This window comes from Triticum urartu, chromosome 2 (assembly GCF_003073215.2).
Source record: "Triticum urartu cultivar G1812 chromosome 2, Tu2.1, whole genome shotgun sequence".
In the NCBI taxonomy this organism is placed as follows: Eukaryota; Viridiplantae; Streptophyta; class Magnoliopsida; order Poales; family Poaceae; genus Triticum; species Triticum urartu.
In genome coordinates, this window is record NC_053023.1 from 706,983,948 (window position 1) to 707,040,540 (window position 56,593).

Here is a 56,593-nt window from a genome sequence, read left to right on the forward strand (position 1 = left end):
GTCAGCCCACTGTCGGCCGATTGGATCCAGTCGGCCCACTGTTGGCCGATTGGCCTTAGTCGGCCCACTGCTGGCCGATTGACACCCAGTCTGCTTCCTCTAGACCGACAGGTGCATGCACCCATCTATCTGTTGAATAGGTATTTGAAAAATGTTGAAGAAGTATTTGAAAAAATGTTGATCATGCATATAAAAATGTTAATCAAGCATTTAAAAAAATGTTGCACAAGTATTTGAAAATTTTGAACGAATATCTGAAAACTGTTGAATAGGTATTTGAATAATGTTGAAGAAGTATTTTAAAAAATGTTGATCATGTATATATAAAAATGTTAATCAAGCATTTGCAACAAATGCTGAAGAAGTATTTGAAAAAAATGTTGAACAAGTATTTGAAAAAAATATTGAACAAGTATTTTAAAAAATATTGATCATGTAAATAAAAATGTTGAACAATTATTTGTAAAAATGTTGATCATGTATATAAAAATGTTGAACAAGTATTTGAAAAAATTTGAACAAGTATTTAATTTTTTTGAACAAGTATTTAAAAAATAATATAGAATGAAAAGAAAAAAATAATGAAATAATGGAGAAGACCGGCTCAGTCACCTTTAGTTGGTCGCGATCCCTTTTCGAACCAGCAATTGGAAACTAATGGGGTGGTTAGCTGCTCTGGTGATTGCCATGGAGACCAGGCATCGATCCCCAACGCAGCTAATAACTACCCCACGAGCTTCCAGATGTTAAACTTTTTTTCAAATACTTGTTCAATTTTTTAAAAATACTTGTTTAACATTTTTTTAAATACTTGTTCAACATATTTTAAATACTTGTTCAACATTTTTATATACATGATCAACATTTTTAAAAATACTTGTTCAACATTTATATATACATGATTAATATTTTTTTCAAATACTTGTTCAACATTTTTACAAATACTTGTTCAACATTCTTATATACATGATTAATATATTTTTAAAAACTTTTTCAACATTTTTTGAAATACTTATTCAACATTTTTTGCAAATGCTTGATTAACATTTTTATATATATGATCAACATTTTTTAAAATGCTTCTTTAATATTTTTCAAATACATATTCAATATTTTTCAAATATTTGTTCAACATCTTTAAAATACTTGTTCAATATGTTTTTTTGATTAACATTTTTATATGCATGATCAACATTTTTTTTAAATACTTTTTTCAACATTTTTCAAATACCTATTTAACAGGTAAATGGGTGCATGCACCTGTCGGCCTAGAGGAAGCAGACTGGGTGTCAATCGGCCAGTAGTGGGCCGACTGAGGCCAATCGGCCAGCAGTGGACCGACTGGATCCAATCAGCCGGCAGTGGGCCGACTGGGGGCAATGACCACCAGCAGGCCTGGATCCAATCGGTCAGCAGTAGGCCCAAAAGGGGAGGCGAGCAGCGCAACTGCATCGTCATCGAGACCGGTGAAGCCGAGCAACCAGGACGGTTTGAGGACGGAGCAGCAGCGCCAGGCATCGCGTGCACCGGCGGGAACAGAGAAGCAGCCCCATGGCGAGATCTGTGAAGGAATTTGGCGAATAGTTTTGGGAATCGGAGAAGTTACCTGGAGGTGGTGGAAGAAGATGGAGATGCTTAGATCCGTTTTTCCAGGTGGCAGCATCGGAACAGGGTCCAACGATTTGGAGCGTGCGACCCGTTTCGTACAAGTTTTTTTTCCATACACGGACACGGGATTAATTCTAACAAGTTTCCGCCCTTCCGACAAGATCATCCTCGACCTCCATCCTGCTGTCCATTGGGACTTGTTAGCCTTCTCCTTGTCCCTAGCTCGCCTTCAACCAAATATCCGTCTTCGTATTTCGCAATTTTATGGTCGTCTTTACTTATATAAACCCATGGTTGAATCGAATTAGTCCAAAATCTCCAGAACCTCTCCGGATCCGTCGCTACTTCATATCGGCTCCAGCTTGGATCCGTGGCCACTTCCTATCGACGACTGTTGCGACTTGCGAGAACTGAATCCCCAGATGATCTACATGGGCTGGCCTAACTAGGTCTATTGTCTTTCTTTCGCAACGGGCGCTACGTGTGGTTTTATTTGGGACAAACGTAGCTAGTTTTTTTTTCCTTTGCTTTTCTGTTGGATTTTTGTTCAGTTTTCGTACTGTTTTATTATTTCATTTTTGATTTTTTTATTTACTTTTCGTTCTTAATTTTATTTATTACATGCCTCTTTTTTTAAACGCGTGATTTTTCAAAATTCATGTAGTTTATTTAAATTTCATGATCATTATTTCTCGTGAACTTTCTCAAATTAGCAATCATCTTTAAAATTTGAAAACTAATTCAAATACACGAACTTTTTATATTTCCTTTTTTTAAATCATGATTTTTTTCTTTGAAATTCAATGCACTTTTTAAAATTGGTGAACTCTTTTTTCCAAATTCATGAAAAAAATTAATCCATGAGTTTTTTTAATCCATGAATTTTTTTAATTCACGGACATTTTTTTAATTCATGAACACTTCTTTGAATATGTGGACATTTTTGTAGTCCCCATTTTTTGCATTTCCTGTATATTTTTCAAATTCGTTAATATTTTTAATTTCTCAAACATTCATGGACAAAGAACCAGCCCTTGCAAATAACAAGCAAGAAAAATAAGTGAGTGGGCGAGCGGCCGAGCAAGCCTGGCGAAGGAGAGATCTGGAAGATCAGTGGGTCGTCGTGATCAGCGGCACGTGAGCGCTGGTTCTTCATTAGGCGCTATATGCGCGAATTAGAAGGTCTCATTGCGAGACAGAAGGACCGCCCGACTCATGTAGATTTTTTTTGGATCTTCACTCTTTTGCAACGTGGCTGATGTTATAAAAAAAATTCGCAATGAAAGATGTTTTCGCTGCAGCATCGTTGTTTTTGTCGTCGTTGTTTGCAACTCTGTTGCTCTTGCAGAAAATCTTCTCAGTAGCAACAACCTCTGTCCCTCGTGGCGCATATCGTCTCTCCTCTTCCTTCGTCGCGTCGCCTCTGGGATTGTAACCGCCGTAGGACGATGCACGGCAAGCACACCCCGTCCTTTATTTTGAACACAGTGCACGCATAGGCGCTATATATATATATATATATATATAAATATAATGCGCATTGATGATCGGAGGACGGAAAAAAATAAAGGTGTGGCGAAGTCTTAAGCAAAGATTTATTATAATGCAAATCATCACATGTAGTTTTTGAAAAATTATGGATGCTACATAGCCCACCAACATATTTACAAAGTGCCGCGACCACATTTTTTCCAACAATCAAAACAGTTGACATGAAATTTTCATGCTCTACTTCCGGAAGTCACTTGAGCTGGATGACTTAGATGTGCCAAAACATTAACACTTTCTTGGGTGCTTGGATTCGATTTCGAGCTGCTGCCACTACCAAGTACTTCAAAATATCTTGTCAAATCTGCAAACAACATAAATTTTTCACTGAAATCTGCTTTGGATTCAAGCTGTTGTTGAAAATCGCTACTAAATTTCAGAGAAGAAACGAGAAATATCCCTTTCCTTTGAATTTGCTAGTCCCTTTCCATTCCTTTCCATCTTCTGGCCAGTCGTGCGGGCTAACTAAACTAGGTTCGCGTTGTGCGCAGTCGTGCTCGTGCGTGGGCGCTCGATCAATTTTGGCCAGTCGTGCGGGCGCTCGAACGAATCTGGCCCAACACGCTGGGTCGCTGGCTCCGTCGGCCCATCAGGCCAGCGACGTCTCGTTTTCTGTTATTGATTAAAACGATCGAGTCGAGAGACAAGCAATCGATCATCAATGCGTAGGTATAAAAAAAAATTGTGTCAGAATCAAGGTATGGCAGCCGCCATACCCTGCCCACCGGGGGCCTCCGCCAGTGCACACGCACACATTATTCCTATGAGCACCTTCGAGAGATTGAGCCGCCATATCATTTTGAGATTTTACGAGATCACTAGGCGCCTCATAGTCGACGAGAATGTCTACTCCACTAAACGCGCATCACCGAAAAACTTAAAATAAATTCAAGATAAATGAGAGCACCGGGACTTAAATCCTGGTGGGCTGGGGATACTATTGTACACCTAGCCATCCAACCACATGTTGGTTCGCAGCACGCCCCGTCCTTGCATGTCCACATTGGTGCCCTAGTCTTGCAATGCAAATTGTTGCGCGTTCTGCGCAAAGGTCGTCTCACTAAATTCACAACATAGTGGGGTGTCGTTCTTGAGCAGGGGATCTCTTGGGCTGCAGAGGATTTAGGTAGGAGATTTGAGGGAGGATGTGTTGGGTGTTAATGGGGGGAGGGGGGCTTGAGACGAGTACGAGGAAGAAGATGCCAGATCCGTCCAAGGAAGGAGAGGAGGAAAAACTGACGTGCAAGGGCCCACAACACATGTTGCACACACGTTTCCAAAAGATAATTTACTTAAGCAAAGATTAAAAGTGTTCATCATTCATTTAAAATATATCTATGCAGTGTAAAAAAATTGTCCGCGCTAATTTTTAGAATGTTCCTATGGTTCAAAAACAATTTGGAAATTCAAAAAATGTTCATGTATTTTTTAAATAGTCTTCTCATTTCTTTTCTTAAATATTACAATATAAAAAATGACACATAATTTCAAAAACTGTTTATTGCCAAAAAAAATGTATGTGACATTTAAAGAAAATATTTATGTGTTTCGAAAAATGTTCATCACAATTTAAAAAATGATATAAAATGTAAAAAAATGTGCGTATAATTTTCTGAAAATGTTCCATACCATCAAAATATTCACACTCTCCATATGTTCATGACATTTTTAAATATTTATACAATGTCAAAAAAATATTTGCATAATTAAAAAATGGTAAGCCTGTATACGAAAAATGTCCAGCATGTATTTGAAGAAAAAGCCCACTTGTATTTGAAAACTGAAGAAAAAGGGAAAACAGAAATTAGAAAAAAATATATCAAAAAATCATTGAAAACTGATATAAAACACATCGAAACAAAATAAAATAAAAAAAGCGGATGGAAACTTCTAATGCTGATCCATGAAAACTTACCAAAACTGCTTAGAGAAGTCTCCAAGAACACATATGTGGGCTGACCCGCTTGCCCGCACGCCAAAGGCGGGACGAGCTTCTGTGTCGCAAAGAGCGAGACATAGCTCTGGTGCCTGTTCCCCACAATAGGAAAGGAAAGGATGGCCGCAGCTAGGGTTATATTTAGATCAACTAGGGATTCTACGGTAGAGGCAGCAACAAGCTTTCCAGGGAACGACCAACCTTTATCCAGTAAATGTTTACAGAACACACATATAACGAGGGTGGTTACACAGCGAGATATGTCGACATGAAGCTAGAGAAGTGGCAGCCCTGGCCGACCTGTGTACCTCAGCATCCACATCTCAAGGCCAAAAATGGAGAGGGCCCTTGTTATTAAGTCAAGAATAACCAATAGATGTGGCATAGCTAACCATTTACAACAAGGATATACTTAAAATGTAGTCAGGATTTCTTTCTGTTGCTACCTACATAGAACCAACTGTTATATTATTATTATATTGTTATTACACTTGATCAGCTATAAGTTAACAGCTTGGTACAAACAATGTTAGGCAGCTGCAGACAGGGCTGGACTAATCACATCTCGATGTCCTCCAAATCTGGCAGAGGGAAACGAAGTATAGCTGCTATTCCTGTCAACTGCGCCAATTCTGTTCAAACACATCAGCAGAGAAAAATGCAATCTCAGAACGCAGAAACTGTGCAGAAAATTGATTTGTAATAAAGAAATTCCTTCTTGCTTCAACCTTTTTGCCATAGCATGCAACTATAACTACATTTAGTTAATTATTAATTCTCTTCGCAACATTTCCAACGGCGTGACACTTTATTCCATCTCAATAGTTTTCACTGATTGTAGTGTGAAATGAGCAATTATGAATAAGGTGAACAGTGACAGCATACTCACGGTCGCCAGAGACATGCATCGAAGAAAATATGTGCACTGTACCACCATATTTCTTGACTGACTCAACCAGGTTCACATACTTTCTCCTGCTAGCAATGTCCGTGTTCCTACAAGGGGAAGCAGAAGGAAAATAAATAAACAGCAAGACTGTACAGGCAAATTGCAATTCATGAACTTCTGTTTCAATTTTCAGGTCATATTAGATGCATAGGAAGCGCATGTACATACACATATTCGGCTTGAAGCCACTCATCAAATATGGGAACCTCCCTTGCTAATGCCCAGACTAACAAAAGTGAATTGTTGATATGCTCACCAGACTAACAAAAGTGAATTGTTGATATGCTCAGACTAACAAAATGAACTATTGAAAGGGAAGCCTGCTATTTTTTCTTGCAGAAAATTTTCGATTCCATTCCTGTGGTGTAAATAGCCTAATATGGATTCACAATCAATAGCATCTTCAACATCAAGAGTAGTGATCAGCAACCAGCTCATGATGCAAACTTATTTCAACTGAACAAAGCAGGCTACATAAAGCAATAACTTGACCTAAGTTTCTGCTCGTGACCTTTCAAAAATAAAGTTTGTAGTACTCATTAGTTAGAACACATAGTAGTAGTTGCTACAATAATTCTCTTGGTATCAAGTGCTCGTTCATGCCATGATGAACAATAAGGAGTGGAAATTAATATATATACCGAACCAATATTTCAGAATTTGCAAAACCCAAGTATTTCATTAATCTAATGTTTCCTGGTGAGCCACACAATTCATCCATAGCAGGTAGGCAAGCAAGCTTAACCAACCTACCGCAATGGCCACATCGCACAGTTTTGTTGCATTGAGACTTCTTTGTCAAGTTTTTTGTGGCTATTGTTCTAATACCAAACCAACCACATTTTTCGAACAGAACATATGCACAAGAAATAACAGTATAATCAATTCCATAAACATGACTTACCGAAACAAAGTATCTGTCATCAGAAGAGTTTGTATTGCAAGACGTTCATGTGCGACCTCAACGTGCTTAGGTCCATAACACGCTCGGGCTGAGTCCTGCAATTAAGCAGCAAACATTTAAGTCTAATCAGATATGCTTGAACTAAGCAGAATCAACGGCTGCAAGTCATAAACACATAAAATCAGTACAGTAACTGTTCTTCTGATCTAAAATACAAGTGTGTATGTATATGTATACATGGTCAACATCTAAGCAGTAGCAACATATTAGATAAGTTAAGATCAGTACTGAAAAACCATCAGTTACAAGTTCGCTTGTTCAAGAGGCTTACATTAGTAAGCATAGCGAAGAACTCCTTCAAAGCTTGCACCTGCAAATTACAATAGAAATACAAGACAAGATCTGAGCAGCTGCATTTAGAATCTGTTTTGAAAGTGTCTGGCATGTGTAGTTAATCAAAATATGGAATTTTTTCAGAGGAATCATACGTGTAAGCTACGTGATATATTGACAACGGGGAGTTCTAAATCAGACTTACCTCCTGTGCCGCTTTTGTATCTTTTATCAGTGACATCACACCTGGAGTGTCCAATACTTCCTTCAAACTATGCCTATACCAAATAACCAATAATCAACAGCAACATTAGGATCAAAGCAAACAGAGAGCAAAGAGAAAATAGAGGACCAGGAAATACATAAACCAACCACTCATTCAGCAAATATATAGCTCAGTAGAGGATTAGAGTATTCCAGAATGACCATACAAGTGGTCACAAGCAAATGAACCACTTGTATCAGCCGGATAGACATGTTAGTAGTACGACATCAAGCAAGTTTCCAACAGATTATTCAGAATTTTAGAAGCAGAACCTAAATCTCCAAGTATTACCCTGTTCTAGCTTACATAGAAGGGGAAAGATAGACAGCCAAAACAGGTCGAGGAGTACACAGAATCAATTGAATGAGAAAATATAGAACTCACTTGTAGCCTGAAGGTGCATGTGCAAGAATAATGCGTGATTTGTTCTCAATTATTACTCTCAAGTCTCGCCGTGCAGCTTCAAGATGCATGTAATCACGAAACTGATCCTGTGATTAAGATAAAAAGAGAAGAAAAAGAATAGGAATTGATATTATTTTCATGAAGATATGGAGGGTTTAACTTATGCAAGTAGCAATAGATGGACCAAAATGGAAGTAGACAGTAGCACATGTTTCAAGTTGGAAACAAGTGTCGATGGCAAAAGTAACATGCAATGATGCAATTGACTGTATTGCCAGGTGCAGCCAAAACCATGATAATTTGACCATATTACACTGGTACATACTCCCTCCGTCCGAAAAAGCTTGTCCCTCAAATGGATGTATCTAGCACCAAGTTAGTGCTAGATACATCCATTTGAGGGACAAGCTTGGGACAAGCTTTTTTGGACGGAGGGAGTAAAATTTAAACTGTATGTACTCAGCAAACTCTCTAGTTACCCATTAAAACAGGACAACGAGTGATGGTAAACCATATGTAGACGGCGGATGTTAGTACAGTACTACGCACTCAAGTTGGTAACGAAATTAGGGAATGGAAACATCAGGCTTTGGGTAGTCCCTCGAGACATGGAATATATCTGCAGAACATATTGTTTATAAGGCGTCCTGTCTTGGATGCTTAAGCGACGCTTCGGTGCCAAGGTGCCCTGTCAGCGCCTTACAATTATGCCCGCTTTAGGCGCTTACGTGTCAGGGTGGTTGTTGCTTGCCTTAGGTCATGTTACCACCTTATAAACAATGAACCAGTGCTGACATATGATACGACCAGAGCAACATATAAGCCCGAGACCTTTTTCGTGAGGCATGGTTTATTTTACTATTTGATAGGTTATTAACATTAACCAACTGGTTTCTATTTTGCCTATCAAGATCGACTCAGAAATTGATTTAACAACACATGACAGGCACATTTATCATTCTTCAAAAAACATTGTTTAAGATGTTTTCAGACTGATGACCCTTATAAAGAAAGTATTATAATAATATATATTTTCCCTCTAGGTATGTGATTACCTTAGTAAAACCTGGGCTTGCAATTACAACACACTGGACCACTTCGAAATCAATGTGCTTCAGCAAGGCCTGCAGATAAGCAATGTAATGTGTTACAAAAAAAATCATTTATAAACATTCTCATTTCTTGTGAACTTTGAACAGATTATTATGTGCTTACTTGCAAAACATGCTCAAAGAACTTCTTGAGAGCCTGCATAGGGAAAAAAAGGCTGCCAACTCAGTAGCAAATAGATAAGACAAATAAAATCCACATTATCTTATAGAATAGTTAACGTACCGATTCGTAACCAGCAATGGCAGGTCCATGTTTCCTAGGAATCGATGTTTCAATACGTGACCTTGTTGCTGTTATGCTGTTTAAAACAGTCATAACTAGTAAGTTGAATGAAAAGGCAGAAACAACTCAAGCCAATCAAGGACTAGGGAAGCAATAGTAAGAACATGCCAGAATCTGTATGACCACTGGATGTTCATATTTAGGGGAGACCATAGACAAATCTGTTGTTCCTGTGTAACTGCACAGGGTGCGTGAATATTGAATGAAAATACTCATGAAACTTCAGTTTGGTGTTAGCACCATCTGACATTCTAGTTCAAAATCGGTGCCATCACAAGATTATTCTTTTCCATTACATATTTTATAGTTATGGATTCTTGTCCAACACCGTCTGAGATGGTTTGGGCATATACAACACAGGGCTCCAGAAGCGCCGGTGCATAGCAGAAGGATAAAGCATGCTGATACCTGATAATGTCAAGAGAGGTCGGGGTAGACCAAACTCGGGAGGAGTCCGTAAAGAGAGATCTGAAGGACTGGAATATCACCAAAGAACTAGCCATGGACAGGGGTGTGTGGAAGTTAGCTATCCACGTGCCAGAAACATGATTAGGTTTCAAGATCTTATGGGTTTCAACTCTAGCCTACCCCAACCTTGTTTGGGACTGAAAGGCTTTGTTGTTGTTGTTGGATCTGTCCCTGGAAATACCCCCCCCCCCCCCCCCCCACACACACACTCACAAAACGGAAAGTCAACTTTTAAGGTAATGGTCGCTTGGATAATAGAACCTCATCAAAAGGGTGCAAAGGTCAATGTAACTTCATGAGGTATGCTTATCATGAGAGAATCAGACAAGCTTATTGTAAGGTTATCCTATGAAATAATCATATTTAGCATGACTTGCATGGGATCTAATTATCTAAAGCAATTCAAGAAGAGAAAACAATGAAATATTATGTTCAGCGAGTGAAAAATGGTTTTGGATACCTTCTCCCAATAAGGAATAAGTGGGCAAGTCCTTCTTGCATAAGAATAACTGCTAGATCAGCACTTGCAGTAGGATCTGAAGAGGTTTAAGTGCACACAATTAAAATACTGTCTTTTTTCTTTTGTGAAGCAGTAGCAGTGAAGCAGATAATGATAAAGGCTGTAATATCTGTCGAAGATAAATCACATACCACATGCTTGTTGGATGGTATCAAGTGCTAACCAATCCCAATATTCCTACACAAGTAGAAAGAGTCCATTTAGATTTTCAGAGTCATGTCCAAAATTAAAACTGATTAAAAGTTTAAGCAAAGGGTACTGTACTTATCATCAATTGTAAACCAATATGGTAGTCCACAGAGTAAACAGGTACAATAGCTTAAAATAACTTTTGGGCATACCTTTCGTAGAACAAAAGGTCTCTTCAGCTCAAGTTCTAAAGTATGAAACTGGCCAATCTTCACGTGATCATTCTCAGTAATATTTTTGCCACGGACGCGCAAAACGTTCCCCTCCTTGTCATAATCTACAGACTATGCCCAAGATAAAGAATCGTGTCATTATCAAATTAGAAAATCATATAATTTTGTTTTTTATAGCATCGGAAAGAACAATAAACAAAACAAAGAAAAGCGATGTATAAGGTGTTAATTCCTAGGCATGGTGCCTTATTACCTCTGCTCAATGCATTTTCGAGTTATCAAGTGATGATGCTTCATTAGGTGCTCATCATACAACTCTTTTTTTTTGCAAGGAAAGCGCTACGTTATTATTCTAACGCAGTGGCAGCAACATGCATATAAGACCTACACAACTGCATCCCTTCTCTAATTTTCAGGTCATGTATTACTTGAGCCATTTCAGTACATATCCGACAGATATGATCTAGAATCAGTAATAACTCTAAGCTTTTGCAGCCAGTATGCTAATCCCCTACCACCTTCCATCTGTGATGTCAAAAAGTACGCAGTCATAACAACGATGATGCCTAATGTTGGAAGCCAAAATGGTTACAGCTAGAACCACCAACTAAACAAAGTCACTCGATGGGAATACCGAATAAACAGACAATATCACCTCAACTACAATTTCCAACTTTAGCTTCACGCGCTCCGCATCACGTCCTCCAGAAGCAGAATCCCTGAGAACTTTCCTGTAAACGAACAGAAGAAGATGATCAATTTCGAGGGGATTATGAGTTTCCATGGTATACCAGATAACTAGAAGGCCCTTGGACAGAGGCTTGAACTTGTCACAACTATACTACTCCCTCTGTAAAGAAATATAAGAGCATTTAGATCACTACTTTTAGTGATCTAAACGCTCTTATATTTCTTTATGGAGGGAGTATCATGAAGGAGAGACAAGTCATCACGCGAATGGTGTACAATTCCACAAACCACGGTCAAGAGCTGAGAAATACCCATCATAGCCAGCTCGACCTTATTTTTGTTTTTCTTCACCTGGCAAACCATGCCTCCCATGCAGGAACCTACCCTAACTCTGCTTGCACTTGCAATGGTCGACCGAGATCCATAAGAGTACTTCGAAACTAGCAATCAGAAAGTGCCAAACCGGGGAGAGCAAATTATGGCGGCTGCAGCATCCACCAGAGGACTCGGTTGCTAACTACTACTAGCATAGTGTGCATAGAGCACATGAGCTGAACCAAAAAGTAACACAAGCACCACGATGCAAAAGGAGAACCCACCGGACAGTGACGGCCTGGAGGCTGTCCCCGACGGCGATGAGATTGTACGCGTGCCACAGGTCGTCCTCCTCCTCCGGCAGCAGCTGCGCAACACCAACACAGGAGCGAGCTAGTCAGCAGCCACGCCCAAAGAACCCCACCAGGGGCCAGCCCGGGCCGCTCCTCAAACAGAGCGCGCCGAGAGGGAGGGGTGGGGGAGGGGAGAGAGGAGAGGAAGACCTTGGCGGAGCCGGGCCCGTTGCGGGCGAGATTGCGGTGGACGAGCTTCATCGCGGCGGCGGCCGCCGGAATCCGAGCCGCAAGGATTTTCGCTAGGCGATTCTTTGCTGTCGGGGACGGCGGCGAGTGGAGGGGGAGGGGATTCGCGGCGGCGAGGGTAATTAACCTGCTCTCTTTTTTTTCCTCCTCGGTTTAGGAATCCTCGAGATTCCCTGTGCTACACCGCTTGGGCCTTGGGCGGCACGAGGGGAGATGCGGCCCGTGACTGCAGGGCCGACAAAGGCTTGCGGAAAGCGACGCAGCCCAGCAAGTCCTCAAAAAAATAAAACGCGGCCCAGCAAGCCGAGAGAACAGCACAGACCCCCTCTCTCCCCCTGGTCGCCGTGTCGCTCGCATCTCCGCACGCACCGCCGTCGCCGCCGTGCCCCCCTTCTCCCCCGTTCCCCCCGCCGGCGGCTGTCTGTTACTCCGGGATCGGACCGGCCATCTCGCGCCGCCGAGGAAGGAAGGGCATGGCTCTGCGAGCGGCCGCCGCGAGGCTGTCCTCCTCCAGCCTCCGCCGCCGCCACGGCCACCTCCTGCCGGCGGCCGCCACCGCCAGCCACGCGGCCTTCCTCCACTCCCACGCCACCAGCTTCGGTACGCCCCCCTTCCTTCGTCGCCCCCTCTCTCGTGGCCTGCTTGCTGCTCACCGCCTCGTTCCTCGTCAGGATTCAAGCAGGTGCGCGAGGACGAGAAGAGCAAGCTGGTCGGCAACGTATTCAGCAGCGTCGCCTCCAGCTACGACGTCATGAACGACCTCATGAGCGCTGGGCTGCACAGGCTCTGGAAGGACAGGTTGGTCAGTGGAGCTCAGTCCATCACTCTGTAATGGGGATTCGTTCTTCTTACCGAATTCTTCTGACTTCTTTTCTAGGCTGATCTCAAAGCTGAATCCTTTTCCCGGGATGAAGCACCTCGACGTGGCCGGTGGGACAGGTAAAATAATACTCCTAGTTAGTTAACAGGGGTGTCCTTCTAGCACTATACCCTCATTCAGAATATAAGATGGGAATCATCAGATTGACGCAATTATGACAACATAGAGAGTCACAAACGAATTTAATGGAATCAGATGTCTTGGTACTGTGGCTCTCCCTAATTGCATGTTCTGGGATGACTTACCTTACACAAACTTCATACTGATTCCTCAGCATTGTTCCCATGTCCATCCTTTCCCTAACATAAGAATTATGCATTTCCTGTTGCTAATGATATCTCTATGTTAGTCTGTGATAGACTCCTCGTTCATTCTCTGTCATGATTTATGTACTAATGTTGATCGTTAACACAATAAGTATTTAAATTTCTGTTCTGCCTCCCTCCATGTGGCAATGCAAGATTTATTGTCCATATTTCCTCTCCAAATTGGCAAATAGAGGATCACATGTATTATCTACAAAGTGATGCATTTAAGTAAGGACCTCTTCTTTGTTCTAAAAATTATGTGATGCTCAGCTTATCATAGCCTTGTTCTAGATTGATTGCACAGTGTACACCTTGTCTTCCTGTTGCTACTGTATCTTTTTATTTATGAATGACTTCCTTTTGACATGTTATGCTGCTAAGAAGTTTCTGCACCAATATATTGCCAATGCTCTTGAACACTGGTTATGAAATGTGAAATAACGTACCTGGCATTTCTTCTATGTCAACACCAGGGGATGTTGCGTTCCGTGTAGTCGAAAGAATTAAGAGTGTGAGCCACAGAGCTACGCAGGGTACTCTTACTGATATGGAAGAAGACACTCACATTTATGTTTGTGACATTAATCCAAATATGCTAGATGTTGGAAAGAAGCGTGCTACCGAAAAAGGTCGTGGTTCATGAAACTCATTTCATCATGCCACCTTAATTTCAAATGTTGTTCTGTTGTCTGACAGGTTATTCTTATTTCAGGCTACAATGAAGAGCAGTGCCTTAGTTGGGTACAGGGAGATGCAGAAGCTCTTTCTTTTGAGGATGGGTCTATGGATGGCTATACTATTGCATTTGGGATCAGAAATGTTACACACATTGAGAAAGCTCTATCAGAAGCTTACAGGTGGGCCACATAAAAATCCTGAACCAACTAACAGATCATACCCCAGTCTCAGTTTTGATCTCCTGAAGTTTCTACTATGCTGTAGGATTTGTTGCGTGTGAAATCTGCCTAGGGTTTCTGTTCTTTGCATCTAATCAGTTTCACATGGATTTGTGTGTTTCAGAGTTCTAAAGAAAGGAGGAAGGTTCCTATGCTTGGAGTTGAGTCATGTAGATGTTCCAGTTTTTAAAGACATGTAAGTTTTCTTTGGTCAAGTATGCCAGCATTGTAGGATAAATTTGTATGAGAAATGTCTTCAACATTCTGTTAAAATTAAACAAGCAGATGCCGGTCCTACAATTAAACTGCACTGTTCGTTTTCAGCATTTGTAGTAGGCACTGCAACAAAGTTATAATCTGTTAGTAACCAATTTGGCTATGTGTTAAACATCGGCTGAACTTGCCCTAAGTAGGCTCATGTTTCTTGTTGTCGTTTATTTGGTACAAATAGAAATGACCCTTTTTTGTTTATTGCTTCAATCATAGTGTTGTCTCATCCTTCCCAAAAAAATATCTTCCCAGTGCTTTTGTGGAAAGTAATGTTAATGTTGTGTTCTACTGTTTCGATTATTTCTCTCTGAACTTTTGGAAGTTCACTATCCATTTTTTTTCCTCCAGTTACGACATCTATTCATTTTCTGTGATTCCGGCTGTGGGAGAGCTAGTTGCTGGTGATAGGCAGTCGTACCAATACTTGGTCGAGAGCATTCGTCGGTTTCCAAAACAGGTGAAGATCAGCATTTCTAAAGCATTTCCTGTTACTGAGCTGACTGGTTTCTTCGAAACTTCTTGCTTTTTAGTGATTTCTACCATATGTCAAACCTCTAGATTATCTAGGAGTAATTAGTACCTTGTAAAACAGTATTGACATTGACTGTTCCTGTCACAGCAAAAGATATAAAGCTGAAGGATGCAAGATTACAACACTTTTCAAGCATTTCATGTGTCTGTATATGTTCCGCATGTCTGCTGATCAAACTACTTTTACTTTCCAGGAAAAGTTTGCTCAGATGATCCAGGAAGCTGGATTTGAAGCGGTCGAATATGAAAATCTGGTGGGCGGTGTAGTTGCCATTCACTCTGGAGTGAAACTGTAGTATAGGTCAAATAGCAGCACGGCCGACAGACGCTTCCGTGGGTAGTGGTGGATCTGGATCAGGCATTTGGGGCTAACAATTTACCATTTTCTTTGTTAAAAAAAGCATGTAACTATTATTCCTGTTTATGTAATTCAAAATAAGGACAGACGATGATCTGCTCAGTGGTTTTGTTTTTTCACAATTTATATAGTTTGTGCAAGCAATCCCTGTTTCTTCAGTTTGTGCTATACCTTGCATCTCTATATCTTTGAACCTGCTATCGAGTAAATTTGTCATCTGGGGGAGAGCAAAGATCACACAACACCAAAATGTACGGAGGAAATCACTACTAAAAATCCTGACAGATAAATATGGAAAGAGAAAAACAATGTGTCTTTCCATTGATTGCAGATACCCTAGAAAACAAAATAGCTTTGATTCAATCATACATAGCTTGGAGGATTTCAAAAAATAATCTCATCTACTATAAACGATTTCTCCCTGTTGGTGTTACCATCAGCACCATGGCCATTGAGCATCCCTCCAGACGCACCACCTCGCCCCGATGCTCCCTCTGCCATCTTTGTAATCCTGATGGTTCGAGTTTTCTGTTGTTTCATCGGTCGTTGCTGTGCTGCTTCTCCCAATGCTCTCTCTGGGTTTCTGATGCAGGAAGCTGCAGGAGGAACGGATCTCAAGGTCGCGCTTCAGAGCTTCGGACCTGTAGCTCCCGCTCAGGTACCTCGGATGGTCTAGGAATCTCACATTCTTCAACCAAAGCCTGAAGGCCTGAAGAGGAGCAGAGGAACATCAACAAAGATTACATGAGCTTGCTTAACCTCAAAAGGCGTAAACTATGTCCAGTAACAATCGACTGACTGAAGCATTTTAAAGAGATGATTCAAAGCTACGCTGAATAGACAATTCATTCTAGCCCTACTTAAGATCAAGGGCCACAAATGCAAGTATACACGCAAAATGCACAGTGAAACGTAGAGAAAATGTTAGTTCAGGATATGAAACAAGCTATCTCCTAATTTTAGTGACAGTGAGAATTATATAGATTTATGATGCTCCAACCAACAACCAGCATACTCTTCAAGGGTGCATCTGCCAAAATACTTGGACCATCTTGGTGTTGATAGTACAGTCGTTTCAAATTTACAACTCCCAATTGTTTGATCATAGTTCTAGCTCAAGTATTAAAGATATCCTGTGCCCTGCAACTTCAAAATCCGATACGGGAGATATGAAATACCAATGTTTACTTCAACCTCCTTTTCAAATTAAGGAGCTCCCCGCCCCCAATTTAATTCCGCGATGAAACTGATAACTCAGTCAGGATGTTTAGTTGAACTTTTGTAACAATAGCAATTCCCAACATCAGCTATTTCTTGAGCAATGCTTACGTGCTTAGTACGATTTCCAGAAGAACAGCCTTCTGAACTTTTAACAGTTCATGTCACTGAATTCTGTGTTTGAAATGCGCACATCATGTCAATTTTGTGATTTTAAGTTGACTCATCCTGTCATAAAGGACAACTAATAATGGATTGCACGCAGATGACCGGAGAAAAATAATGCCAACATGGTCTTCTGCAATGAAGCCAAGTCACTGACTGCGCTGTCACAGCTTCTCTCTGACGAGATAGACGAATAGAAAGTGTCTGGCCTGAAGGGGGGCAAACTGTTGCTACAGCACTAATGTTTCGGTTTTCTCTCATAAATCAATCCCAGCCGTCACAGCCATAGTTTCCCCACCTTTAGTTTAATCTGCTAGTTCATGTACAGCTTTTCTTCTTTACTTTCCATTTGCACAATGTACTAACCTTGTGTACTTTCCCCCTAACTTAACGGCAATGAAAAGCAGCGCTGCTGCATTTATTAAAAAAACATAATGTTTAAACAAAAATCCAATATAGAGATCCTAAAAATAGCACATTCCACATTTTACCCTTATTTTTTAGCCCTTGAGTTGTGACGGCTTTTACCCCATTTAAAAGATCGTGCCACATTTTACCCGTTGTTGTGACCACGTGATGGCATTTACCCTACTTTATTATTTTCTCCAGATTGACAAGGTGGACCCATATGTCAGGATGATGTCGCAGCTGACATGGTGGACAACTTAGACATGTTATTCATTAGGGGCAATATTTCAGATTGACAAGGTGGACCCATATGTCAGGATGATGTCGCAGCTGACTTGGTGGACAACTCAGACATGTTATTCACTAGGGGCAATATTTGACATCACGCAGGGGCAGCACGACGTGGCTAGCTGCACCAGTTTGACAAAAAATGACACTATTATCCGACGAGACTTAACACAATTCGTTAGATCTACAACGAATACATATCCGAGCTGTCAACCAATTAGCTGCCACGCCGCCCCTTGTCAAGTTTGGGTAAATAACAAAACGGCATAAAAGCTGTCAAAAGGTCTGAAGTAAGGGATAAAATACGGCAAGATTATGTAACTGGGATAACGGCTGTCATAAGGTCTCCACTATGGGGTGAAAATACAATCATAGAGATCATAAAAATAGTATATTCCACAGTTACCCCTTGATTTTGACCCCTTGAGTTGTGAAGTCATTTACCCCATTTAAAAAATCTTGCCACAATTTACCCTTAGTTGTGTCCATGTGATGGCATTCACCCTACTTTATTATTTTCTCCAAATTGACAAGGTGGACCCATATGTCAGTATGATGTCGCAGCTAACTTGGTGGACAACTCAGACCTGTATCATTAAAGACAATATTTGACACGGCACAGGGGCAGCACAATGCGGCCAGCTGCACCTATTTGACAAAATTTGACACCATTTCATAAAATTTGATGAGACTTAACATAATTCCTTACATCTCCAACGAATACATATCCTAAGGTCCCACCTTGTCAAGTTTGTGTAAATAACTAAACGGGTTAAAGCTGTCAAAAGGTCTGAAGTAGCGGATGAAATGCATCAAGATTATGTAAATGGGATAACAGCTGTCACAAAGTCTCAACTATGGGGTGAAAATTGGAATACACTCTTAAAAAACTTTGAAGCTTTTCTCAATATTTTTAATGGCAGAGATGTCGTAGATCAAAAAGAAAACTCTTAACTAAGCTCTATTATCTATACATATTAGTCCAGTTGGTCAACCAAGAAAGATAATTCAAGAATCAAATGATCAACATAGGAAAGAGAAGTAACGAACAAGTTGATCTAAAAATATCTGAAAGACTGTCTATGAGGATAGCGTTATGCTCCCTCCGTTCCGAAATATAAGTCTTCCTAGAGATTCCACCAAGTGACTACATATGAAGCAAAATGAGTGAATCTACACTCTAAAATATGTCTACATACACCTGTATGTTGCATTCCATTTGAAACGTCTAAAAAGACTTATTTAGGAACGGAGGGAGTATATGAGAATGTAACCATAAACATAAGCATGGTACCAGAACAGGAGCATTGAACATAGGAAAGTTACCTCCCAGTATATCCCTGCAGCAACCTTATGAGGCATCAGCCAAAAGAATGTTGCTAGCTTAACTGAGTCATTCGTCTGACCAACTAACTTGGCATCCAAAGCTGCAGTAAAATAGTTCCCAAGTGTTGGATGCTGAACCGCAATAGCCACGTATAGATTATTGCCGGGGGCATCAGCACGAATACTCCAATTGCCAGACATATCCTAGAGGTCACACAACAAAAAGGAAAGCCACTAAGATTATGTAATGGACTAATTAATGGTAGTGGATCGGATATAACAAGTCCAAATTAGCAGAAACTAGAAACCAGCAGACAATTTGCATAGTATAAACACCATTAGTTGTCACTTGTGAGCCATCAGAAAAATATTATGCAGTGAGCACCGTATGCAACAGGATAGAGCCAAAAATGTTTCATTTGAGAAAAGGAGCAAACAGAGTAATTCACAACTTTTTTGTATATTTCTTGCCTAAAAAATTCACGGTTCATCACGCCCACATTTGTCCGAATGAACACCTCCATGTATATTCTATAAGATGAGAACCATACCATGAAGGGGCTGACATGTAAAGGTTTTGCAACGAGATCGGAACCCGGTTGGAAGGTAAACATCACCTTCTCCCCCCAGGGAGTATTTGTGACCTGAAACCAATAGTAAAATATTAGACAGTCAGCAATGTAATGACCCTCGCAAAAAGAAGAAAAAGGAAAAGAATGCAATGAGCTAACTAAAAACCAATCAACATGAATCCAACACAGAGGAGATGCCTCACTTCAGCGATGCACATCTTGAGGTCTTCATTTTGTCCTTGCACCGCTGCGTCATAGCAGTAGTAGACGCTTAGTGGGTTCTGTTCGTATCCCACGCTCTTGGGCACCGTCAGGAGACGCCTTTATCAAACAACAAAGAACTAGCTCACCTCAGCGCAAATGAGCAAAATTTACAACAACAACAAAAATCCTAGTTATGCTTTTGCAATACAAATATTTTTTACATACTAGAACAGGCAATGTGATTTTACAATAGCGTGCAAGAAGTGGTGTGAGATTTGTTCACGAGACGTGTCAGAGAGTTGAGAAATGCATCGCAGGGCGTCAGGGGTTCAGGGCCTTACACGGGGCCTGAAGTGGAGGCGATGCTGCGGGCTTCGGCGGCGGAGAGGTGGCCGGAGAGGGGGAGGAGGTCGAGGTCCACGAGGGCGTAGCGCACGGCGTACTCGAAGGCGTGCCCCGCCGGCCGCCGGCGCGAGTGCCGGACGCGGCCCTCGTAGAGCCGCGCGGCGCCGCCGGAGCCGGGACGGCGAGCGAAGGGGAGGCGGAGGAGGAGGAGCAGGGAGAGCAGGGCGGAGGTGAGGAGGGTGGTGGCCAGGGAGGCCAGCAGGTAGAGCGCCTCCATTGGTGTGGCGCTGCTGCTTCGGTCTCCGCAACTTGTTTTCTGAAGGGAAAATTCAGGATTTGTCAGGTTTCAGCTGAAAAACATGCCTGAAATTGGTTCAGTTGCCTATTTTCAATGTCAGGTTTCAGTTGGTGGATTGATGCTGGCCACAAGACAAGAGGGCATTTTGGGTTGGATTCTTGTGCTGTTGTGGACTAGCGTTTGCGGTGGACAGTGCCTACACGTAGGTAGATGGGGATTTCAGTTAACTTTTTCGTCCAATCATCTGGCACAAATGGAGACTACAAATGTACTACACTAGTTGGAAATTCAGCAACAAGTCGGATCAGTCTAAGATAAGAAGTGAAATGCAACAGTTCAGTTTAGTTCAGTACCCAGAAACATCTAGTACAGTCTCGAATTGTTTCTTTACCGATACATCATCATTTGCAGATTATACAAGATGACAGCAAGAAAGAGTCTACTAATAACAATAACATACAGAAGCATCAAACAAGGCTTTTTTTTTGGCAGATTAAGAGAGCTTTTATTTATTCTAGAGGCAGAAGAGTTAAGCATGTAGAATCTGACTGCTTGAAGGCGTGAGATCGCTGAACGCCCTGGGAACCTCCACATCCTGCCAACGAACCAAGTAATCACAAGAAGATTGCTTCTTGACATGGCCGATGACCACATGGAGACCACGGCCGACGACGACGATCTTGCTCTCCAGGCAGCTCACGGACAGAGGCTTCATGATCCGCTCGGGCATGGGAGGCCCGTCCACAGGATCCCAGGAATCCGTCTCCGGATCGTAGACCTTCACCTTCATCCTCTCGTACTCGGAGATGACGAAGAGGCGTCCGTCGATGACCACGCTGAGCCCCGTCCACCCCTCGCGCATCCCGGCCGGCATCGCCTCCCAGCGGTCGGCCTTGGGGTCGTACACCTGCCCTCTCGGCGACGAGAAGAAGGGCCACGCGCAGCCCTCGGTGACGTAGAGCCTGCCGCCGACGACGGCGGAGTCCGAGGAGGCCATGTTGGCGCCCATGCTGGCGATCGGCTGCCACACGCCGTTCACCGGGTCGAGGACCTCCGCCGAGTCCAGCTCGAACTGGTCCGTGCTGTATCCCCCGGCGACGTACACGCGGCCGTCGATGACGCCGCCGGCGAAGAAGGAGCGCGCCGAGAGCATCCGGGGCACGACGGTCCAGCGGTTCTTGCAAACGTCGTACTTCAGCACCAGGTGCAGCGGGCAGTCCATGTCGGAGACGAGCCCGCCGCAGACGAGCAGGTGGGCGGCGTCCTCGCCGGGGACGGCGATGCAGCCGAAGCCGCGGGGGCAGGCCCGGTCCCGGCAGGGCATGCCGGGGATGGCGTGCCAGGCGAGGGAGTCGAGGTCCAGCACCTTCCACTGGATCTTGCCCGTGCAGCGGTGGAAAGCGAGCGTGAAGAGCCAGGGCGAGCGGAGGCCCATGGCCTTGCGGTGCGTGAAGAAGCGCGCCTTGTCGGCCAGCAGGTGGCGCCAGCGGCGGCACACGAGCCTGCAGGCGCCGTGGGCCTCCACGGGCAGCCGGAGGAGGCAGTTGAGCGCCGCGTCGTCCGGGAGGCCCGGGATGAGGGGCGTCTCCCATGGAGGTTGCTGCTCCGGTTCGGTTGAGGACGGTGAGGTGGTGCCGGCGAGCCGGAACCTCGGCGTCAGCTTCATGTCGGAATCGCCCAGCTTCTGGACCGGAGAGTGGTGAGACGAGACTCGAACGCGGCGCATGCCCGTCTCCAAGAACACTGACTGCACAGGGGAAAATCCCCAATTTCTTTGCGCCCTGCCAACCTGATGCGCATGAAGGAAATCGATCAGTCAGTCACTTGAGAATTCATTCGTTCTACTAGTACAGAGGAACTGATTGCCAATCAAAAGAACAACTGATAGAAAATCGGAGCTGCCCATGGAAGAACTGCGAGCTGACCAAACCCTAGCTAGTTCATTTTAACCCGCGCACTATCCAATTCGCAGTCAGTCTCAGCTAAATACAGCACACACCAAGAAAGAAAAAACTACAGTAGTATCTAAGTTCCAATTCTTGGAAGAAGATGTGAATCAAGATGATACTTCCACAAGAAAATCAAGAGAAAATAAGGCACTAACCTGAATTGCTTGCTGATAGAACCGATGATGCCTGCTACAAGGAGGAGAGCCTTCTCTTCTCCTGCCTCCTTTTCCTGCCTGGTGGTGTGGCGTGGTGTGTCTGATTCAAGGAGGAGACGTCTGCAGGAGGAGGGGCAAAAATCTCCCTGCCATCGTGCTTGCTTTCCACTAGCCGATACTGCTCCTTTTAGCCACAAAAAAACAGAGGCAGCGTCGAACCCAAACAAAAGCAGAGGGTCAGCAAAGCGGCTGAGCTGAACCTTTCCCCGTCGTCTGCACTTTCAACACCTTGTTCGGCGACCGGGTCCCACCATCCGTTGGACGACCTACCCCCTCTTGTTTTTTTTTTCATCAGTATATATACATCACATTCTAGTTGAGTAAAGAAATACGCAAGGCCTAACCGTATTTTGTTTTATTATTGTGTGTTTTCTCCCTGTATCTGTATGCATGTTCGACGATGCAATTCTGTTTGTGTTTGCTCCAGTGACACAGTGAGGGGCTCCAGCTGAAAATCATCCGAGCTGGTGCCGGCCACAGGTATCCATCATCGATCGATCCACGAGGGGAAGAAGATGCTACCAAAGAAGGCAGACCCATTTTCCTCGAAATACATATTGTGTACAGTGGTAGATAGAGATTGCACCTAGAATCTCTGGAGTGTTAGGTGAGGTGTTTTTCCTTGAGTGTTAGGTGAGGAGGGGGTTGGTGAGCCGAACAAATCAATCGTTATCCAACCAACTGACACCGCTTTGATTGGAGGGACAGACTCGGCCACCAAGTGAAATGGAGCTGTTCGATCCTGGAATTAGCCGTTTTGGATTAAGTGAAGTCTGATTTAAACCTTGAGATTGTAGAGCTTGTCGTAAATAAATCCTCATCTTTAAATCCCTGAAGTTTGTACCCTATCCTCTGCAATCTCGATCGTTTTCAACCCTAAACCAATTCTAGACCAGTTTGTAAGCATAATCCCGGCCGGGATCGCTCGTTTCTCTCTATGACAACCTGGGCCTGCATGTCATCTTCATCTCCTCTTCCTTTTCTCTCTTGCCTGGGCCCATTCAATCCGAGCAGCAATGCAGCGTACGTTGGTCCTTGCGCAAACTGGGCCAGTGCGTCGGCCACATGCAAGAGCGCTCGGAAGGAGGTGCCGTTGATATGATCTGCACGTCCTGGATCTTGGATATTACATGGCCAGTTTGCAATGCTACAGCTGAGTACGCATGTGTAAACACAGAAAAAGTAGAACGCATGTGGAAACTGGGCGAGTGTGTAGCACGCATGCAATGTCTAGCTAGAAATGAATGCACGCCTTCCTTCACATCATCGATTCCAACACAAAATACACAAACCACAAGCCAAAATGTGGCTGTCCATGCAAGTCAGTCCTCGTCTTCCTCCAGCTCGCCGTCTCCACGGCGACGACCAAAGGCAATGTTTTATACTTGTGCTTATCCTTTCTTGTAAGCTAGGATCATTAGCTGGTTAGCTAGCTAGCCTCTCGGAGTTTGTTAGCACGTCGTCATGCACGTTTGCATCTGCATGGCCCATGTACGATTGCCCTTTGGCTTGAGCAATACAATCATGTTGCCTCACTTCTCTCTTCCGTTCTACAGGCAAGCATCTGTTCACGACGATCATCAAGGGTGGTGCGCGTGCGGCCACGGCGCTCTACACCGCGCCGCTGAGTACCGGCCACCTGACGGTGCTCGACCTATCTGCACCGACCACCACGTCGCCGTGCAGCGGGCAGACGACGACCGGGACGCTCTCCACCCACTCCACCGACGGCAGCAGCCCGCTGTCCGTGATCTCTGCCGCTGTCACCACCACCCGCAAGCCCGCCCCCTCAGGCGCCGTCGGTATAGCCGGACTCGCACGCTCCAGCGCCTTGTGCCTGATCCAGCTGGCCAGCACGCAGAAGGTAGTCAACTTTCGTGCTCTGCTTCCGGAGCGACGGCAGGACCAGGGCAACAGCCATCACGATGTGGACCGGTGTAGTGAGTAGAAAAAAAAATGATTCTGGCTGGGATCATGTTTTTCCCCATGCACCAAACAGGTTAAGGGTTGGGAATGACCGGGATTCATGAGTATAGGGTATAGACTTCGGGGATTTAAAGATGAGGGTTCATTTATGACAAGCTCTACAATTTTAAGGTTTAAAATAGACTTCACTCTTTTGAATTAGATGGGACCTGCATCAAACGGTGCCTTTCATCACACATGAGACAAAGATAGACAAAAAATTTCATTTCCTGTACTAAAAAAGAAAGAGTTTCGCTACCTTGAGACGGTTAGAGTTACTGCCGCCCTTTACCGGGGCAGGAACTACAGCTAGTCAACAAGGAGCCAGGGTTCTGAACTCGAGGCTTTAGAGAAAATACAGGGAAAATACATCCTACAGCCGGGTGTAAGAGCATCTCTAATAGAGCCCTCAAACTTCTAAACCCTTATAAATAACCGCTTTTTTTACAATTTGCGAGCACAAAATCGCATAGACTAGAACCCCTTAACCCTCAAACCTTTAAATTTTTTTAAGGATCCAACCCTCAAGTCCTCTTCCAACCCTGAAAAGTAAGGATTGGAAAGCAAAATCTACCTTAACCCTCATTTGACGGTTATCCTCGCTCGGGAGGGAAAAATCCCGCGCCCATGCCCGCGTCCGCCGCTGCTAGTCGCCCCCGCCGCCGCCGGCCACCCCGTCGACCTCCCGCGCGCCCACGCCCACCCCGCCCCCAGCCGCCGGCCTCTCCTCCACCTCCTCCCGGTCGCGGCCGCGCTCGCCCCGCCCCCGGCCGTCGCCATCCGTCCCGCCGCCCGCGCCACCCGCCGCCTCCGCCTCCTGCCTCCCGGCCTCTCCTCCTCCCGCGCCCCTCCGCCTCCGCGCCCTCCACCTCGACCCGTCGCCACCGCCCTCCGGCCCGTGCCCGCTCCGCGCCCTCCGCCTCGACCCGCCGCCACCGCCCTCCAGCCCGTGCCCGCTCCCGCGCCCTCCGCCTCGACCCGCCGCCACCGCCGTCCGGCTCATGCCCGCTCCGCGCCCTCTGCCTCGACCCGCCGCCACCGCCCTCCAGCCCGTGCCCGCTCCCACGCCCTCCGCCTCGACCCGCCGCCACCGCCCTCCAGCCCGTGCCCGCTCCCCGCGCCCTCCGCCTCCCGCCTCCCACCCCCCGGCCACTGCCCTCCGCCCGCGCCCGCCCCGCCCTCCGCCCTTCGCCCCGGCGCCGCCCTCCGCCTGTCATGCACGAGGTGCTCGACGGTATGCCCGCAACGACAACGTCGTTCATGGGGAATATTCCGTTATGAGGGTTGGGTTTGAGGGTTTTAATCTTTGTCCCTGTTTTTCAACCTGTAAAAGTGCACAAAAAGACCATTTTTGGACCCTTAAAACTGTTGGGGAACGTAGCATAAATTCAAAATTTTCCTACGTGTCACCAAGATCAATCTATGGAGTCATCTAGCAACGTGGGAGGAGTGGATCTACATACCCTTGTAGATCGCGCGCGGAAGCGTTCAAGTGAACAGGGTTGATGGAGTCGTACTCGTCGTGATTCAGATCACCGATGATCCTAGTGCCGAACGGACGGCACCTCCGCGTTCAACACACGTACAACCCGGTGACGTCTCCCATGCCTTGATCCAGCAAGGAGGAGGGAGAGGTTGATGGAGATCCAGCAGCACGATGGCGTGGTGGAAGTAGCGGGATTCCAACAGGGCTTCGCCAAGCGCTGCGGGAGGAGGAAGATGTGTCACGGGAGGGAGAGGGAGGCACCAGGCCTTAGGTATGGTTGCTCCTCCTTTTCCCCACTATATATAGGGCCAAGGGAGAGGGGGGAGGCGCAGCCCTTGCCCCTTCCTCCAAGGAAGGGTGCGGCCAGGGGGGGGAGGAGTCCATCCTCCCCAAGGCACCTCGGAGGTGCCTTCCCCCTTTAGGACTCTCCCCTTTTTCTCTTCTCTTGGCGCATGGGCCTCTGGGGGCTGGTGCCCTTGGCCCATATAGGCCAAGGCACACCCCCTACAGCCCATGTGGCCCCCCGGGGCAGGTGGCCCCACCCGGTGGACCCCCGGGACCCTTCCGGTGGTCCCGGTACAATACCGGTGACCCCGAAACTTGTCCCGATGGCCGAAATAGCACTTCCTATATATAATTCTTTACCTCCGGACCATTCCGGAACTCCTCGTGACGTCCGGGATCTCATCCGGGACTCCGAACAACTTTCGTGTTACCGCATACTAATATCTCTATAACCCTAGCGTCACCGAACCTTAAGTGTGTAGACCCTACGGGTTCGGGAGACATGCAGACATGACCGAGACGTTCTCCGGTCAATAACCAACAGCGGGATACCCATGTTGGCTCTCACATGTTCCACGATGATCTCATCGGATGAACCACGATGTCAAGGACTTAATCAATCCCGTATACAATTCTCTTTGTCTAGCGGTATTGTACTTGCCCGAGATTCGATCGTCGGTATCCCTATACCTTGTTCAATCTCGTTACCGACAAGTCTCTTTACTCGTTCCGTAACACATCATCCCGTGATCAACTCCTTGGTCACATTGCGCATATGATGATGTCCTACCGAGTGGGCCCAGAGATACCTCTCCGCTTACACGGAGTGACAAATCCCAGTCTCGATTCGTGCCAACCCAACAGACACTTTCGGAGATACCTGTAATGCACCTTTATAGTCACCCAGTTACGTTGTGACGTTTGATACACCCAAAGCATTCCTACGGTATCCGGGAGTTGCACAATCTCATGGTCTAAGGAAATGATACTTGACATTAGAAAAGCTATAGCATATGAACTACACGATCTAGTGCTATGCTTAGGATTGGGTCTTGTCCATCACATCATTCTCCTAATGATGTGATCCCGTTATCAACGACATTCAATGTCCATGGTCAGGAAACCGTAACCATCTATTGATCAACGAGCTAGTCAACTAGAGGCTTACTAGGGACATGGTGTTGTCTATGTATCCACACATGTATCTGAGTTTCCTATCAATACAATTATAGCATGGATAATAAACGATTATCATGAACAAGGAAATATAATAATAACCAATTTATTATTGCCTCTAGGGCATATTTCCAACAAAAACGCTAGTGAGGGTTTGAACGTTTGAGGGTTCTACTAGACATGCTCTAAGTATCCCCGCCCTGACATCCCTCCGATCGTACTCATGGATGGGTTTTGATTAAGAGTGTGGCTGAGGCTTAGTCGTCTAATACTTAACCATGTCTCAGTCGGCTAACTGTCATGTGTGTGGGGTTTCGCTCGCTTTGACTCCCCTGTGCTGGGGTTGTATTGACCGTTGTGGGCTTTAGTCGTGGTCTCTGATGCCTTTGTTTTTGGTCTTTTAGTTGGGTGGGCTTGACTGTTTTGGCTGGGCTTATCCCTGATTGTACCTTTTAGCACTTTTCCCTTTTTATTTGATAAAAAAGATACGGGTTTGCTAAGTCTGAAGAGGCTAGCTGTAAAGTTGACATAACCAAAATGGGCATCCTGTCTTGCGATGTTGCACTGTGTTAACTGAACAGTATTCAGATGTTACTGGCTAGCTACAAGGAGTGCACAAAAATCTGAAGACAGAACTAACTACTAGGAGTCTAGGACAAGTCATACAAAATTGAAAAAAAAAAACTTTTCATGTGAGCATGACCCAGCTCATTTAAGATGCATGAAAGAAAAAACCGTTGGACTAAAAACTTGTGGCATTAAAAATGCTCGACAAAGTTACTCAAAAGAATTTCTCGATCACATGCTCTTCACCTCTTGGCAACTTGATAAAAGGCGCAGCACGGAAAGTTCTGTGTATGCAGTATGCACACCCTGTTTAAGAATTTCAGGCCTACAAAAAGAGTTTCTATCCCTAAATGATATAACCTCGTGTAAAGCTGTTGCCGAACAGTTCTCTTTAAACCTGGGAACGGTCTGGACTGAATCCATAGTTTCAGTCAGTTTTTGTACTGGGTTGCCTTTGGATTGGATGAAATGGGCCAAACCCCTAAATCAATTTAGTTTGGTCTGGGCCTTAACAATTGTTGGACTGAGTTGGTTTGGTCTGGACACGAACCGAACGGTTCCAAACCGTCTCGACCCATAGTCTGAAACCAAATCGATAGACCAAATCGTGACCTAGGTGAGGAGCGCCTCTGTACTGAGCGATGGTCGCCGCCCGCCACTCCTAGGATCTTCCACTGCCGCCGCCGACCAAATCGAGGGATCTTCTGCTGCCGCTGTCGTTGCCGTCGGCTGGAGCATGGTCGCCGCCTTCCCCTCCCTTGCGCCTTGGCTGAGCTTGGCCGTCGCTCACCGCTGTGGTTAGGGCTCGCCGGCTGCCGCTGTAGTTGCCGCTGGCTGGAGCTCGGCAGATCAGTGCATCCTTCTCTCTCTCTCTCTCTCTCTCTCTCTCTCTCTCTCTGAACCTTACTCGTCTCTACAGGCTGTAGGTAACTCAAGACGCCGCCGCTGGTGACTCAAGATACGGCTGCAAAAGTTGGTTGGATTCTGAAATATTTGATCGATGCCTGTTACCTATTGTGTGAGATTTGGGGAATTTTGTGTGAAATTTATCATCTTGGATATGAATCATGTGCTGCTGTGCATCTCTGCTTTTGTCATTGCTCACCTCCTTTGTTTTTAATAAAGTGGTTATGACACTGCTCACCTCCTCCGTTATTTTACATTAGCAGTTCAAGAAGACCATTGCAATATTTGTGGGTAAATAAACTGTACAATCCTTCTAAGGTGTTCTCAGAACAGAGTTCTTTGAGAAACCAGGCCTACTTTTGTTCTATTAATCTACTCCTAACATATTGATTGTTTCTTCAAGAACAGAGGGAAACGTGATGTTTTATTAGTTGTATCAGAATAGCATGTGAACTGTTCTTAGTTGCTTCAGAATAGAATGTGAAGTATTCTTAGTTGTTCCAGAATAGCATGGATGATTTGGTGAACTATAATTATCTAGCTTCTGGATGATTTGCCTATATTTACTTATATCCATATAAATCATTCCGTTTATGAGTGCAAGCTGATGTCACATGAAGGTTTAAGTTCTTACATACTATTCTTAATTGAGGGGTCATATTGTTCTGAACCTTTTATTATGTTTGTCACATGCAAGTTTCATCATTCTTCTTCTCTTCATACCAAGCCTTTCATACTTTGAAGGTGTTGTGATTTGGGACAGAAGGAAGGCAGGACAGGAGGTGTTTGATTGGTGTGATAAAAAGGCTTGAACCATGTCTGGGAATGTGTCAGACAGCTCAGGTATTGGTGAATCAGCTGATGAGTTGTTGCAAACACCACATAGTAGGCGCGCTAAAGTCTGGGAATACTATGAGCCAGATTTGGTAGAGGTGGACAATGTCCAGAAGGCTGTGTGTAAGTATTGTTCCATGAAATTAGCATGCAAGTCTGGGACGAGCAGCCTTAGAAACCACATTGGTGAGTCATGCCCCAAAATCGATGATGAGTCCAGAAATAGGTTTCTTGCAACAATTAAGAAAAAACCATCAGATGTGGGGTTTGTTTTCGATCCTCAGAGAAGTCATCAGCTCATGATCAAATATTGCATCCACGCCGAGGTTGCATTCAGGAAGTTTGACGATCCTTACTTTGAAGAGTGGATGGACTCGATGCATCCCACCTTTAAAGTCATTCGGCGCCAGACTGTTCGCAACGACTGTGTGGACGCATATGAGCAAATGAAGGATCAGCTGCGCATTGAGTTCGAGTCTCTTGATTCCCGTGTTTGTTTGACCAAGGACATGTGGACCTCTATACAAGAACTAGGCTATATGTGTGTTACCACTCACTACATTGATGGCAATTTCAACCTGAAGAAGAAGGTCATATCCTTCAAAAAAGTCAAGTATCCGCACACAAGTGCGGCCATTGAAGAGACTTTGTGCAAGTGTTTGAATGAATGGGGCATCAAAAGGAAATTGTTTACTTTGACCTTGGACAATGCAGCAAACAATAAACCGGCAGTTGACTCATTTGTGCAACATCAAGACCATGGCATGTTGTTTGGTGGTGTGGATTTTCATGTAAGGTGTTCGGCACACATCCTTAATATCTTAGTTCAAGATGGAACAAGATATGTGCACAAGACCATAGAAAAAATCCGTGAACTTTTAAGGCATATCGTTTCTTCGCCATCAAGAATTCAATCCTTCAATGCGATTGCCACAAATTTGGATCTTCCTGAAAAGGCTGGTGGCATAAATCTTGATATTCCAAACCGTTGGAACTCTACATATCTAATGATTGGAGAAGCTCTGGAATACAAGGGAGCCCTCAATAATTATGCAAGTGAAAATGGTGAAATAGCACCGGACGATGTGGAGTGGACTAATGCTGAAGTAATGTGCGCATTTCTAAAAGCTTTTGAAGAAGCGACAAAGTTAGTATCAGCCGATAGAACACCAACAGCCCATCTTTTTTTGCACATGGTGTTGTGCATCCGCCAAGCGCTAAGGGACCCTCAGTGGAGCACTAGTGGCACTATGTCAAACCTTGTCTATGCTATGGGCCAAAAGTTTGATAAATACTGGAAAGAGTCAAAACTGAATGTTGCAGTTGTCATCGCAACGGTGTTAGACCCAACCAAGAAATCTGACTTCTTGGAATTCTTCTTTGAAAAGTATTGTGAAAATGTGGATGATATTGAGAAGTGTCTAGAAGGTGTAAAAGACATGATGAGGTCGTATTATGAGAAATACGAGGAAGCCAGAAGAACCACCGAGCACTCGGTATCTCGGCAAGTCAGCGCCAATATAGGATCACCAATTCTTGGCAAAAGGAGGCTGGAAGAAGAGTTTGCTCAATACAAGTCAAGAAGGAGGTCGTACATGCAACCAAAGTCTGAGCTGGACATGTATTTGGAGAAAAATTTCGACAGCTCCGGGGGAAGTTTTGATATTTTGATAGGGTGGAAAACACATGCTGAAAAATATCCCGTGCTCTCAACCATGGCTCGTGATTTCCTTGCAATACCTCTTAGCACCGTGTCATCTGAATCAGCATTCAGTTGCAGTGGAAGGACTTTAGGAGATTCCCGATGCTCGATGACGCCTGAAACGCTTGAGGCTTTAGTTTGCGGAAAAGATTGGCTTATCAAAATTCCAAATAATGAAGGTATGATATTATTTTCCCTGTTTGGTCTGGGAACTTCTTTACTAGTATACTGAGAAAGCTTTATGTTGCTTAACATGTACTTTGAAAGTGCAGGCCCAAGTGGGACAGCCTAATGAAGAAAAGGTCTTATGTTAACAAATTGGTAAGTAAAATATATGGACATTTGCATAGATTCAGTTTTAGACCGTCTCATGTCATGGCTGTAATGCTAATGTTCCCGTCTAAATCTTCATCATGTTGCCGAGAGGTTCCGGTCTAAATCTTCATCATTCTGTCAGCGATACATATTGTAGATTATGAAACAACTAGTACTACTAGTAGTATAGTTAACTGTGCTGGATGCCCCAAGTTATATTCATTTACACTTTAGTACATAAATATAATACCTTTCTTGTTGCCAAATTTGACTGATTATGCACAGAGAAATTGATGTGCCAAATAGAGTGATATTTGGTCAATTCTCCTTGGACTTTGAGTGATGGTTCACACTTCACCTCAGCAAACTAGTCTCAAGTGACATAATATTCTTTGGTCAAAATACTCTGCTTTCCCGTCACGAAAATTCTCTTGATTTGACCACATACTAACAGTGTATAGTGACAGGGATGTGATGGACGTTCAATTTTTCTTTGTTTCTTTAGAAGCATCCATAGGGAATTCTTGCTTTCCATGTGAAGATAAAAACAGAGCGTAGCAACCATAGGAGTGATATTCTTCTAAGGCTGCAGATTTTTTGAATTGAAGAAATCTGTGTTCTACTAGTGAGATATGGTCGTGTTAAAGTGCGGCGATTGCTATATATCATTCTGATGTACCTGTTAATACACTCAGGTATCAAGACGAAAGCCGGGGTAGAAGAAACCATTTAGAAAAGGGAGATGGATGTCCAGCAACTATGTAAAATGAATTATGTAACTGAGTTATTGTGTAACATCCAGTATTATGTGTAATAATTTTAGACCCCATGCTGTAACATCCAACGGCTACTTAGTTAGTCAGGAAGCTATCCTTTTCCTAGTAAAACTGGGTTGCCATTCTTATTCCTTGTCCATGGATTGAAACTATGGGTTAAATCCATACGAGCCGACCCGTCTTTAATCACCACATGTATCATGTATAAAGTATATAGTATATACCCGTGATCAACTCCCGAGTGATCACGGCCCGATAGTATAGCATGGCAGACGGACAAGGATGTAGGGCCACTGATGATAAACTAGCATCCTATACTAAGCATTAGGATTGCAGGTAAAGGTAACAACAGTAGTAGCAAGGACAGGCTATGCATCAGTATATGATTAACGGGAAGCAGTAACATGCTACACTACTCTAATGCAAGCAGTATAGAGAAGAGTAGGCGATATCTGGTGATCAAAGGGGGGGCTTGCCTGGTTGCTCTAGCAAGAGAAAGGGGTCGTCAACTCCGTAGTCGTATTGGGTAGCAGCGGCGTCGGTCTCGGTGTCTAGAGAGAGAAGAGGGGGAAGAAACAATAAATATAATGCAAACAAATGCATGACATGACAAAGCTCGGTGCTAGGGGTGCCCTATCATGGGTATGAGGTGATACCGGTGAAGGGGGGAAACATCCGGGAAAGTATCCCCGGTGTTTCGCGTTTTCGCACAGATGAAACAGAGGGGGAAAGTTGCGTGTTCGCTATGCTAGGGATGCGTGGCGGATAAACGGGCTGCGTATTCAAATTTGTCTCGTCGTTCTGAGCAACTTTCATGTACAAAGTTTTTCCATCTGAGCTGCGGTTTATTTTCTATTAATTTTAAAAGATTTAAATCATTTTCAGGATTTATTTAATTATTTTAATACAACATTATCCAGAACAGTGCCTGCTGACGTCATCATGACGTCAGCATGACGTCAGCAGTCAACAGAGGTGTTGACTGGTCAACTGACGTGTGGGACCCACTAGTCATTGACTGTTTAGCCTAATAAGTGTTCAACTAAACTAACTACTGTTTAATTAAACTAATTAGTTAGTTAGGTTAATCTAATTATGATTAATTAACTTAATTAATTCCTTAATTAATTAATTAATTAATTAAATTATTATTATCTATTTATTTATTTTACATATTATTTTTAATTCCTTTCTCTTTTTTTTTAATTCGTTCTGGAGGCGGGGCCCTCCTGTCATTGGCCCAGAGGGGCCATAGCGGGTCGGGCGTGCAGGCGCGGCTGCCGGCGAAGCCGCAGCCCGCCCAGGAGCGAGGCGCAGCAGGAGCAGGGCCGAGGGGCGCGGCTGGTGCAGCCGGCCGGCGGCGGCGGCAGAAGGGCCGCCCCGGGTGGCGCCACGGGAGGGCATATGGAGCGGAGGCGGCGACGAGCGCTACGGGGCGCGCGAGCGCAAGCAGGTGTGGGGCTCGCGGCCAGCACGACCAAGGCGCGGGCGCAGCCAAGCCGTGGCCGGCGGCTGGAGACAGGGAGAGGCCAGTGCGGGGGGGGGGGGGGGGGGGGGGGGGGGGGGGGGGGGCGAGGCAACGGCGGGTCGGCGGCGCGAGGCGCGCTGCGGGTGTGGCATAGGCCGCGGCCGATGCGTGGCCGTGGCCGGGGATGCCGCGGCGGAGTGCGAGCGGGCGCTGGGAGGGGCCGCGGTGCGCGTGCGGAACGGCGCGGCAAGCGCAGGACGAGGCCGCGGGGCGTGCACGTGGAAGACAGGGAAGGAGAGGGGGAAGCTCACAGGGAGGCGTAGGGGTTCGGGCAGCGGGGGTTGAGGGGGATGTCGTGGACGAGCGACGGAGTGGAGGAGGACGGCGAGGTGGCGGCGTCCGATGAGGGAGGCCCGGCGAGGTCGATCCGGCGACAGCAGTAGGTTCCGGGGCGCCGACGAGGATCGACGGGGTGGCGCGCGGCATCGGCGTCGGCGGGGTCGGGGCGCGGCTGTCTCCAGATCCAGAGGAGAGAGGAGTGAGGTGTGCGATGGGGTCGAGGCGGCAAGGGTGGGGCAGCGTCGGGAGACGCCGACAGCGAGGTGGGCACCGGGGTCGGGGCCCGATCCGGATCGAGGGGGAGTGAGGGAGGAGAGGGGAACGTGCGATGGGGAGTGGGGTTCGAGGTAGGTTAGGGTTTTCCTGGGGGTGGGGGGATAAGGCAGGGGCGGGGTGGGCTGGCCTGACGGCCCGTCGGCTTGCTGGGCCGAGGCCTAGATGGCCAGGGGGTTCTCTCCCTCTCTTTTATTTTTCTTGTTTTACCTTTTGTCTTTTCTTTTTATTTATTCTTTTCTGTTCTAGTTTAGTCATACTTTATTTTAGTTTTTTTTATAAAATATGACCATAGCTCCTAAAATAAGGTTTCAGAACATCCCTCTACCATAAAAAGTTTGGTGGTCAATTAAACTAGTTTAACATTTGTTTATTATTTAAAATCATTTGAATAATTGTTTTGCAATGGTTTTATTCACTTTAGAGTATTTAATCATTTCATAAAAGTGTGGTTCCTCCACCATAATTGATTATGATTTAGTTGCTACAATTTGAACATTTTTGATTTGACTATTGGAAACTTTTAATGTTTGACTTTAATTGAAATTTGAATTTGGCTCGGATCTGAACTAACACGAGATTATCAACAGTAATCGTGGTGACATGGCATCATTACCAGAGGGTTACTGTAGCTTGATTAACCGGGCGTCACAATTCTCCTCCACTACAAGAAATCTCGTCCCGAGATTTAAGAGGGGAGTAAGGGGGAAAGTTCTTGTCACGATATTCTAACGAATCTTCTCGGTCTTGGTTGCTTTTCTCAAAGAGGTCAATCCATAGCATTGATGTCTTCATTCCTATGCATCAATGCATCATGATGAAGTTGTCGTCCTTCCTTCCGGATCTTCACCGAACTTACGAAAGGATAAGAGGGGAAAAACTCTATAAGGACGGACCGTAATAAAATTGAGCACGGACGGTTAACTCAGGGGAAGAAGCATAAGTATCCCCCGAGTTGAAATTTGAGAAAATATCGAGAGCAAAGTAAGGAGGTATCATGAGAAATTTTGAGCGGGCAGGCAATCGTTCGATGCCTGAAACAAAGTGTGAAAGGGGTCCAGAGCAACGGGAATAAGTATTGCGTCTGATACCCGAATAGATTACTAGGATAGTGACCCCGTGAATTACATACGAAGTCAAGCGCGAGGAATAACTTTGGAAACCGGGGGTGTACAGGAGAGTCAGGTTTTTGATCCTATGGAACTGTGGGTTATGGGCCCACCATGTGGGTTAAAAATAGGAGCGGTGACATCTTGCACGGTCATGATAGCAAGGCATGTCAGAGGATAGCCTGTCAGCTATGTCAGCAACAACATCGATACCAAGGGCGAGGGACGAAGAGAACCATTTTCCTGCTCGTTGAACGAGGCGGGCAAATAGGCAAGGTTCTCGTCCATCGGTGGCTACCGAAATGCCATCAACAATAGTAACAGGGTCTTGCTGACAGAATTGTACACCGAGGTGTTTACATAAGCAGGAGAATATTACCGCTTAGATCATATAGATCACAAGACGCGTTAAGCCGACCAATGGGAAGGCAAATATGATTATCAGATTAAACAGAACAAAGGAAAGGAAAATGGGTTTAAACACATATTTCAAACGTATATCCTTCCCAAAGACAAGTAGAGCATGATATACATGACAGGATATAATGTAGAAAACCCTTTAGGTACGGGAGAGAATTTTCATGACATTACCCATACAACGGTGTTTGGATAATTGAGTAGGAAACATTTAACATTGGGCTTCAAATGTTCCTGTTGAAAATCGGAGTACCATAGACATGCTTTGAGATAGCATTGACATGGTCAACAGGTGAAGATCCGACTTTGGAGACAAAAAGGATCCATCAGGAACAACTTATAGAATAAGTCTTACAATTTCCTCACGGAAGAATGAATAACCTTGCCAAAAGGAAACTATAACAATAGGTCCTCCGGTCAGGTGTGCTAGGCATGACATCACCTTACCAGGTCATATAAAGACCAATGTATAACTCTTGGAAACATGTTCCAACCATCATATCTGGCCAAGATTCAGATCTGATTGGTGCCAGGATACCTGAGACATTTGGATGCCTGAGAAGAAAAGGTGCAACACAATTTGACGAGAAGACATTGTAAGATTCTCAGGAATTGAACTATGGAAGAGAGTTCCGAAACAAGAGATCATCATTAAATCAAGGAGAGGTGAGGAGGTGGCTGATTGACTCAGCGACAAATCATTGCGATTTTCAACGGATGGATTTTCACACTTATGTGAACAAGGAGATAACATTTGTCAGATCAATATGATGTAATGAGGTACGCTCGAGGAAATCATACACAGTTAAACATTGGTTGAAAGGTGCAACCGAAATATGGGCTTGGTAGCACGATCAATGTTCGAGTGATGATTCAGTAAGCCATAGACGTAGAATGAAACTATAGAACAATAACTTCAAGGCGATGGGGTTGCTAGAAGTTTAGTATTTACACATCACAAACCATTTGTCGGTATTCCGGTTGGAACACGGGGGACATGAAAAGAATGGTGATGGTGAGAAGCATCACTTGTATCAATAATTCATAAGAGGTGGTGAAATCCTCACGGCATACTTGACATAAAAGAAGGTAATATTCCAAGGTAAAGAAGGACAAACACTGGATAGCAAGGAACTCAAGGTATAACACAAAACAGGAACAAGTTTTGTGTTGGAGGGAATGCAATAATGTTGTCGATGATAACCCAAATCATCGAGGGCAAAGGATGCCATTACTCATCAAGAATTCGATAGATATCTTGGAAGAACTCAGAATGTTGATGATGATCATGACACATTTGTCGAGGGGTTTCGAGAAGATGTAACTGATCGGCGATGACAACAAGTCAACGGAATGATGAAGCAAAAAGTTATTGGAACCATGGGTACGACACAAACTCGAAAGCAAGCTAGTTGTTCATGGCGAAATGGTGTGACGAGGAAGATCGACATAAGCTTAGCTCATCATCGAAAGTTGTGCTCCGGGATTAAGGACCAGGTAGCACAGTTAAAATTTAGCACGATAATGATATAGCCGATCAGGCTAGGAATGACTTGAAGGATAATTAAACTCATAAGCCACGAAAATTACTTAGAGTTATTGAATCGGAGTGCAGCATCGATTCACTTATCGGTGTTCTCGGTCAACAAACAACCCAGAACCCATGAAGTGGCAAAGACAAGGTAAGGTAGTGCTTCATCAAAGTTTATTTGATGTAGTGCAATGGCAAGATATCCTCGAGATACCCGGGGTAATACTCGACACAAGATCAAAGTGAAGGTTGGACTGGTGTATTGATCCATAGAAGACAAGTGATTAAACTTGCCCGAGAAATGGGATCAAAGAGAAAATATGGTCGGAACCACGATTGCATAGGATAAATTCACAGATACCAGATGATATTGTACCAACGAAATAGTTAGTATCGCAAGAAGCTTCTGTAGTAGGATCTACATCGTGTCCATGGGCATGATCACAAAGTTCAAGGTCGACTCCCACTTCTTCAATGTATAACCTTCCATTCACCTCTCGCCTTCAACGAAGCTGTGTGTTGAAATTTTATCTGACATAACACTAGTAGAGTATGACCCGTAGTAGTTTCCGGGTTCACATAGATTAGAGAAGGCATATGTCCAACCCATCGGGGCCTCTTAGGAATATATACCACAAACTTCAGGAGTAAATAACACAAGCTCGATAGCAGAGCATGGTTGACAAAGCAGAGGATACAATTTACCCAAGGCATTATGTATCCGAGAAAAGACTCACAAAGTTATTGAATATGAAGGACGTCGTCGGATAAAATCCAATAAAGGTTCTGGTGGTCCACAAGGGACCTGACGTGAGCATCGGTACTCAACTAGAGGAAGAAGAATGCAAGGAGATCAGATTATAGAAACAACTGACTAAGTCAATTGTCAAATGCAAAGGAATTATGATTTCCAAATCAAGGGATCAGAAGCAATGCTCTGATTAGGGATGGATAAGTTGAATAACCTTAGGGTACAATCAACGACCATTGGATTGGTCGAGAACCAATTCCAGTTAAAGAATGGCAGCTCAGCCGGAAAGGTAATTTATAAGGATCAATGATGATTGCGTGTATTCGCAAACATATTGAGTCAATAGACTCAATATGATAATGACAAGGAATGTCAATAAGACTACGAGACTTATGGGATTAACCATAATGCAAGCAAGCAAGAATTTCAAGAGCCAAAGGCTCCAGAGGATTTTCGGAAGATCGAATAGTATTTTGAAGACTTTTGTGAAACACAAGAACAACTGGGGATGAGCGGATACTCAACAAGTGCGAGGATTTATTTGAAGGGGTATTCATGTGGCAAAGAACTGCTAGGCAGTAGGCACAAAGTATTCTCAGAACAATAGAGAAAACTTCGGGGTATCTTGTAATAACAAGATCAATGGGGATGATCGTATGAATGGCAAGTGTAAGTAGTTATCCATAAGGGTTTATCGGTGGTCGGGAATTGCAAAAGCAACGGCACAAGGTCTCGAGAGAAAATCGGAGAGTATCTTCGAAATCTTCTGGTGCAGCCGGCGATCACCTGGACTGAAGGGGCTCTCCGGGAGAAAGTATTTTCGAGATCCTAAAGTTAGATTTTAGAAAAATCATTTAACCCGAATAGAAGAGAGATCAGAGTCCCAGAGTATAGGTCAAGGAATAAAAGATCCTAATACCACCCAAATGGCGACGTGGGCCCGTAAGCCACACAACCATGTTAGTAAACAGTTTTCACTGACTAGACTCGACTTCGGCCAAGGAATTTGGAAGGGGGATTCCTACAGGCAGTTGGCTCTGATACCAACTTGTGATGCCCCCGATTTAACCGTACACTAATCATGCACGCAAATGTGTACGATCAAGATCAAGGACTCACGGGAAGATATCATAACACAACTCTACAAATAAAATAAGTCATACAAGCATCATATTACAAGCCAGGGGCCTCGAGGGCTCGAATACAAGAGCTTGATCATAGACGAGTCAGCGGAAGCAACAATATCTGAGTACAGACATAAGTTAAACAAGGTTGCCTTAAGAAGGCTAGCACAAAGTGGGATACAGATCGAAAGAGGCGCAGGCCTCCTGCCTGGGATCCTCCTAACTACTCCTGGTCGTCGTCAGCGGGCATCACGTAGTAGTAGGCACCTCCGGTGTAGTAGGAGTCGTCGTCGAAGGTGGCGTCTGGCTCCTGGGCTCCAACATCTGGTTGCGACAACCAGGTAGAAGGGATAGGGGGAAAAGAGGGAGAAAGCAACCGTGAGTACTCATCCAAAGTACTCGCAAGCAAGGAGCTACACTACATATGCATGGGTAAATGTGTAAAGGGCCATATCGGTGGACTGAACTGCAGAAAGCCAGAATAAGAGGGGGATAACTAATCCTGTCGAAGACTACGCTTCTGGCAGCCTCCATCTTGCAGCATGTAGAAGAGAGTAGATTGAAGTCCTCCAAGTAGCATCGCATAGCATAACCCTAACCGCTGATCCTCCCCTCGTCGCCCTGTGAGAGAGCAATCACCGATTGTATCTGGCACTTGGAAGGGTGTGTTTTATTAAGTATCCGGTTCTAGTTGTCATAAGGTCAAGGTACAACTCCAAGTCGTCCTGTTACCGAAGATCACGACTATTCGAATAGATTAACTTCCCTGCAGGGGTGCACCACATACCCCAACACGCTTGATCCCATTTTGCCGGACACACTTTCCTGGGTCATGCCCGGCCTCGGAAGATCAACACGTCGCAGCCCCACCTAGGCACAACAGAGAGGTCAGCACGCCGGTCTAAACCTAAGCGCACAGGGGTCTGGGCCCATCGCCCTTAGCACACCTGCACGTTGCGTACGCGGCCGGAAGCAGAACTAGCCCCCTTAATACAAGAGCAGGCTTACGTTCCAATCCGGCGCGCGCCACTCAGTCGCTGACGTCACGAAGGCTTCGGCTGATACCACGACGTCGGGATACCCATAACTACTCCCGCGTAGATGGTTAGTGCGTATAGACCAAATGGCCAAACTCAGATCAAATACCCAGATCTCGTTAAGCGTGTTAAGTATCCGCGAACGCCGACCAGGGCCAGGCCCACCTCTCTCCTAGGTGGTCGGAACCTGCCCTGTCACTCCACCTCAAAGATCCACTCGCGGGTGCTCCTACGAGCCGACCCGTCTTTAATCACCACATGTATCATGTATAAAGTATATAGTATATACCCGTGATCAACTCCCGAGTGATCACGACCCGATAGTATAGCATGGCAGACGGACAAGGATGTAGGGCCACTGATGATAAACTAGCATCCTATACTAAGCATTAGGATTGCAGGTAAAAGTAACAACAGTAGTAGCAAGGACAGGCTATGCATCAGTATAGGATTAACGGGAAGCAGTAACATGCTACACTACTCTAATGCAAGCAGTATAGAGAAGAGTAGGCGATATCTGGTGATCAAAGGGGGGGCTTGCCTGGTTGCTCTGGCAAGAGAGAGGGATCGTCAACTCCGTAGTCGTACTGGGTAGCAGCGGCGTCGGTCTCGGTGTCTAGCGAGAGAAGAGGGGGAAGAAACAATAAATATTTAAGCAAACAGATGCATAGCGATGCATGACATGACAAGTAGCGGTGTTAGGGGTGCCCTATCGCGGTATGAGGTGATACCGGTGAAGGGGGGAAACATCCGGGAAAGTATCCCCGGTGTTTCGCGTTTTCGCACAGATGAAACAGAGGGGGAAAGTTGTGTGTTCGCTATGCTAGGGATGCGTGGTGAATAAACGGGCTGCGTATTCAAATTCGTCTCGTCGTTCTGAGCAACTTTCATGTACAAAGTTTTTCCATCTGAGCCGCGGTTTATTTTCTATTAATTTTAAAAGATTTAAATCATTTTCAGGATTTATTTAATTATTTTAATACAACATTATCCAGAACAGTGCCTGCTGACGTCATCATGACGTCAGCATGACGTCAGCAGTCAACAGAGGTGTTGACTGGTCAACTGACGTGTGGGACCCACTGGTCATTGACTGTTTAGCCTAATAAGTGTTCAACTAAACTAACTACTGTTTAATTAAACTAATTAGTTAGTTAGGTTAATCTAATTATGATTAATTAACTTAATCAATTCCTTAATTAATTAATTAATTAAATTATTATTATCTATTTATTTATTTTATTTATTTTACATATTATTTTTAATTCCTTTTTCTTTTTTTTAATTCGTTCTGGAGGCGGGGCCCTCCTGTCATTGGCCCAGAGGGGCCATAGCGGGTCGGGCGTGCGGGCGCGGCTGCGGGCGAAGCCGCAGCCCGCCCAGGAGCGAGGCGCAGCAGGAGCAGGGCCGAGGGGCGCGGCTGGTGCAGCCGGCCGACGGCGGCGGCGGCAGAAGGGCCGCCCCGGGTGGCGTCACGGGAGGGCATATGGAGCGGAGGCGGCGACGAGCGCTACGGGGCGCGCGAGCGCAAGCAGGTGTGGGGCTCGCGGCCAGCACGACCAAGGCGCGGGCGCAGCCAAGCCGTGGCCGGCGGCTGGAGACAGGGGAGGCCAGTGCGGGGGGGGCGAGGCAACGGCGGGTCGCGGCGCGAGGCGCGCTGCGGGTGGTGGCATATGGCCGCGGCCGATGCGTGGCCGTGGCCGGGGATGCGCGGCGGAGTGCGAGCGGGCGCTGGGAGGGGCCGCGGTGCGCGTAGCGTGCGCGTGCGGAACGGCGCGGCGAGCGCAGACGAGGCCGCGGGGCGTGCGCGTGGAAGACAGGAAGGAGAGGGGGAAGCTCACAGGGAGGCGTAGGGGGTTCGGCAGCGGGGGTTGAGGGGGATGTCGTGGACGAGCGACGGAGTGGAGGAGGACGGCGAGGTGGCGGCGTCCGGTGAGGGAGGCCCGGCGAGGTCGATCCGGCGACGGCAGTAGGTTCCGGGGCGCCGACGAGGATCGACGGGGTGGCGCGCGGCATCGGCGTCGGCGGGGTCGGGGCGCGGCTGTCTCCAGATCCAGAGGAGAGAGGAGTGAGGTGTGCGATGGGGTCGAGGCGGCAAGGGTGGGGCAGCGTCGGGAGACGCCGACAGCGAGGTGGGCACCGGGGTCGGGGCCCGATCCGGATCGAGGGGGAGTGAGGGAGGAGAGGGGAACGTGCGATGGGGAGTGGGGTTCGAGGTAGGTTAGGGTTTTCCTGGGGGTGGGGGGATAAGGCAGGGGCGGGGTGGGCTGGCCTGACGGCCCGTCGGCTTGCTGGGCCGAGGCCTAGATGGCCAGGGGGTTCTCTCCCTCTCTTTTATTTTTCTTGTTTTACCTTTTGTCTTTTCTTTTTATTTATTCTTTTCTGTTCTAGTTTAGTCATACTTTATTTTAGTTTTTTTATAAAATATGACCATAGCTCCTAAAATAAGGTTTCAGAACATCCCTCTACCATAAAAAGTTTGGTGGTCATTAAACTAGTTTAACATTTTTTTATTATTTAAAATCATTTGAATAATTGTTTTGCAATGGTTTTATTCACTTTAGAGTATTTAATCATTTCATAAAAGTGTGGTTCCTCCACCCATAATTGATTATGATTTAGTTGCTACAATTTTGAACATTTTTGATTTGACTATTGGAAACTTTTAATGTTTGACTTTAATTGAAATTTGAATTTGGCTCGGATCTGAACTAACACGAGATTATCAACAGTAATCGTGGTGACATGGCATCATTACCAGAGGGTTACTGTAGCTTGATTTAACCGGGCGTCACAGTTGAGAGCACCGGGATATTTTTCAGCATGTGTTTTCCACCCTATCAAAATATCAAAACTTCCCCCGGAGCTGTCAAATTTTTTCTCCAAATACATGTCCAGCTCAGACTTTGGTTGCATGTACGACCTCCTTCTTGACTTGTATTGAGCAAACTCTTCTTCCAGCCTCCTTTTGCCAAGAACTGGTGATCCTATATTGGCGCTGACTTGTCGAGATACCGAGTGCTCGGTGGTTCTTTGGCTTCCTCGTATTTCTCATAATACGACCTCATCATGTCTTTTACACCTTCTAGACACTTCTCAATATCATCCACATTTTCACAATACTTTTCTCACAACTCTAGACACTTCTCAATATCATCCACATTTTCACAATACTTTTCAAAGAAGAATTCCAAGAAGTCAGATTTCTTGGTTGGATCTAACACCGTTGCGATGACAACTGCAACATTCAGTTTTGACTCTTTCCAGTATTTATCAAACTTTTGGCCCATAGCATAGACAAGGTTTGACATAGTGCCACTAGTGCTCCACTGAGGGTCCCTTAGCGCTTGGCGGATGCACAACACCATGTGCAAAAAAAGATGGGCTGTTGGTGTTCTATCGGCTGATACTAACTTTGTCGCTTCTTCAAAAGCTTTTAGAAATGCGCACATTACTTCAGCATTAGTCCACTCCACATCGTCCGGTGCTATTTCACCATTTTCACTTGCATAATTATTGAGGGCTCCCTTGTATTCCAGAGCTTCTCCAATCATTAGATATGTAGAGTTCCAACGGTTTGGAATATCAAGATTTATGCCACCAGCCTTTTCAGGAAGATCCAAATTTGTGGCAATCGCATTGAAGGATTGAATTCTTGATGGCGAAGAAACGATATGCCTTAAAAGTTCACGGATTTTTTCTATGGTCTTGTGCACATATCTTGTTCCATCTTGAACTAAGATATTAAGGATGTGTGCCGAACACCTTACATGAAAATCCACACCACCAAACAACATGCCATGGTCTTGATGTTGCACAAATGAGTCAACTGCCGGTTTATTGTTTGCTGCATTGTCCAAGGTCAAAGTAAACAATTTCCTTTTGATGCCCCATTCATTCAAACACTTGCACAAAGTCTCTTCAATGGCCGCACTTGTGTGCGGATACTTGACTTTTTTGAAGGATATGACCTTCTTCTTCAGCTTGAAATTGCCATCAATGTAGTGAGTGGTAACACACATATAGCCTAGTTCTTGTATAGAGGTCCACATGTCCTTGGTCAAACAAACACGGGAATCAAGAGACTCGAACTCAATGCGCAGCTGATCCTTCATTGCTCATATGCGTCCACACAGTCGTTGCGAACAGTCTGGCGCCGAATGACTTTAAAGGTGGGCTTCATCGAGTCCATCCACTCTTCAAAGTAAGGATCGTCAAACTTCCTGAATGCAACCTCGGCGTGGATGCAATATTTGATCATGAGCTGACGACTTCTCTGAGGATCGAAAACAAACCCCACATCTGATGGTTTTTTCTTAATTGTTGCAAGAAACCTATTTCTGGACTCATCATCGATTTTGGGGCATGACTCACCAATGTGGTTTCTAAGGCTGCTCGTCCCAGACTTGCATGCTAATTTCATGGAACAATACTTACACACAGCCTTCTGGACATTGTCCACCTCTACCAAATCTGGCTCATAGTATTCCCAGACTTTAGCGCGCCTACTATGTGGTGTTTGCAACAACTCATCAGCTGATTCACCAATACCTGAGCTGTCTGACACATTCCCAGACATGGTTCAAGCCTTTTTATCACACCAATCAAACACCTCCTGTCCTGCCTTCCTTCTGTCCCAAATCACAACACCTTCAAAGTATGAAAGGCTTGGTATGAAGAGAAGAAGAATGATGAAACCTGCATGTGACAAACATAATAAAAGGTTCAGAACAATATGACCCCTCAATTAAGAATAGTATGTAAGAACTTAAACCTTCATGTGACATCATCTTGCACTCATAAACGGAATGATTTATATGGATATAAGTAAATATAGGCAAATCATCCAGAAGCTAGATAATTATAGTTCACCAAATCATCCATGCTATTCTGGAACAACTAAGAATACTTCACATTCTATTCTGAAGCAACTAAGAACAGTTCACATGCTATTCTGATACAACTAATAAAACATCACGTTTCCCTCTGTTCTTGAAGAAACAATCAATATGTTAGGAGTAGATTAATAGAACAAAAGTAGGCCTGGTTTCTCAAAGAACTCTGTTCTGAGAACACCTTAGAAGGATTGTACAGTTTATTTACCCACAAATATTGCAATGGTCTTCTTGAACTGCTAATGTAAAATAACGGAGGAGGTGAGCAGTGTCATAACCACTTTATTAAAAACAAAGGAGGTGAGCAATGACAAAAGCAGAGATGCACAGCAGCACATGATTCATATCCAAGATGATAAATTTCACACAAAATTCCCCAAATCTCACACAATAGGTAACAGGCATCGATCAAATATTTCAGAATCCAACCAACTTTTGCAGCCGTATCTTGAGTCACCAGCGGCGGCGTCTTGAGTTACCTACAGCCTGTAGAGACGAGTAAGGTTCAGAGAGAGAGAGAGAGAGAGAGAGAGAGAGAGAGAGAGAGAGAGAGAGAGAGAGAGAGGAGCACGACCGTGCGTCCCTTAACCGCGTTGGGCGGCGGCCAAGCTCAGCCAAGGCCCAAGGGAGGGGAAGGCGGCGACCATGCTCCAGCCGACCGGCAACGACCAGCGGCAGCAGAAGATCCCTCGATTTGGTGGGATCCCTCGATTTGGTCGGCGGCGGCAGTGGAAGATCCTACGAGTGGCGGGCGGGCGGCATCGCTCAGTACCAAAGGCGCTCCTTCACCTAGGTCACGATTTGGTCTATCGATTTTGGTTTCAGGACTATGGTCGAGACGGTTTGAACCGTTTCGGTTCGTGTCCCAGACCAAACCAACTCAGTCCAAAACAATTGTTAAGGCCCAGGACCAAAACTAAATTGATTTAGGGGGTTTGGCCCATTTCATCCAATCCAAAAGGCAACCCAGTACAAAAACTGACTGAAACTATGGATCAGTCCAGACCGTTCCAGGTTTAAAGAGAACTGTTCGGCGGCAACAGCTTTACACGAGTTATCATTAGGATAGAAACTCTTTTTGTAGGCCTGAAATTCTTAAACAGGGTGTGCATTACTGCCATTACACAGAACTTTCCGTGCTGCGCCTTTATCAAAGTTGCCAAGAGGCTGAAGAGCATGTGATCGAGAAATTTCTTTTGAGTAACTTGTCGAGCATTTTAATTGCCACAAGTTTTTTTTTAGTCCAACGGTTTTTTCTTTCATGCATCTTAATGAGCTGGGTCATGCTCACATGTGAAAAGTTTTTTTTTTTTCAATTTTGTATTGACTTGTCCTAGACTCTAGTAGTTAGTTCTGTCTTTCAAGATTTTTGTGCACTCCTTGTAGCTAGCCAGTAACATCTGATACTGTTCAGTTAACACAGTGCAACATCGCAAGAACAGGATGCCTATTTGGTTATGTCAAACTTTACAGCTAGCCTCTTCAGACTTAGCAAAACCCGTATCTTTTTATCAAAAAAAGGGAAAAGTGCTAAAAAGTACAATCAGGATAAAGCCCAGCCAAAACAGTCAAGCCCACCAACTTAAAAGACCAAAAACAAAGGCATCAGAGACCACGACTAAAGCCCACAACGGTCATACAAACCCCAGCACAGGGGAGTCAAGCGAGCCGACCCCACACACATGACAGTTAAGCCGGACTGAGACATGGTTAAGTATTAGACGACTAAGCCTCAGCACACTCTTAATCAAACCCATCCATGAGTACGATCGGAGGGATGTCAGGGCGGGGGGGATACTTAGAGCATGTCTAGTAGAACCCTCAACGTTCAAACCTCACTAGCGTTTTTGTTGGAAATATGCCCTAGAGGCAATAATAAATTGGTTATTATTATATTTCCTTGTTCATGATAATCGTTTATTATCCATGCTATAATTGTATTGATAGGAAACTCAGATACATGTGTGGATACATGGACAACACCATGTCCCTAGTAAGCCTCTAGTTGACTAGCTCGTTGATCAATAGATGGTTACGGTTTCCTGACCATGGACATTGGATGTCGTTGATAACGGGATCACATCATTAGGAGAATGATGTGATGGACAAGACCCAATCCTAGCCTAGCACTAAGATCGTGTAGTTCATATGCTATAAGCTTTTCTAATGTCAAGTATCATTTCCTTAGACCATGAGATTGTGCAACTCCCGGATACCGTAGGAATGCTTTGGGTGTATCAAACGTCACAACGTAACTGGGTGACTATAAAGGTGCATTACAGGTATCTCCGAAAGTGTCTGTTGGGTTGGCACGAATCGAGACTGGGATTTGTCACTCCGTGTAAGCGGAGAGGTATCTCTGGGCCCACTCGGTAGGACATCATCATATGCGCAATGTGACCAAGGAGTTGATCACGGGATGATGTGTTACGGAACGAGTAAAGAGACTTGTCGGTAACGAGATGATGGTGTTACGTAAACGAATACATGATTTTGCTACAACTTGCTCAACGTGTCCCAGAGACTTGATTACTCCGGATCAAAAGAGGGAGGTCACGAGGTGGCGCCCCCGGTAACGCTGCAGCTGTGGCACCACTCTATGAGGTGATCACCGACGATATCCACCACGTACTCCTTCGTCATCTCCGGGCAAGTACAATACCGCTAGACAATAAGTAATTGATATCCTAACGTACGCCCCATTGACAGTTATAGCTCGACTGAAGGTCGTAGGCCATAAACTTTCTCCGCCTGCAGACCATCCTGATATACTCCCTGAGAGAATACCCTGTTTAGAAGCCCATCGACTCGGCATTCCCCGGACTAGCCCATCCGGAGGGCTTCTACTTAGTTTGCGTTATTTAGTGCACCCTGCGCGAGATAGGATACTGTGAGAGTCGGTACCATGTCACTGCATCGTCTCCGACCGTAGGGTCTATCCTAGGCTTTAAGGTTTCAGCTATATGGCTTCTTGGTCTCTACGCCCTAGGTTTATAGAGAATCATTAGATAAATAGCCGGTCCACTGCTGCTAAAGTTGGTCGAGTGTATGTCCATCAATACTTGCTATCCTCGCGGATTCGTCACGAGGTTGTCTGCTGTAGTATGGTACCGCGATGAATTTAGGTTATTTAAGGAATCATAAGGTATCCTATCTAATAGGAAAATACTATTTTTATGCTCCTCATTCGGCATCTATAAGTCTCTCGGATGATTTCTATCTGGTTATCTAATTCCACTTCATCTATACCGTAGCGTCCATTGCGGCGCGACATAGGTTTTAGTTCTTGCCTGAGAATGCTTAGCTTTGGTCTCGATCTTGTGGGTTCTCCCCTGGCCCGGTCCACCATGGATGACAGATGGGTGGGTGGCCACCTGCCCGCGGGGGCCCATGGGCTTAACAGAGGTGCACGTCACTTCGATCTCCGTTATTTCTCCGGTCAAGGGGCATCAGCACCCTAGGAGGGCCCCGTCTTCATGCGCCAAGAGAAGTGAGGACAAGGAAATTTAAGCTTGGCTCAGAAGCATTACAATCGATCTTGGCAATTAAGGCGCACTCTGCTTCTGTATTATACTGCTAGCATTCCGCTTGTGGGAGGATGGGACATCGGTGCCACCCCTCTGCGGGACGCCACAGCGCGCTTCTTGGAGGAGTGGAATAGCTAGAAAGGGCTGCGCGTCACTCCCGTCTCTTCGGCTCTCATATGGCTCCTAGTATAGTGGGAACGAACGTGAAGTGCCATCACATACCTAAGAGATATCATCCTGGGTAGTCACTTCCCCCTTAACTCTCTGCTTACCTCGTTCTGAGTTCGTCTCTCCAATCGCTAACCTGTCACCACCCCGTGTGGCGATGACTTAGCCCTGTGAATACTGTCTCAGCATAGCCATCTCTCACCACGTGAGCCAATGCCCGTGAAATGGCTCCGCCTGCTCTTTTTCTCCTCATCCAACACTCTTCCACTTCCCTCATTTCTGGTCTCAAGGCCTTTTTATTGACGTGACACGTCTACCGGGTTTTATTTTACGTGTGTCGTTGAACTATTACCAAAATTTACCAAAAATATTTATATCTACGATCTCACTCTGCGTAAAGACAGTGGAAGGATTGACAAGCCCTTTATCACCGTCTCGGGTTCTTTCGGGCTACACCATATCGTTGATTACATAGCGTGATAGTATCGTGACTCTATCTGGACGTAACGTGATCATCGACTCGCTTCAATCCTAATTCTCATGATTAACATCTTAGAGAAACGCTTATGCACTCTCGCCTGCATCGTCCGCCCTCTCGGGGAAACCATACATGCAAGGTACAAAGTGCTATAGGCAAATGCCATTACTCTTCGCCCCGTTTGCGCTAGGATGGTCCTTCACAGTGTCTAAAGAGTCACATTGGTCAATCCAGTTTTTATGTACCCATCACCAATCCCGATCAACTTCTGCTGGATTTACATAATTTTATGCATTGCCATTTGCCTCATCGTTTTCTCCTCCCACAACGTCTTTCAAGCCGGGTGCCAATTTAGTATAATGCTCTTCTCTTGTGTTCTTCTTCTACATGGCCGTCTTGGCGTAAATTGCATCTGTTTGCTTCAGGTGCCCTAATTACGATTACGTATACCTGTCTTCTGCATGCTCAAATAATACACAATATGTCCGTCGAACCTTCCATAACCACGGAATCATCTCAACCACATCAATGATATTCCTTAGCACCTCCGATGCTCCTCCTAGATAATATTATGGTTAATTGATATTCCGAATCGTCATACTAAATATCTTCTAATAAGAACGATGCAGATCGACAGAAGAAGATACGTAATGTGTTGAGTGAAAGATGGATGAACTTATGAAATTATTTGCTACCAGAGAGGCCTTGTGTCTATTGTTCTCATGCCTGATATGTCTTTGTCTACTTTGATTGAGAATAACAATGAATATCATGACTTGAATGTTTGGCTTGGTAGGAATAATTTTGCCGTAACAACGTAGAGTTTGCGAAAGGCGGGGGCGGGGCCGGCGCGGCGTGCGGCAAACAGCTGCTGGTTCCTCGAGAGTGAGAATCTGACCAGCATCCTAGAATCTCTAATAATTATGGTAATTCCTACAACAATTCTTATGGAAATTATAATAAGATGCCCTCTGATTTTGAATCTAATATTAAAGAATTTATTACTTCGCAAAAGAATTTCAATGCTTTGATTGAAGAAAAATTGCTTAAGATTGATTTGGCTAGGAACGTTGATAGAATTTCTCTTGATGTATTCTTTGAAACTTAGATCTATTCCACATAAGCATGATATCAATGAGTCTCTCAAAGCCATGAGAATTTCCATTGATGAGTGCAAGGAGAAGAACCGCTAGGATGCGTGCTTCCAAAGATGCCTTTATTAAAGCGTGTTCTTCCAATTCCTATGAAAATCAAGATGAAGATCTAAAAGTTATTGATGTGTCCCCTATTAAATCTTTGTTTTGCAATATGAATCTTGATGAAACTGAATATGATCTTCCTTTACCTAGAAGGCGTTCTAAAAATTCGGAGTATTTAGATCTTTATGATGAAATTGATGAAAGTGGGATTGAAAGAAATAAAAATCTAGATGTTGCTAAACCCACTATATTATTTCAAGGAATTTAATTATGAAAGTTGCTCTTTAATTGATTGTATTTCCTTGTTGCAATCTTGAAAAACTTGTGAAGTTTCTATCCCTAGAAAACTCATGATGAGTGGGAACCAACTATTAAAATTAAAATTAAAGATCATGAGTTTTATGCTTTGTGTGATTTGGGTGCTAGTGTCTCTACTATTCCCAAGACTTTGTGTGATTTGCTAGATTTCCGTAATTTTGATGATTGCTCTCTAAACTTGCATCTTGCGGATTACCACTATTAAGAAACCTATGGGAAGGATTAATGATGTTATTATTGTTGCAAATAGAAATTATGTGCCCGTAGATTTCATTGTTCTTGATATAGATTGCAATCCTTCTTGCCCTATTATTCTTGGTAGACCTTTCCTTAGAACGGTTGGTGCATTATTGATATGAAGGAAGGGAATATTAGATTTCAATTTCCATTAAAAAAGGGCATGGAACACTTTCCAAGAAAGAAAAAAAATTACCATATGACTATCATGAGAGCCACTTATGGAATTGCCTACCAAAGATGGCAATACCTAGATCTATCCTTGCTTTTATGCCTAGCTAGGGGCGTTAAACGATAGCGCTTGTTGGGAGGCAACCCAATTTTATTTTGTGTTTTTTGTTTTTGGTTCTGTTTAGGAATAAATAATCCATCTAGATTCTGTTTAGATGTGGTTTTATCTTTTAATTAGTGTTTGTGCCAAGTTAAACCTATTAGATCTTCTTGGAAGATAGTTATTTGATCTTGCTGTAATTTCCAGAATCTCTACGCTCAGTGCCTGAATTGTCAAAAATCACCAGAACGTGATAAAATAGTGATTCCAATTGCTGCTGATCAATAAACAAATGTCCCAGGTCGTCTAATTTTGGTAGAATTTTGTGGGTTCCAGAAGTTTGCGTTAGTAACAGATTACTACAGACTGTTCTGTTTTTAACAGATTCTGTTTTGCGTGTGTTGTTTGCTTATTTTGATGAATCTATGGCTAGTAAAATAGTTTATAAACCATAGAGAAGTTGGAATACAGTAGTTTTAACACCAATACAAATAAATAACAAGTTCACTACAGTACCTTAAAGTAGTCTTTTGTTTTCTTTCTCTAACAGAGCTCACGAGATTTCTATTGAGTTTTGTGTTGTGAAGTTTTCAAGTTTTGGGTGAATTCTTTTGATGGATTATGGAACAAGGAGTGGCAAGAGACTAAGCTTGGGGATGCCCATGGCACCCCCAAGATAATCCAAGGACACCAAAAAGTCAAAGCTTGGGGATGCCCCGGAAGGCATCCCCTCTTTCGTCCACTTCCATCGGTAATTTACTTGGAGCTATATTTTTATTCACCACATGATATGTGTTTTTCTTGGAGCGTCTTGTATTATTTGTGTCTTTGCTTGTTAGTCTACCACAATCATCCTTGCTGTACACACCTTTTGAGAGAGCCATGTATGAATTGAAATTTGTTAGAATATTCTATGTGCTTCACTTACATCTTTTGAGCTTGATAGTTTACTCTATGTGCTTCACTTATATCTTTTTGAGCGTGATAATTTTTGCTCTAGTGCTTCACTTAGATCTTTTAGAGCACGGTGGTGGTTTGTTTTAAAGAAACTTGATCTCTCATGCTTCACTTAGATTATTTTGAGAGTCGTTAATAGCATGGTAATTTGCTTAATGTTAATATACTTGGTATTCAAGATATGTGAAACTTTCTTTTTAGTGGGTTGAATACTAAGATAAGTTTGATGCTTGATAATTGTTTTGAGATATGGAGGTGATAATATCATAGTCGTGCTAGTTGAGTAGTTGTGAATTTTAGAAATACTTGTGTTGAAGTTAGCAAGTCCCGTAGCATGCACGTATGGTTAAAGTTGTGTAACAAATTTGAAACATGAAGTGTACCTGGCTTGTGCATCCTTATGAGTGGCGGCCGGGGACGAGCGATGGTCTTTTCCTACCAATCTATCCCCCTAGGAGCATGCGCGTAGTAGTTGATTTTTGATGACTTCTATATTTTTGCAATAAGTATATGAGTTCTTTTGACTAATGTTGAGTCCATGGATTATACGCACTTTTACCTTTCCGCCATTTGCTAGCCTCTTCGGTACCGTGCATTGCCCTTTCTCACATTGAGAGTTGGTGCAAACTTCGCCGGTGCATCCAAACCCCGTGATATGATACGCTCTTTCACACATAAACCTCCCTATATCTTCCTCAAAACAGCCACCATACCTACCTATCATGGCATTTCCATAGCCATTCCGAGATATATTGCCATGCAACTTCCATCATCATCATCATCATGACATGCTTTACTTTTGTCATATTGCCATTGCATGATCTTGTAGTTGACATCGTATTTGTGGCAAAGCCACCATGCATTATTTTTCATACATGTCACTCTTGATTCATTGCACCATCCCGGTACACCGCTGGAGGCATTCATATAGAGTCATATCTTGTTCTAGTATCGAGTTGTAATCATTATGTTGTAATCAATAGAAGTGTGATGATCATCATTATTAGAGCATTGCCCAATCAAAAAAAAAGAGAGAAAGGCCAAAAATAAAAAAAAGAAAGGCCCAAAAAAAGAAGGAGAAAATAAAAAGGGCAATGCTACTATCTCTTTTTCCACACTTGTGCTTCAAAGTAGCACCTTGTTCTTCATGTAGTGAGTCTCATATATTGTGCTTCAAAGTAGCACCATGATTTCATATAGTGAGTCTCATAAGTTGTCTTGTTCATACTAGTGGGATTTTTTCATTATAGAACTTGGCTTGTATATTCCAACGATGGGCTTCCTCAAAATGCCCTAGGTCTTCATGAGCAAGCAAGTTGGATGCACACCCACTAGTTTTCTTTTGTTGAGCATTCTTAGCTCTAGTGCATCCGTTGCATGGCAATCCCTACTCCTTGCATTAACATCAATTGATGGGCATCTCCATAGCTCATTGATTAGCCTCGTTGATGTGAGACTTTCTCCTTTTTTGTCTTCTCCACACAATCCCCATCATCATATTCTATACCACCCATAATGCTATGTCCATGGCTCGCGCTCATGTATTGCGCGAAGGTTGAAAAAGTTTGAGATTATTTGAGTATGAAACAATTGCTTGGCTTGTCATCTGGGGTATAGAAGTTGGGAACATCTTTGTGTGACGAAAATGAAGCATATCCTAACTATATGATTTTGTAGGGATGAACTTCCTTTGGCCATGTTATTTTGAGATGACATAATTGTTTGATTAGTATGCTTGAAGTATTATCATTTTTATGTCAATATGAACTTTTGTCTTGAACCTTTCGGATCTGAATATTCATACCATGATTAAGAAGATTTACATTGAAATTATGCCAAAGTATCACTCCGCATCAAAAATTCTCTTTTTATCATTTACCTACTCGAGGACGAGCAGGAATTAAGCTTGGGGATGCCTGATACGTCTCCAACGTATCTATAATTTTTGATTGCTCCATGCTGCTTTATCTACTGTTTTGGACTATATTGGGCTTTATTTTCCACTTTTATATTATTTTTGGGACTAACCTATTAACCGGAGGCCCAGCCCAGAATTGATGTTTTTGCCTATTTTAGTATTTCGAGAAAACAGAATATCAAACGAAGTCCAAACGGAATGAAACCTTCGGGAACGTGATCTTCTCACCGAACGTGATCCAGGAGACTTGGACCCTACTCCAAGAAGTTTCCGGGGAGGTCACGAGGGTGGAGGGCGCCCCCCTGGGCGCGCCCCCCTGCCTCATGGGCCCCTCGGAGCTCTACCGACGTGCTCCTTCCTCCTATATATACCTACGTACCCCCCATTAGACCAGAGAGGGAGCCAAAAACCTAATTCCACCGCCGCAACTTCCTGTATCCACGAGATCCCATCTTGGGGCTTGTTCCGGAGCTCCGCCGGAGAGGGCATCCATCACGGAGGGCTTCTACATCAACACCATAGCCCTTCCGATGAAGTGTGAGTAGTTTACTTCAGACCTTCGGGTCCATAGCTAGTAGCTAGATGGCTTCTTGTCTATTTTTGGATCTCAATACAATGTTCTCCCCCTCTCTCGTGGAGATCTATTCGATGTAATCTTCTTTTTGCGGTGTGTTTGTTGAGACCGATGAATTGTGGATTTATGATCCAATTTATCTATGAATAATATTTGAATCTTCTCTGAATTCTTTTATGTATGATTGAGTTATCTTTGCAAGTCTCTTCGAATTATCCGTTTGGTTTGGCCAACTAGATTGGTAGTTCTTGCAATGGGAGAAGTGCTTAGCTTTGGGTTCAATCTTGCGGTGTCCTTACTCAGTGACAGAAAGAGTTGCAAGGCACGTATTGTATTGTTGCCATCGAGGATAACAAGATGGGGTATTTATCATATTGCATGAATTTATTCCTCTACATCATGTCATCTTGCTTAAGGCGTTACTCTGTTTTTAACTTAATACTCTAGATGCATGCTGGATAGCGGTCGATGAGTGGAGTAATAGTAGTAGATGCAGGCAGGAGTCGGTCTACTTGTCACGGACGTGATGCCTATATACATGATCATACCTAGATAACCTCATAACTATGCTCAATTCTATCAATTGCTCAACAGTAATTTGTTCACCCACCGTAGAATATCTATGCTCTTGAGAGAAGCCACTAGTGAAACCTATGGCCCCCGGGTCTATTCTCATCATATCAATCTCCATTACTTTATTTTACTTGTTTGCTTTTACTTTTCACTTTGCATCTTTATACCAAAAATACCAAAAATATTATCTCTATCAGATCTCACTCTCGTAAGTGACCGTGAAGGGATTGACAACCCCTAAGCGTTGATTGCAAGTTGCTACTGTTTTGTGCAGGTACGAGGGACTTGCGCGTGACGTCCTACTGGATTGATACCTTGGTTCTCAAAAACTAAGGGAAATACTTACGCTACTGTGCTGAATCACCCCCTCCTCTTCGGGGAAAACCAACGCTAGCTCGAGACGTAGCAAGAAGGATTTCTGGCGCCGTTGCTGGGGAGGCCTATGCCAACTCAAGTCAAGATTTACTCTCCCGTCAACGAGCCATTTCTGGCGCCGTTGCCGGGGAGGCCTCCGCCAAGTCAAGTCAAGATTTACTCTCCCGTCAACGAGCCATTTCTGGCGCCGTTGCGGGGGAGGCCTACGCCAAGTCAAGTCAAGATTTACTCTCCCGTCAACGAGCCATTTCTGGCGCCGTTGCTGGGGAAGCCCACGCAAAAGTCAACATACCAAGTACCCATCACAATCTCTATCTCTCGCATTACATTATTTGCCATTTGCCTCTCGTTTTCCTCTCTCCCACTTCATCCTTGCCGTTTTATTCGCCCTCCTCTTTTTCCCCCTGGCTTTTGTTTGCTCGTGTGTTAGTTTGCTTACCTGTCGCTATGTCGAATTCCTTATCTTCTCCGTTATCTCCCGAGAATGAAGTGCTAAATTTTAAACAAAGGGAGGGAGAAAATCTAAAAGATGCTTGGTATAGAATTTGCAATGCTCAAAATAGATCTACCA

The 56,593-nt window shown here is 44.5% G+C and overlaps 4 protein-coding genes and 1 long non-coding RNA gene across 5 annotated transcripts; 2 read left to right on the forward strand and 3 right to left on the reverse strand.

Annotated features, from left to right (window-relative positions):
- Positions 1-5,415: 5,415 nt before the first annotated feature.
- On the reverse strand, positions 5,416-12,400 carry LOC125539952 (protein PELOTA 1-like). Its single transcript, XM_048703506.1, has 15 exons — positions 12,202-12,400; positions 11,983-12,065; positions 11,349-11,424; positions 10,673-10,804; positions 10,463-10,508; positions 10,272-10,347; positions 9,284-9,359; positions 9,164-9,196; positions 9,004-9,072; positions 7,928-8,034; positions 7,484-7,556; positions 7,277-7,315; positions 6,946-7,040; positions 5,982-6,088; positions 5,416-5,724 (listed from the first exon to the last, which is right to left on the reverse strand). The coding sequence occupies exons 1-15, from the start codon at positions 12,250-12,252 to the stop codon at positions 5,651-5,653; spliced, it is 1,137 nt and encodes a 378-aa protein (XP_048559463.1). The 5' UTR covers positions 12,253-12,400; the 3' UTR covers positions 5,416-5,650.
- A 143-nt stretch (positions 12,401-12,543) lies between these two features.
- On the forward strand, positions 12,544-15,644 carry LOC125539955 (2-methoxy-6-polyprenyl-1,4-benzoquinol methylase, mitochondrial). The gene is made up of 8 exons (XM_048703508.1): positions 12,544-12,840; positions 12,912-13,038; positions 13,118-13,179; positions 13,902-14,057; positions 14,141-14,285; positions 14,449-14,520; positions 14,943-15,051; positions 15,320-15,644. Exons 1-8 carry the CDS (start codon positions 12,714-12,716, stop codon positions 15,419-15,421), a joined length of 900 nt encoding a protein of 299 aa, XP_048559465.1. The 5' UTR covers positions 12,544-12,713; the 3' UTR covers positions 15,422-15,644.
- Positions 15,645-15,777: 133 nt separating this feature from the next.
- Positions 15,778-20,381, reverse strand: LOC125539953. The gene is made up of 5 exons (XM_048703507.1): positions 20,006-20,381; positions 19,664-19,781; positions 19,440-19,532; positions 18,889-19,092; positions 15,778-16,192 (listed from the first exon to the last, which is right to left on the reverse strand). Exons 1-5 carry the CDS (start codon positions 20,284-20,286, stop codon positions 15,920-15,922), a joined length of 969 nt encoding a protein of 322 aa, XP_048559464.1. The 5' UTR covers positions 20,287-20,381; the 3' UTR covers positions 15,778-15,919.
- A 248-nt stretch (positions 20,382-20,629) lies between these two features.
- On the reverse strand, positions 20,630-22,672 carry LOC125539951 (F-box/kelch-repeat protein At1g30090-like). The gene is made up of 2 exons (XM_048703505.1): positions 22,412-22,672; positions 20,630-22,096 (listed from the first exon to the last, which is right to left on the reverse strand). The coding sequence occupies exon 2, from the start codon at positions 22,031-22,033 to the stop codon at positions 20,837-20,839; it is 1,197 nt and encodes a 398-aa protein (XP_048559462.1). The 5' UTR covers positions 22,034-22,096; positions 22,412-22,672; the 3' UTR covers positions 20,630-20,836.
- Positions 22,673-31,252: 8,580 nt separating this feature from the next.
- Positions 31,253-32,630, forward strand: LOC125534247. Its single transcript, XR_007294433.1, has 3 exons — positions 31,253-31,571; positions 31,665-31,713; positions 32,403-32,630. It is a non-coding gene; the product is annotated as an uncharacterized LOC125534247 (long non-coding RNA).
- The last annotated feature ends 23,963 nt before the right edge of the window (positions 32,631-56,593 follow it).

What these genes read in the sequence shown, in the direction of transcription:
- LOC125539955 (XM_048703508.1), top strand. Translation starts at nt 12,714, where the DNA reads ATGGCTCTGCGAGCGGCCGCCGCGAGGCTGTCCTCCTCCAGCCTCCGC. An exon ending in CTCCCACGCCACCAGCTTCG is followed by an intron (nt 12,841 to 12,911) that starts GTACGCCCCCCT and finishes GTTCCTCGTCAG; the next exon opens with GATTCAAGCAGGTGCGCGAG. An exon ending in TTCGTCGGTTTCCAAAACAG is followed by an intron (nt 15,052 to 15,319) that starts GTGAAGATCAGC and finishes TTTACTTTCCAG; the next exon opens with GAAAAGTTTGCTCAGATGAT.
- LOC125539952 (XM_048703506.1), bottom strand. Translation starts at nt 12,252, where the DNA reads ATGAAGCTCGTCCACCGCAATCTCGCCCGCAACGGGCCCGGCTCCGCC. An exon ending in ACGGGCCCGGCTCCGCCAAG is followed by an intron (nt 12,066 to 12,201) that starts GTCTTCCTCTCC and finishes GGTGTTGCGCAG; the next exon opens with CTGCTGCCGGAGGAGGAGGA. An exon ending in AGTTGGAAATTGTAGTTGAG is followed by an intron (nt 10,805 to 11,348) that starts GTGATATTGTCT and finishes TCTTGGGCATAG; the next exon opens with TCTGTAGATTATGACAAGGA.
- LOC125539953 (XM_048703507.1), bottom strand. Translation starts at nt 20,286, where the DNA reads ATGGAGGCGCTCTACCTGCTGGCCTCCCTGGCCACCACCCTCCTCACC. An exon ending in GCCTCCACTTCAGGCCCCGT is followed by an intron (nt 19,782 to 20,005) that starts GTAAGGCCCTGA and finishes TGTTTGATAAAG; the next exon opens with GCGTCTCCTGACGGTGCCCA. An exon ending in TACATGTCAGCCCCTTCATG is followed by an intron (nt 19,093 to 19,439) that starts GTATGGTTCTCA and finishes TGTGACCTCTAG; the next exon opens with GATATGTCTGGCAATTGGAG.
- LOC125539951 (XM_048703505.1), bottom strand. Translation starts at nt 22,033, where the DNA reads ATGCGCCGCGTTCGAGTCTCGTCTCACCACTCTCCGGTCCAGAAGCTG.